The following is a 72,089-nucleotide window of genomic DNA, read 5'->3' as shown; positions in this document are numbered from 1 at the left end:
ATTCAACCTAAAAATAAGGAGAAATTTTCTGACAGTGAGAACAATCAACCAATGGAACAACTTGCCTTCGGAAGTTGTGGGAGCTTCATCCCTGGAGGATTTCAAGAAGAGATTGGACTGCCATTTGTCAGAAATGGTGTAGGGTCTCCGGCTTGGGCAGGGGGTTGGACTAGATGATGTACAAGGTCCCTTCCAACTCTGTTAATCTCTAATCTGTTAAAGTTGAACTGAAGTTCCCCCAACACTGATTATGTTCAGATAACATGAGTCTCAAGATGAGACCAAGGAGCTCCGGTTGTAATGTTGCCAAGTCAGCTGGGTGATAACAGCAGGATTTCTAGGTTGTCCTTGAAACCTATCTTGAGTAAAGATTGAGTAGAGATTTTTGCTTTCAGTTAATTCTAAATCAGAATACACAATATGTTCTCATGGAAAATAATTACCATATTACTTATCTTTGATATTATGGGTGTTGAAACACTTGAAAATCTGAAAAGTAAATCTTGGAAAAGAGAATAGGCCTCTATGCAGCTCTTGGTGCATAGGTTGCCATTCCTACTTTAGACTTTGGTGTGAAATAATCAGAGGAGGAGGCATAACAATCACCAAGAGAGTGATTGAGCACCCAAGTATGTGGGAATGCATAGCAAATTCCATAAGTAGAGTAGCTAATCTCAACCCACTCAACCATGTCAGGAAGGTAATTTGGATCCTGAGGCAGACAATCCCAAAATATTTCTCCCTATTGTCAGTGGTGGGATTCAGCCAGTTCGCACCTATTAGGTTGTTAACTTTCCAAGCAATTCAGAGAACCGGTTGTTGGAAGAAATCTCATTTTGTTTTTTTCCCCACTTTACAGGGCTAATCTGTTAAGTCCTCGAGGCTACGACACCATTGACTTGCATTGCTAGCTCCTGATTGGCTAAGATGCGAGCAACCAGCTGGTGGGAGAATCCAGCTACCCTATTGGTTAAGCGTCTTAGTATAAAAGGCCTGTCAGCTGTCAAATGTTTTGCTGTTTGCCAGTTCGAGGTTTGCCTTACATTGAGCTGTATGTTGCTATAATAAAAGGTTGTGTTAGCTTCAACCTGCCTTGACTCAGTTCCTGTCTGCCTCGTTCTCCCAACAGAACTTGGGCGACGAGGATGGGATCAGGTCTGAGGTAAAAGAAAGAAGTGAAGTCACTGTTACAGCTGCCTCAAGTCACTGACAATGAGACATTGCTCCAAGGCTAATTCCTCACGTTCCGTCCTTCTAAGGATGGCTAACCTACAGGCATTCATGGCATTCAGCCCAGCCACTGAAACATGGGATGCCTACCTCAAGCGATTCGAGTGCTTTCGGGAGGTAAATGACTTCACCGGTTTGTCTAGTGGCTGTAAAAGATGCTATTTTCTCAGCGCCTGTGGCCATGAGATGTTTGGAAGAGCCAGGGCTTTAGCAGCCCCTCAGTCCATACATTTGATGCCTTGGGAGACGCTTTTGGAGAAACTTAAAAATCACTACTCTCCAACTCCCTCGCGCATAGCCAGACACTATGTGTTTAGGCAGAGAAACCAGAGAGAAAGGGAATCCATGATTGATTACATGGCTTCCCTCAGGATAGCAGCCCTACAATGTGACTTTCCTGTGCTGGATAATGCCCTGTTAGAACAGCTGGTCTGTGGTATCAAAGACCTCAGACTCGTTTGCTGGCGCAAAAAGAGTTGAGCCTTCAGGCAGCCGTGGATGAAGCCACGGCATATGAAATGTCAAACAAATCCACCGCAGAAATTCAAGGATTTGTGCCACTGGCCACCCATGCCAGCAGGGGCCACACTGTCCACCACGAAGAAGACGAAGACTTCTCAGGCAATGAAGAAGAGATTAGCCACCTCAAACTGGCCACCCAGAAAAAACAAACTCAGGCTGACTTTTTACCTCAGGCGGGTTGCCGGAGTTGTGGCGGGAACCATGCAAGGTCAATCTGCAGGTTCAAAGCTGCCATCTGCCAGCGATGTGACAAGAAGGAACATTTGGCCAAGGTATGCAGGGCAACTATGTCAAGCGCTGACCGGCCTCCAGAGCGTGCCTTGGCCAGACAATTCACAAAATGACTTCCAAAACACCGCAAAGATTGTTTTGCCATAACAGATGAGCAATAGCTCTCTGAGTGGGTTGTCAACCATGCGTTCCTAACTAAACCTGCCCACAAAATTTACCTGACTGTACTCATAGTGGGTGAGCCCTGCAAGATGGAAGTGAACACTGGCTCTTCCAAATCCCTTGTCTCTTGGGCTACTATCAAGCGGATAGTGCCCAGCCTTACTAAGGCTAAACTCAGGCAGTGCCCACTTCATCTCAGAGACTATGAAGGACAGTCAATACCCATTGTGGGTTGTGGCACTTTCACTATCACCAGCAGTAGCTTCCAGCAGCATCTTCACCTCATCATCGTAGATGGCCATTTGTCCAGCCTTCTGGGGCTGGACTGGTTCTCCGCATTGGGGCTCAACATCTCTGGCATCCACTCCGTTGTTCCAGACTCCTTCACCACGCTGGCCAGCAAGTTCACAGACATGTTTGATCACAAGCTTGGTAAATATAAGGGGACCCCCATTTCCTTTAACTTGGACCCCCAGGTGGCACCAATACGCCTTAAGGTAGACCTAGAGCTAGATAAGTTGATTGTGCAGGGGGTGCTAGAGGCAGTGGACCACTCTCCCTGGGAGACCCCCATCGTAATACCGATTAAGCAAGATGGTAGCATTAGGATTTGTGGGGATTTTAAATGCACCATTAATAAAGGGTTACAAGCCAACCCTTACCCTGTGCCAGTGGTGCAACACCTGCTCCATTCTTTGGGGCAGGGAAATATTTTTGCCAAATTAGACTTGGCACAAGCATATCAACAGCTCCTGGTGGACGAAGCCACTGCCATGGCTCAGACCATCGTAATGCACCAGGGGACTTTTAAATGTAAACGTTTGCAGTTTGGGGTCAGCGTCACCCCAGGTATTTTTCAGAGCCTAATGGAGAGGATGGTCCAGGGGCTGCCAGGTGTGGTACCCTATTTCGATGACATGCTTGTGTCCGCTTTGGATCAAGCCAAGCTCATTGACAAATTGAGAGCAGTCCTGACCCGTTTTTGCCAAGCAGCCAGTTGGTAAGGAAGGCAGGAAGGAAACATTCTGGTATTGTTTCTAGCCTAATCTCCATTGCCCCGTTTACAGAAACTGCCTCTCCATTTAACCTTTACTACATTGGAATAGCTAAGGCGAAGCACCCATCGAACTGAGTGATGTTGAATTGGCAACACCCACCCAGTCACATGACCACTGAGCCACACCTACCCAGCTGGTGATTAGGGCAGAGAACTGGCTGTTAAATTATTTGAATCCCACTACTGCTTATTGTTGACAGCAAAAGTTAGGGATGTGCAAATCACCAAAAAGCTTTGATTAATCAAATCAATTTGAATTCTCATTTTAATGACTTCATTCAGTTTCTCAACTGGTTTTAATCCATTTATTTGCTTCAGGAAAAGGCCAGATTGATTCGAGGAACCCAATTTGATTAGATGTATCAAATTGATCTGCCAATACAATCTGAAGGGGTATTCATTGAAGTGGACTCTGAATCAAAACTTTGAACTGGATGTTTGACCAGTCCTCATAAAAGAACAAAAACAACTAATTCAAAAACAATTGATTTGCAACACCAGTACTTTTCCTAATTTCACAACAATAGAATCTCAGAAATTTCTTTAGAAGAAATTTGGAGGTCGTTGAAGAATCTGGGTGGGAAAAATAATAAAAGCACCTACTGCAGGAAAAACAAAAGAAATAAATAACTATGACATAAAGGATAAGTCCTTATACAAAAGTAAAAGCCAACAAAATAATTATGTACGGAAGAAATACCTGCGATAAATTTAATGCAAACAAAGGAATATATGCAGAATTGGATTCAAGTATGTATGATGGTTTTTTAATGGCATTAACGGCTTATACTGGTTTGTGGAGTCCTAAGTTTAGAGGTTGCTTGCAGATATATCTCATTACCTAACTATGTAACATGATCGGTGGAAGTGAGTTTGAGGTTTACTCCCTGTTTATATACAATAGCTTGCCCTGCCAACATTGGGGAAGGTGTAGTTTTCTCCATTATTAGGGTATTTCTTGATTAAGGTATTGTTTTCTGCTTGTTTATCTGGTCTTCATCCCTATTTTTCTCAGCACGGGCTGCTGAAAAGCATGTTTTCAAGTGTTTCTGTTTCCTTAACTTTTTCATTTTTTTTCTTTTGAATGGTTTGTAAATATGATTTCTATGTGTCTATTAATGGCCAATTTATCTGTACGCATAAGTGATATCATCATTCTTGTCTGCTAAAATGGTTATTATATTAAGCTTACAGCATTTACTTTCTAAGCATGTTATTAGCAGAAAAGACCTTGGAAATGAGGTGGAAAACATGGTTTAAAATGTAGAATCAGTGTTGCTACTGGTATTAAAACATCCCAGATAAGTATCCATAATTAAAGTACTGATATTTACAAAAAGATAACTTGATTTCCACCAAATTCTGATTTATCACTTATTTGAATCACTCTAATAGGTGAAGTGTGAGTTGAGATTTGGGGGTCACAGTTATCTTTAGCATTGCTAAACACAAAGCAACTCTAAAATTTATAGCAGGGTAAGTAGTTGGACTGTGCAGAGTGAAAACCCCTGTGTGGTGAAGTGCCATCAACTGAATGTCTGAATCCAACATCCTTTTGTATAAGCAGCTCACCATCTTTTTTTAGAATAGACTCTTCAAAAGGCACTTAAGAAAATTGCTTTTTTTTTTTTTTTTTGCTGTTTTCACAACAGCTTTGAAAAAGCAGTCTCTAATTTAGCACTATAACTGCTTTTAATCACAATTTGGCTTGTTTCATTTTTACAGCCTTGATGTTGCAAATTATTTATTGTCTATACATTTAGATATATTGTCATTCCCAGCTCCCTGGAGTTTGATAAATCAACAAATGACAAAAGCCTGTATCTCATCCAGGTAATTTCTGTCTACAGAAATTGCCAATAAACAGCAACTATGAAATAACAGTCAGTCTTTTCCAACAGCATCCTCTGAAATGGTTTTGTGCTAAGTTCCTGTTCTTCATTGAGGTCAATGTGGATAGAATACCCAGGAGAGATCTTGCTAAAACAGTCAGGTGAAGGTGAAAGTTCCACTTGCACATATGTGCTAGTTGTTCCTGACTCTAGGGGGCGGTGCTCATCTCCGTTTCAAAGCTGAAGAGCCAGCGCTGTCCGAAGACATCTCCATGGTCATGGGCTGACATGACTAAACTGCCAAAGGGGCACGGAACGCTGTTCCCTCCCCACCAAAGGTGGCCCCTATTTTTCTATTTGCATTTTACGTGCTTTTGAACTGCTAGGTTGGCAGAAGCTGGGACAACTAACAGGAGTTCACTCCATTACGCGGCATTAAGGATTCGAACCACCGAACTGCTGACCTTTCTGATCAACAAGCTCAGCATCTTAGCCGCTGATCCACCGCATCCCTATAACAGTCAGGTAACCACTGTTAAAAACACGAATATTGGATGCCTAGAATCATGCTTAGAATTTAATCACATGTCAAAGCTTTCCAGTTTTGTTTGGAGAAAAGTAATTCCTCAAATGTTGATCTCTAAAGCGTAGAATACATTACCATGTATTGCTAAATTGTCATGTCAGATTACTTAGTGTTATTTTATTATTTTTATAGTGTTCTTTCTTCTCAAGGCACCCAGAGATATAATAAAAAAAATACATATTAAAAACAACAACAACAAAATATTGGGAGTATAAATTTTAAACCAGCTAAATTAAAAGGTAGACTAAAATCAATGTTGAAAGCTGCTGAGGTGCCTTTAAAGTAAAACATGTCGTAGTTTATTAGAACCAAAGACCACTGGAACAGAAATGAAACCATCCAGAACCAGGTCTATGGAGATTCTCAGTCATCGTGGTCATGGTTGTCCCAAAGGTGCTTTTTCAAGAGACAACTGGACTTTCTGGTATACTTAACCAGAAAGTCCAGTTGCCTCTTGAAAAAAGCACCTTTGAGCCATCCAGAACCACAAGAAATCTCATTGCCAGTTGTGGCAACGCTTTACAGGGGCGAGAAAATATTGTTAGGCCAACATTTTTCAGCTACTCTTAAATTTCCTACTCAGCATATAGTTCATTCTGGAGTATCGTGGAACAGTTAAAACTGAGTTTCCAAGACGTCTGCCTCTGATTGCACATTGTTTTTTTTTAACTAGGTTTATTATTATTTTTGTAATAACTTTATCAGAAATTTAAACAAAACAGAACTAATATTTTGAGTAGAAGAGAAAAGCAAAGAAAAAAGACAAAGCCAAAAGCAGAAAAAGAAAGAATAAAGAAAATAATTCGGATTTTCTTTTACAGGACTTATAAATATAAATGTAAATTAACCTCTTGTTCTATGGTTACAACATAACTTTCATTTTTTCTATAACCTATTATTTTTTCTATTGATCAAAACCATACGGCATGTTCATTTTTCTCTGTTTTATGCAAAGAAGTCCAAAGTGTGTTCCCTGTTGGCATTACACGTAGAGAACCAGCTTAGAGTCTTTTCTTTGATCAAAGCTGTCAATTTGTCCATCTCAGCAAGTTCCATCACCTTCATCATCCATTCCTTCATTGTGAGTAGGGTCCAGAACTCATGACTCCTGAGAGAATGAAATTTGGGGAAGTTGTGATCGCTTCAGTGCTGCACAGCTGGGTTGCTGCCATGCTCACGTGATCTTCATTTTCAATATCCTGTAACCGTTTCTTTGCCACTCTCACAATTTTCATTGATGCCCCAGGATGAACAGGAAAGACATTTGGTACCAACTTGATCCTTCCTAATTGCACTAGCAATAACATTTAGACTTATATACCGCTTCATAGTGCTTTTACAGTCCTCTGTAAGTGGTTTACAGAGTCAGCCTATTTCCCCCAACAATCTGGGTCCTCATTTTACTGACCTAGGAAGGATGAAAGGCTGAGTCAACCTTGCGCCTGGTGAGATTTGAACTGCCGAACTGCAGCTAGCAGTCAGCTGAAGTAGCCTGCAGTGCTGCACTCTAACCACTGTGCCACCTCAGCCCTTAGAATGTTAAGAGGAGCTGGAGATATTGCGATAAGTAGCAACATTGATAACTGGTGGCGCAGTGGTTAGAATGCAGTATTGCAGGCTAATTCTGTTGACTGTCAGGAATTTGATTCTCATCAGCTCAAGCTTAACTCAGCCTTCCATCCTTCTGATGTCGATAAATAAGGACCCAGATTGTTGGGGGCAATATGCTGATTCTGTAAACCGCTTAGAAAGGCTGTAAAGCACTATGAAGCAGTATATAACTCGAAGTGCTATTGCTAGAATAGCACATTCAAGATTAAAAATATCCATCAAATAGAACGAAAATGCCATTTATTAACGATGAAAAAACCCCTCCAATACTGCAAATTTGCTGTGACCTGTGAAGTTTATTGTCTGGCATGAGAGACAACGATTAGGAGGAAGAACATGGAAGCTATAGACTAGACTCTTTATGATAAATATGGCAAGAATGAGGTCTTTGGGGAAATTTTATCCATTTGCTGTGGTGATTTCCATCAGTTTCTATCAGTTGTGAAAAGAGGAAATGATACTCATATGAAGAATTCATGCATCAAAAAAGCCATGCTTATGGAGCAGCTTTGTCAACTTTCAGCTGAAGAGAAACATGCAATTGACTGAGGGAGAGGGGAGATTCTTATTGGATATTGGAGAAGACAAAATTCATAAAAATCAAACTGATGAAATAGAAAGGTATGGCTCTGCCAACAAGTATTATAGAAAAGTGTATAGATTTCATTTGCAATCCTGCAGAATGTTCTCAAAGTACTCTACCTTGTTCCCTTCAATAAAATGATAAGAAAAATCAATTCCATGTGCATTAGACACTTACATGGAATGATGAAAGAATATTGTTCCTTCAGTGCTATCAATGAAGGAGCTAATACTACCCATTTTCCATAGAATTCCTTCATTCAACTAATCTCTCTGGATTGCCACCACACAAACTAAATTGAAGATAGGATCTCCCATCATTTTAATGAGAAACTTGGATCTCCCAAGACTTTGCAGTGGAACACGGATGATCATGGAAGATCTCTACAAGAATCTCATTGTAGCAAAAATAAACATTGGTGCATTCAAAAATGACATTGTCATGATTCCAAAAATTATGCTCAATTCACCAGAAGGGGAAAATGTCCCTCTTCAGTGGACACAATGCCCAATGCAGTCATGCTTTGCTCTCAGTATACATAAAGAGCAAGGACAAACCATGGAGAATTTGCTGACTTATCTGGAGAAACCAGTATTCCAGCACGGTCAGCTCTATGCCATAATATCAGAGTTGGAAGGGACCTTGGAGGTCTTGTAGTCCACCCCGCTGCTTAGGCAGCACATTCCAGAAAAATGGTTGTCCAATCTCTTCTTAAGAACCTCCAGTGTTGGACCACCCACAACTTCAGGAGGCAAGTTATTCCACAGATTAATTGTTCTAATTGTCGGGAAATTTTTCCTTAGTTCTAGGTTGCTTCTCTCCTTAATTAGTTTCCATTCAATTAAAGTATTCTTAAAAGAGTGGTAAATCAACCACAAATATTGTCATTAAAAGTGTTCTTCGTTAAACAAAAAGCATCTATATTTGTCTTGCTATACATCTTTCTTTTCTTTTCTTTTCTTTTTTATAAAATGAAGTTTCCTTCATTTTGAAGTTTCCTTCAATCTGCTTGCGATTGCTTTATTCTCAGTTTAGGTAAGCAAATATCTCCAAAAGGATGAGCCAACCAGTCATCGGCTGTCTAATCATCTATAAAAACAAAAATCCGTGACATTATTTAATTTTTTTTGTCAATCAGTCCCAAAAGAAATACCTCTAGCTTCAATTAGATATTAATCTTTAAAATCTTCTGTAAAGCTGTATTTTAATCTTTCAGATCTTCTGAATTAAGGTACCTGATTGCACATTGTCCAGCATTGCCCCATTGCCAAGCGACTTTAATCCAGACTGGAATTTTTAAAGTTAAAAGCAGTTTAAGAAAGAAAGCAGTTTCAGCTACTACGCAGAACAGTCTGTAGTTAATCTCCTTGTCTTTGACCAGAGCTTAAGGAGGGAGCACAAATTGGATGCCCATCTGGCTAGGAATGCATAGATCTGTATGACTCTGGTCTGATTTTATTTTCTGAGTTAGAAAAGCAGTAATTTGATCCCTTGAGTATTTTATAGATTTGGAGAAACAATCTGCATTCATTTTGAGGTCTTAGCTTATGGGGTTTTTTCTGCATTCTGTTTCTTCTAACTTTGTGTATGAAAGCTGTGTATGTTAGAAGAAGCAATGTAGAAAAAAAAATCCATAAGCCAAGAACCCAAAATGGATGCAGATTTTGTGTGTGTGCAGTGTGTTTGTACGTGCATGCACAAACTTTGGGGAAGTTTTGTTGTTTTTGTTGTCGTTGCCTATCGTTGCTGCAGGTTTTGCAAACTCTCATTTTGTTTCTAACTGCCTGGAATGGTATTTTCATTTCTAAGACACCTGTCTCACAAATGTGTTTTTATATGAGTGATAGATGATGATAATGGAGAGAGGGAGGGAGGGAGGGAGGGAGAGGAAGAGACAGATAGACAGACAGACAGACAATACACAGAAGAGAGAAAGAGAAGTCTTCTGTTTTTGTGATGCTGCTGCATCCTCCAGAGAAGAATCCTATTTGCACCTCTCTGTAAAAAAGTGGATGTATACATCTTGGATGCCTTATATCTGGAATGTTCAGATTCCACCTTTTGAAATTTTGGAGGGGTTAATTCCTCAGCATCCCACCTGCCCATATTGTGATTTTACTTCATTTCCCTTCATTACTTCAGAGAACTAGTCTGCATATACACCCAAGCCTTGGGCAGATAATTCTCATGAATGCAAAACATGATGCATGAAAATAGAGGCACTTCACTGTTCCCTTGAAATTGCTTCATTTAACATAGGAAAATCTGGCTTCAGGCTCACCCAACTCTAGTTGTTAACCTACCCTGCATCCCAAATCTTGCAGTCTCATTGAGACAGCCTTTCAAACAGGAAGGGTGTCTTGCCTCAGTAAATGTCAACTTTCTTTAAGACAGCTGCTAATTTTGTAAACAGCTCCAGAGAGAGTGGGGGGGAGGGTTAGGATTGGTTAAAAAGCCATTGGAAATACATTGTGCTTTCCGAAAGATTGTGCTGGGCCTTGAATCTTCATATAAACCTTTGCTGAGGTGACAAATATCTACTCGCTTGCCTCTGAGTGATGCTTTCTGTTGCTGCCTGTTAATTTATCTGTTTTCAGCCTGTCTAGACATTGTTTGGGTGAAAAAGTGCTGTCTCTCCTTTGCTATGGGATTTGCATGCTCAGCTCTTACTGCAGGGAGAACCTCCTCGCCAGCCAAGCAGAGTTGAGAGAATAAAGCTCCATTTGTCTGGGTGGTTTATTAAACAGCTCTTGGAATGGGGACATTTTATTATCAGCCGCAGACTTCCTCTGGAAGATAAAGCAAAAAATATTGTACAGACCAGCATGGAACTTAAAACCAACTCGGCTGTCATTTCCACTTTGATGCAAATAATAGGTAGAGACAGGAAAGAATTTATGAACAGATTGGGGGAAGGGGGAAATCAGAGTTTTACATATAAATTAAGTGAATAAACATAAAATGGAAAAGCTCAGCATTTTACATAGGGGTTGTGTTTTTTTTTTCAATTGCTCAAGTATTAGCATATGGTGGAGACAAGAAAAGGGGCCTTTTGTCAGGCATTTTATATTCCTTGCCCTGTGGTTTTTTGTTTTTTTTTTCTAGTCATTCTAGAAAGAAATTGCACCATTAGCTTTGGAGCTCAGGGAGAAAGTTGGGAGACCCACAATCCAAAAGACACTGCCAAGTAAGAGGAAGAAATTTATTAATTTTTAATATAATTTTTCCTGCATTTATGCAGAAACTATTTAGGTTTTTTTTTAATGAAATAATAACTACCATTCTGTGAAAACAAGAAAAGTTCCTGATCAGGATGTTTATCCAATTGAATGATATAAGACCACTCTATAATGCCTTGGTAAAGCCACACTTGGAATACTGCAGTCAGTTCTTATTTTCTTTTCTCTTAATTTTATATTGCTTTACACATTGGAGAGCAAAGATCCAGCACATCTAGCAAAAAGTGCAGAAAAAGGAAAAAGCTACTTATTCAACACTACGCTTGGTGAGCAGAGATGACCTTCCCAAGATGACTTGATCTTGGTTCCTTCTTCCTTTCTGCTGGTTGGGGATTATTATTATTTTTAAAGAGAGATTACACTTTTCCAGCATGTGGTAAGCAAAAGAGAAGAATGACTGAACCATGGTGGCACAGTGGTTAGAGTGCAGTACTGCAGGATACTTCTGTTGCCTGCTGCTTGCCTGCAATCTGGCAGTTCGAATCTCACCAGGCTCAAGATTGACTCAGCCTCCCATCCTTCCGAGGTGGGCAAAATGAGGACCCAAAATGTTGTAGGTAATTATGATGACTCTGCAAACCTCTTAGAGAGGGCTGAAAGCACTGTGAAGTGTTATATAAGTCTAGGTGCTATTGCAATTGCTATGACACATGAAAAAAGGGGAGAAGGATCTTGAATTGTCTGGTTGCAAGCCACCATCTTGACTTTTTGGATGCCAGTTCCATTCCTTCTATCTGTCCATTTATGCCATCACCATTGTGGCAACTTTCCTTTCTATTCATTCTCTAGTCCAGGTGTGTCAAACTGATGGCATTCATGGCGGCGTCATGTGACAAATCGTGACTTTTTTCCCCTTTGCTAAACCAAGCGTGGCCAGCGTATAACACATCTGCCCTGTGGCTGTGAGTTTGACAGCCCTGCTCTAGTCTATAGTCTCTTTTCATCCCTTGCAATAGTCCAGAGCACCTTAAATGCCCAAACTTTGCTTTTCAGCCCCTCTTGTTTTTCTTCTTGTTATTTTCAGATCCTTTTAGTTGTTGTTGTTGTTGCACAGATTACTATTTCCTATTTTGTATGTTTGTCTTGCTGCCCTGCATTCTGTTATGGAAGAGTTTGTCCAATGGCAACCGAGGAACTTTCCAGGGGATGTCACAGCATTTCAACCAATCTGTCATGGCAGCTTCACCCAAGCAGTTCTCACTGCATTTGTATCTGTTAGGAAATTATTTCTTTCAGGATTTTTTTTTAAAAAAAACTAAACAAACCCAATTGCTTTGCTGCAGTGACGGTTCATTGTCATTATTTTGTACTGTAATTGTGATTATTTCAGAGTAAATGCCACTCTTCTGGAAGGCTCAGAGGTCCTTAATTACATTGTGGCTAGACATCAGACTGTATTTCTAAAAGTAGCTATTCATTATGAATCATGTTTATTTCTTGCTCTGCCGAGTATAGAAGCTTCACTTTCCCCCCCCCCCCCATTATGTCAGGGACCCCCTGAAAGTTCTCTTTATTTTGGAATGCTGGCTTTCGAAAATACAATCTAATGGCAAAGGTACAAAACAGGCGATTACTGATTTGAACAGAGGCAAATTATGTCTAAAAATAGATCTTTTGAAATATTGAAATACCTTTCTACTAGAGTTACCAGATAACAACAGTAGAGCAGCTGGAACTCTGTCTCCAATAGAAGAAGAAATAGGAAGAATAGGTAAAGGCTCCCCTCACACATAGTTGCTAGTCATTCCCAACTCTAGGGGGTGGTGTTCATCTCCGTTTCAAAGCTGAAGAGCCAGTGCTGTCCGAAGATGTCTTCATAGTCATGTGACCTGCATGCAGGGGTGGGTTCCAGATTCTTCTATTGCCAGTTTGCTCAGGACCGCACTTTGGGCGTGTGCACACTTTGTGCATGCGCATGTGCAGTAGGTAAAAGATAATGCTTCTGCACATGCACAGAAGCAAAAAACAAGATTTTGGCACCTACAACGGTGTCTATGGCGCCACCGATAGAATCAATTCAGGGATGTGGCTGGCCGAGTTACTACCTACTCGGCCGAACCAGTCTGAACCAGTAGGAACCCACCGCTACTGGCATGACTAAATGTCAAAGGTGCATGGAATGCTGTTACCTTACCACCAAAGGTGGTCCCTATTTTTCTATTTGCATTTTTATGTGCTTTCAAACTGCTAGGTTGGCAGAAGCTGGGACAACTAACGGGAGCTCACTCCTTTATGCAGTTCTAGGGATTCGAACTGCCAACCTTTCTGATCGACAAGCTCAGCATCTTAGCTACTGAGCCACCACGTCCCTTAGAAAGAATAGGAAGAATAGGAACATTCAAAGGTTAGGAACATTGGGGCCAACTGGTAGAACCTTTTGACATTTGGGGAGCTGGTTTTGAGTGCTCTCTCAAAGCAGCTACCACACAGAAACATGCCTCGTCCACAAAAGGCCTTTCATGGTTATTGTGATCAATCACAAAATATTCCTTTATTCAAAGGGAAAACTGGTGGCCTAAACAAACAAAGATCACTATTTTCCCAACATGAACTTCATGATTCCAACTTTTTCCATGTTCTGGGCAGGCAGGAGTCCACAATTTCAAACAAAACATTGGGCTGCAGGCATGTACCGTGTTTATGTTTGCAGAAAGCCTGAGGCAGGTATCTGTTATTCAAAGAAGCACTCTTGGAAATAAAGAGGCTGGGGCTGAACTTTGCAGCCTCTCGCTGTCCTATTTAACTGGAACCACCACAGACTGTTAAAGATTCAGGAGACAGCTATATAAATAACTATGCACAGGCATCTTCATTATCAGGGAACAGACCTATCAGTTCTCTGGTTCTCAGAAAGTCAGTTAAAAAAAACAAGAGGAAAAGACTTTGCCCTTATTTGTTATACTAGCTGGATACCCGTGCTTCGCGACAAAACTATGTGATTGGGCAATGCAGGAGAAATCTGGTTCACTCTGGTTCTATCCATTGGCTCAGTGGTGGTTGGTGATTGAAACTCATAAGGGAGTATCGCTCCCAGCACCTAAGTCTAGAAGCAGTTCCCTAGGTGGAAGGCGTAGACATTTTGGTGAGGTACTGACATTTAGTACTGTAAGGAGCCCCAGACTCTCCTGAGTGAAGGAGTGGAACATCTGGCAGTTTGAACTGAGGTAACGGAATGTGAGGCAACTGGCAGTTGGAACAGAGTTCTTTTCCGGTGGGGAGGTGGAGTAGAACTCCTTAGCATCAGAGCATATTAATTACTGTATAAGAAATACTAATGATCTGATGGTCATTTCGAAAAATCCTTTCTTAGCAAGCATCTAGAAGGCAAGAGGAACATGTGTGTCAAATTTCAGGTTTGTAGGCTTTACGGTTCTGGAGATTTCATGATGAGTGAGGCTTTTATATATATTTATATATAGAGAGAGAGCGGGTGCATTTGAAAGTATTAGAAAATACTTTCAGTTTTAAGACAAAGCTTGACACAAGAAGCTGAGGAATCAGATGTGATTAGTGTAGGTCGGGGGGGTGTCAAACTCAAGGCATGCATCCAGCAGCCTGCATCCAGCCCATGGAGTGCTTAATTCTGGCCCGCAGGGCTAGCCTGGAAATAGCACAGGACCAGCTTGCAGTGCCTCTGCCCAGAGCTCCATTTTCCCTGGCAGAGGGCTAGCAAAACAAATTAAAAACAAAACAAATGTTTCCCCTTTGCATTTGAGCATGCAATGGGACAAGAAAGGAGAAAGGGAAAGACAAAGAAAAAGAAGGAAAGATGGGAAGAGAGCAAAGAAGGAAAAATAAGGAAAGAGGGGAAGGAAGAAGAAAGGAGAATGAAGAGGGAAGAAAAAGAAAGGGAAGGAAGGAAGGTAGGTTATAATGAGAGTGAAGGAGGGTCTCAGGGAAGTCCTGCCTTAGCACTTGGCCACCACAGGTGCCCCAACAGAAATGACATCGAGTTGGCCATTACCACCATGACCATGCCAGCCCTCTACCCCCAGCTCTCTGAGGTCAAACACAGCCCTGATGCAGCCCTCAATGAAATCAAGTTTGACACCCCTAGTGTAGGCAGTTGAATGAACTAGGAATGTCTACTCCTCCCACATCTGTCCATTGGCTTCATTCCCAGTTGTTGTAAGAATCGGACTCCAGGTGTACTTCACATTAGGAAGATGTTTGATAGATAATACCGTGTTTCCCTGAAAATAAGAGGGTTTTATTTTCTTTTGACCCCTGAAAAAAGCAATTGGCCTTATTTTGGGGGAGGTCTTATTATTTTTTAGGTGCAGGAGGTAGTGAGCGTGGTCACCTCATGGCTACTGCTGTGTTGCAATATTTTCAGGGAGGTCTTATTTTTGAGGGAGGGCTTATTTTAGTGCATACACTCAAAAGCCCAATAGGGCTTATTATCCAGGGAGGTCTTATTTTTGGGGAAACAGGGTACTTTGAGTCCCATCACAGCTGTTCATTACAAGTCACAGTTGTGTCTCAATGATGGCATAGCATCATGACGTCATGCAAATGGCATCTAATGCAAGTATATCAGTCATATCGTTTGCATAATTCCCTCATGTCATTCCTTTAATCGGTACTTTAATGGGACATAAAAGATGGTAAACTAGCAATGCCAATTCAAGGGAAAAAATAAACAGTCTGTCCCAACTGCTTCCTGGCCACCTCCCCATATCCCTCCAGTTATTACAAGATCAACAGGAAAAAAAATAGTAATAAAGTTTTTCTTTAAAAGATGTTATTATGCATCCTGCTTCACTGCTTTATGCATACCTGCATATTGTGAGAATAATTTTTCATGCTGATAAGCAGTCTAGTAGCAGTTGCCAAAACAATCAGCAGGTACAGGTTGCCTCAATCTCCTGAAAAAGATGACGCTACTCCATTTTACAGCCAAAGTGTCAGAAAATAGACCCATGTTTTGTCATGTTAGACTGCCTATATATAGGATCTCAGTTGAAAGAAGAATACACACTAGAATTGTTGTGTTGTAAGTTTAAAATTCATTTTAGCAAATATTCCTCATAAGAGGTCTCAGAGAACTGTGGGTTTTTTTAAAAAAATAACTGCTTCCAATCTAGATTGTTAGGAAGTCTGACACATAGACAGACATATATCCAACAAACTTAAAAATAGAGAGAGGCATATAATAACACATTGAAAGATGAAAAGTTAGATAGAAAGTTGAAATACAGATTTTTTTCTTCATAGAAGGGGACCTGATTAGAATACTAATCTCAAGAATTGTTGTACATACACAGTGCTTACATCTACAATGCATGAACAATGAAGGCAGACTTTCAGAATTCACCAGATGAGATGCAAGAATAACACTGGGGGTCTCTCAGGAGTTGAGAGGCTAAATAAATAAGTTTCTTTAGAGTGGGAAAACATGGATCAATTCAGAGTAATTTCAGAAGAAATAAAAAAACAGCTACTCAAAGCAAGAGAATTCTTCTTTATTGCTCTTAGCAAATCCTTGGAAAGACACTATAGGCATAATCCTGACCTTCAGTTGTGGGGATATACTTCATTATTTATTAAATTTATATAGCTATTCATCTATGGACATGACTCCAGGTCAGTGGTGGGATTATTATTTTTTTACCAATGGTTCTTTGGGTGTGGCTTGGTGGGCGTGGCAGGGGAAGGATACTGTAAAATCTCCATTCCCTCCTCCACTCAAGGGGAAGGATACTGTAAAATCTCCATTCCCTCCCCACTCCAGGGGAAGGATACTGTAAAATCTCCATTCCCTCCTCCACTCAAGGGGAAGGATACTGTAAAATCTCCATTCCCTCCTCCACTCAAGGGGAAGGATACTGTAAAATCTCCATTCCCTCCTCCACTCAAGGGGAAGGATACTGTAAAATCTCCATTCCCTCCTCCACTTAAGGGGAAGGATACTGTAAAATCTCCATTCCCTCCCCACTCCAGGTGAAGGTTACTGCAAAATCTTCATTTCCTCCCGATCAGATGGGATTCGGGAAGCAAAGAATAGATGGAGATGGGGCCAGTCAGAGGTGGTATTTACCGGTTCTCCGAACTACTCAAATTTTTCGCTAACAATTCTCCAGAACTGGTCAGAACCTGCTGAATATCACCTCTGCTCTAAATGATGTACAATTTTTAAAAAAAACTTGGGAAGTGACACAGGCATAGATAAATGGGTACATCAGTTTATTTAGAAGCAGCTGAAAAAATTGATATACCCAAAGATAATTCTTGAGTCATTATGAGACGCCTTGGGGTAAGTTGAATTTGGAATGGCAAATTTAAGCTGAATTTGGAATGGTGAATTTAAGTCAAGTTTTCTCCTTCGAACTTGACTGCTCTGGCCAAAAGAATTATTTTTTTTATAAAAAAAACAAACCAATATGGAGATAGACAGGAGACCAAGGGAAGAAAAGAAAGCAAGATCGGTACCTTTGTGTAATTGGGCTCAGTTTTAGCCTCTGAAAGGCAATGTTCCAGCACCAACTTGTGCATAGAAAAATTGAGTAAATGAATCAGCAAACAAGCAATGGCAGACCTATAAAAATCCAGACGTCTTAAGGTTGTGATTTCACACTCAGAATGGGAGATTTATAAGTATTTTAGGCAGAAAAATTGAACTCACAATGGAAGCGGGCTACATCTTGACTGACATCTAGTTAGATAGAACTAGGCTTTAACTGCCAGGCAGCAATTACACAGAATATTTTTTTTTAAATCTTGCTGTCACATATATGGAACTTATTACCTTCATAAACTTTCTATTGGCTTAGAAATATTATTCACAAGTTTTAGTAGAACTCATTTTAATTGAGCTGGAAACAGTGATTTCCTGTGCTATACCTTAATATAAAGTTCCTGTGAAATCTTCATCAATGTCTGGGATGAGAGAAAGTGCTGGCAGTGTCTACGGTATCATAGATGCTTTATATTTCAGTTAGCTCCTTGCACACGGGGCTCCACGACCTTTTATCTAACCATGTTTTATACTCATTTGCTAACTTTGTAGTTCAGGTAAGGAACACTCCATCTGACTCAATTACCATGGCCAAAGGCAGTGATGAAGCAAGAAATGCCTTCTGTGGAGCCCTTGGTGCTCTCTGAGTTTGGTTGTTTGCTTGTGGGTGTTTCATTGCCCAATTAGATAACATCATCCATTTGAGTGAAAGTAGGCTTTGTTTCTTGCTTATACACGGTAGCTTCCCTGCCAGTCTATGTAGATTCTCAATCATCCAGGTTATGGTTGTCCAGAAGGTGCTTTTCCAAAAGGCAACTGGATTTCATGGCGGGGGTGGGATTGGAGCTTCTGGGATGAGAAGCAAAATGTTTTCAGAAAAACACCTTTGGAGCTTCCAGTGTTGATGATGGTGTGGTTTTCTTCTTGGTAATTCCTTAATCCCTATTTATCTGGGCATAGGCTTCTGGAGAGGATGTATTCTGGTCTTTTTTTTCCTTCTTGGCTTTTTTATTATCTCTTCTCAATCATATGTAAATACGGTTTATTTCTGTACGTCTATTGATGACCAATTTGTTTGAATGCCAAACTTCCAGGAATTTCCCAGGTTTTTTTAATTTAGTTTGGTCTAGAATGCTCAGAGTTTCCCAGTTGTCCATGTGTTGTGAGATTAAGGAATCTTTATCATGACTTCTGACTACTCTTCAATCTGGCTGTCCTACACGGAAACCATCATAGTCCTTACCCTATGTGTTGTAGATGCCACAGTGTCACGAGTCCCCAATCGGTTTGGATGCTGGTCACACTGCAAAATATATCCTCTCAAAATGGCTGCCGGAAGTGCCTAAAAATAGTTTTCCTTTCTAGTTCCGTCTAAAATGACTTAGTAATCCTGTGTACCTCTGCCTTTTTTCTGTACAACTATGCGTATTTTCATAGCATTGTGACAAGCTGTCCATCATATTCTAAGAAAGAGTAGAGCACTTACTTAAGGCTCAGTTTCTTGAAAACATAAGGGATGTGGTGGCTCAGTGGCTAAGATGCTGAGCTTGTCGATCAGAAAGGTTGGCAGTTCGGATCCCTAGAACTGCGTAATGGAGTGAGCTCCCGTTACTTGTCCCAGCCTCTGCCAACCCAGCAGTTCAAAAACATGTAAAAATGTAAGTAGAAAAATAGGGACCACCTTTGGTGGGAAGGTACATTTACATTTAGTTATGCCAGCCACATGACCACAGAGACGTCTTTGGACACGCCTGGCTCTTCGGCTTTGAAACAGAGATGAGCACTGCCCCCTAGTGTCAGGAACAACTAGCACAATTGTGCGAGAGGAACCTTTACCTTCTTGAAAATAAATATGATGGGTTTTTTTCCTCCTTTTTTAAAATTATTTTTTAATGTAAAATATTAAGTGGGGCAAGAAACTTTGAATACACCAAGGCACCTATCTTGCAGCATAAAACAGTGCATGAAGCAAAGACACTTGAGATTGTTCTAGTCCATAAAACATGGATTAAACATCAGAGCTGAACTGCAAATACCAGAGGAACCATAAGGGAGTTAAAGCCAGCGTGATTTATGGAGCTTTGTGTTTCACACTACCATTGATCAAGACCTGCCTTGAGTACACCATCCAATTTTAAGCACCATACTTTCAAAAAGGGACCATGAAGATTATCGTAGGACTAGAATCTATAAATAAAAAATGAAGGAACTGGTTATGACAGTCATGCAATGTGTCAAATTTGAAGTGGAAAACCTATATGGATAATGCAGGGGGTGCCCATATTACAACTTCAGCAATTCCTTACAGAAGCATTAGATTTAAGAAGTGCCAACAGGTGTGATACGCACAGCCACAAATGCTGTGAGTCATTTTGTCCTCTTTGATTCTTATTACTACTTATTCAGCCCTAGTGAATATGTTCAGCTTTAAGAAAAGACAGCTGAATGGGGATATGCTACTGAAAGGTGTCATATTAAGGGTCAAGACATGTTCTCTCACCTTCCAGAAGGCAAGAATTGAAAAATAATTATGCTTAAATGATAGGAAGGCGAATTCTAATTGAACGTTAGAACAAAAACTCTGTACCCTAAGAGCAGTTTGGGTCTAGTGGATTAAAGTACAAGGAGAGAAAGCAGGAGACTGTGAGTTCATGTTCTGCCTTAATCATGAAAGCCAGGTCAGTGACTTTAGGCCAATTGGACCAGTAGTGGGTTGCAGGAGGTACACCCTGGTATGGGCGTACCGGTGCCTGCCGAGAGCACCGGGTACCATTCTGGTACAGTACTCCGGAGGGCTCACCCCCCGCCTGCCCTCCTTACCTGCTGGAGTGTCACAGAGGCATCACGGACCGTCGCAGGAGGCAAGGACGCATGCACACACTGCGCATATGTGCTGCACACATTTATGTGGTGGATGCCAGGCCCCGTTGCACTGTATCGGTTGCAACGGGATCCGTAACCCACAACTGAATCAGACACTCTCAACCCTACCCACCTCACAGGGTGTTGTTGTGGGGAAAATAGGAGGTGGAAGTTGTGTTGGATATGTTCACTATGTTGAGTTATCAGTAAAATTAATAAAAATGATAGATAGATAGATAGATAGATAGATAGATAGATAGATAGATAGATAGATAGATAGATAGATAGATAGATAGATGAGAGATAGAGAGATAGATAGAGATAGATAGATAGAGAGAGAGAGAGAGAGATAGGTGATAGGTGATAGGTGATAGGTGATAGATAGATAGATAGATAGATAGATAGATAGATAGATAGATAGATAGATAGATAGATAGATAGATAGATAGATAGATAGATAGATAGATAGATAATCATGGTAGCATTGGAATCAATTATCCAGAGATATGGTGGGCTCCATGAAAGGGTAAAAAGCCATGTTTATGGGATAACTTAATATGGATTAAGCTTTGATTGGGGTTATTGGCTTCAGGTTAAATGGCCTTTTCCAGCTGTATGATCGCATGCTCAGTGGTGGGATTCAAATTTTTTTACTACCGGTTCTGAGGGCCTGCTTGATGAGCGTGGCAGAGGAAGGATACTGTAAAATCTCCATTCCTTCCAGTGGTGGGTTTCAAAAACTGTTCGAACCTACTCTGTGGGTGTGGCCTCCTTTGTGGGAGTGGCTTGCCACCCATGTGACCGGATGGGAGTGGCTTGCTGCCCATGTGACCAGATATGAAGATGCCGACGACACTTGTCAGAACCACCTTAAATTACCTCACACACAGCACTGGCATACATAAGAATATGATGTAAACTTGTTTTTCAAAAAGCATCTTTGGTTTGCATTAAAACAACTTCAACACAGTAGTCATCCTTACCTTTCACAGAGGCACTGAGTTTTATAAATATGAGCATGATAGTGTAGAATAATCATATCCAAGGACGAGTGGTGGGTTTCAAAAAATTTTGGAACCTCTTCTGTAGGTGTGGCCTGCTTTCCGGGTCCACTGGTGGAACCTCTTCTAACCGGTTCTATAGATTTGATGAACCGGTTCTACCGAATAGGTGCGAACTGGTAGGAACCCACCTCTGATTCCTTCCCCACTCCAGGGGAAGGTTACTGCAAAATCTCCATTTCCTCCCAATCAGCTGGGACTCGGGAGGCAGAGAATAGATGGGAGCGGGACCAGCCAGAGGTGGTATTTACCTGTTCTCCAGACTACTCAAAATTTCTGCTACCAGTTCTCCAGAACTGGTCAGAACCTGCTGAATACCACCTCTGTGTATGATGTTACAAAAGTAAATGCCAAGTACCAAAATCAAAGTTGTAAGTTTCAAATGGCGACTTGAGATGAAGTAATATAGATGAAGCAGATTAATAGATTGACCCTGGGAAATGAAACTGCCAAGAGGCTTATGGGTATTTAAAGCAGGGAAGTAGCACAACAGATAAACTGAAATCAGGGTTTTTTGTCTTTGGTCAAAGAGTACTACATGACTCATAGTTTCTTACCCTCATGATCTAAATTCAGTTGAGGATGCTTTAGGACTCTTCTTTGTTTCTCACCAAAGATATTTGACTTTCAACTTCAATCTTCAGTTTGAATTCAAATAGTACTGTGAGTTCCTTAACTTGGATGGAAATTAAAATTCCCAAGATCTGAATATTCTAAAAGGGTGCCTCTTCTTCCATCTAATTTAAGGCACATGATACACAAAGTGTGATTTCTGATAATAAATATAATAAAGCCATCTTTCTCCAATTAACTTTCTCCAGTCATGTAAATTTCATTTTACAAAATTTTGAAAAATGGCCATGCTAATTGGGAAGTTCTAGGATTTGAAATTTATACATCTGGAAGGTACTGCAGTAAATGTCCTATAATATGTATTTGTTTACAGAGTTTCTATTGAGACCCATTCAAAAGATAAGAAAAACCATAATGCAACAGTGATTTAAAACTGTCAAAACTTAATTGTATGTATACATAGCATTAACTTTAAAATTTAAAGTTAAATTTAAAACCTAAAAACTAAAATTAAAGTCAGCAGCCTAGAATCAGTAATAACAATACTATTACTAACAACTTCTTGAACAGGATAAATGTTAAAAAGGGTGATAACCAACACCACCAATTGGCCATGATGATGGAAGTTTGCTACTGCAGAGAAGACTAAAATTCTTGCATCAGCTTTTCTTGATAAATTGAGGTTGTTTTTTTAAATAATACACAACTTTGTAATACTTGAGGAATTTTGAAGGTTGACAAGAATAAGGTGAGACATAATTTCTAGCATTGTGCTTTGCTTTGCCCACAAACAGCTTTAATTTTGTATTTTTCTGCAAGGAATTCTACTAGTCATCCAGTGGAGAGTTATCAGTTATTTCTTTGAAGTTATATCTCTTGCCATTTGATTTCTTCTGACAGAATATCCATCATGTTCCATGTTTATTTAGAAAAACAAATAAGAAAATGGTGCTACCCTTTCAGCCTGGCTTGAAGTTTAGTAATTAAATTTTAGCAAACCAAGCAAAAATATGTCGCCTTTCCCTCTTGTTATTACAGATATTGGTAGAAATAATATATTTAGAATACCATTAGATTATATGAATTGCTGTTCTGATCCAGCATAAATCAGTGAGGTTCCCCACCTTTCTGTATTGCTAATATTTGTATTAAGTACAGCATAGTATAGCAGTAAAGATGCATAATTCTGGAAATTTGGAAGTAATGAAAAAAAATTATGAGGGAAGAACAATTAAAGTATAGGTAATACTTAATCTTTACAAACATAAATTTTCCTTCATTCCTGCATTACATTTAATTTGGGTATTAATCATGTTTTGTATGCTTAGTTTTATTGAAATAGTATTGTTAGAACAAGTATGGCTAATTCAATATTATAAATTGATTGAACATTAGAATTCAAGCAATTTAAAGTAAATTCAAACAAAACAAAAAAAACCCTAAACATTTTTAAAAATTCCAGTATCTGTCTTTTCTTTTTTATTTCTTTCCCCTACTCTAGATCTTCTCTCTATATCTGAGATTGGAAATTAAATCATTGTTAAGAACAGTGTTTCTCAACCTTGGCAACTTTTAAGATATGTGGATTTTAACTCCCAGAATTCCCCAGTCAGCCAGTCATGCTGGCTGGGAAATTCTGGGAGATGAAGTGCACACATCTTAAAATTGCTAAGGTTGAGAGACACTGGATTAGAATGTGTCTGTAAGTACAGCAAGATTTTCCCCGTTTCACCTTCATCTTCATTCATGACTCCTGCTGAATTCCATTATGATTTCTTAGCTACAATGTGGATCTGATTTTCTGTTACTTTCCCTCTGCAAAATTTACTCCAATCTATAGAGCTGTGATTTACTGGTGGTTTCCCATTCAAGTAATAATTAACTGAGCCTGATTATCATCTTCAAGATCAGCCACGTTTTTTAGGTGCAACTTATCTCCAAGCATACATGGGGGAAAAACGTTTTTATGGCCATTTTGTATACTCCATAAGCTGTCTTCCTTAACCAGGTTAGCTAAAGACATAGCAGCTTTTCTAAGATTGATTAGTATTAATTCTGACCAGAATTTTATGGCATAGTGTACTATGCAAACACAGAAAATGGATACTGGTCCATCAATTGTGCTCCTACTATAGATGAAGCTGCATCTACAGGGCAATGCACAGGGCAGCTCCTTTTTCTTTATGTGAAATCTAGTCTGTGTAGAGGTGGAGGAATGTGCTCAGAGGTGGTATTCAGCAGGTTCTGACCAGTTCTGGAGAACTAGTAGCAGAAATTTTGAGTAGTTCGGAGAACCGGTAAATAGTACCTCTGATTGGCCTGCTTCCATCTATTCTCTGCCTCCTGAGTCCCAGCTGATCAGGAGGAAATGGAGATTTTAAAGTATCCTTCCCCTGGAGTGGGGTGGGAATGGAGATTTTACAGAATCCTTCCCCTGGAGTGGGGTGGGAATGGAGATTTTACAGAATCCTTCCCTTGGAGTGGGGTGGGAATGGAGATTTTACAGTATCCTTCTCCTGCCATGTCCGCCACGCCACGCCCACCAAGCCATGCCCACAGAACTGGTAGTAGAAAAAATTGAATCCATTCACTGAATCTGCTTATCTCTTTTCCATATCACTATTCCATGTTCTTACTTTAATTCTATTATGCTCTATTTCTGCATTGGTTTTCAATTAAGAAAATAAAAATGCTTGCTCAAATTACATATTATTATTCAAAGTCTATAATTTTGGTGCATAATTAAATGCATATTTTACCCATCAGTTCAAAAATACGTGTTTAAATTGCCAAGAAATGTGCTGCAACATTTGGGGAAATGTGAAATCTGTTGAATAGCCAAATGCCAACTTGCACGTTGGCATAAGACAGACTTGCCAAGCTGTTGCCCCCAAGATATATTTGGCTAAAACTCTCAGAATTCTCAGCCAACATGGTCATTAGTGATCTTGGTGGGAATTCTGAGTGTTGCAATCCCAAAACATCTGAGGCTCCCAGGTGGGCAAACTTTTTCAACTTTACCCCTTATACATATGAGGCATAGGTTTCATATTTGCCACAATTATGGCAAATTGACAAAACAAATTGTGTGACATTACCAATATAAGCTCGCCCTCTTATATTTGGGTTGTGATCTCAGTCCCAAGAATGTGAAAGCTGGAAAATTTTCATCACAATATGGAAACAGAAATTTCATCACTTTTTCCATGAATGCCTGTAAGAATTATACTTTCTGCCTTGCCTGGTTTGAACATTTGTAGAGTGATAGGAACAATATTATTAATTCCTTTCCCCATTTGAGGATTTTAATGATGTTAAGGGTCAAAGCTTTTTGAAGAGTTACAGTGGATAATTTAAGACTTTGAAAGCCATCAATCCCACCCAAACATCTAATGCTTAATACCACCCATTTTGAGGGACTCGGGGAGAACAATTGCCATGCAACTCATGCACCCTACAAATTTTCTACTCCTACAGAGTAGAATCTTTATCAGTGAATTCTTCTAACCTGAGACATGCAAAGATGTTGTTTCTTCCTACGTAGTCAGTAAGCTAGTAGAAAGTTTCTGCATCGGGTTATGATGTAGAATACGGGTGTCAAACTCAGTGTCACATTGCCATCAAGTGATGTATCACAACATTTTTCCCCTTTGCGGAGTTGGGGTGAGTGTGGCCTGCATGTGATACATCTGGACCGCAGGCTGCTAGTTTGACACCCCCAATTGAGTGTCAGGCTTGATTAGGAAAAATCAAGGTTCAATACATTACTCTCATTAAATGACTATATGTAAGGCCTTATCTTACTGTTCAAGTTATACCATCTGAATCAAGACAGTGGAGTGGGAAAACCTTTTTAAGTATGGTGGAATGTAGCAAGGAAGTGGATTCCTAGGAGACAGGGGGTACATTTCAGAAGAGTGAGAAAACTCAGTCTCAATATCATGTGTGAAAAAAAGAGAGTGAAGACAGTCCCTTCCTAATACGTCACAGACTATATTGTAACTGTAGAGTATATTGTAGATACAGATAATAGAGTCCTCAATCTGGCAAGATTTTTTTCTATAGATAAAGAACTCAGCTTGGAAGAAACATCACATGTCATTCTTGGTTTTGGGCCTTACAATAAGTTATCCCAAGCTCCTTGGAAGAAAAGTGACATGTACATTTAATGAATTAATATGAACTTTGCTTCTCATTTATTTTCATCATAATTATAGAAAAGAGACTGGCTGAGATGAAGAGGGAGGAGTCAAACAGAGAACTAGTTTGGAATCCCAACATGAGCAAACAAGAAGGTGAAATCTGACCTCCCTTGAATGCCTTTGAACTTTATCTAGTCTTATCCAGTTGCAAACTGTGAATCTGACAAGATACCTGTGTATAGGCTGGAGCAATAAAACAGCTAATTGAACTCTTCACATGTGGATTTGGTTGCAGCTGACAATAACAATCTTATTGTTCTATTATAGAATACTTATGAGGGTTTAAACCCTTTCATACATTATTTTGCATTCCTTTCCATAAAATATTAATACAAATCAGTATTCATACTGGAATTAGAGGTGGGCTGAGAACAAATGTCTTGTTGTCTATAACACTATCATAGCTTTCATGGGACCATTGTTTGTAAAAAGCACTCAAATAAGCACATCTTTTTCCCCACCCTCATTATCACACATGCAACTGATCTCTACACACACAGCTACATGGATGCATTGTCACAATGAGGAAAAATGATCTTGTTCAGGAAGGCAGGTTAAGGAAGTTAAATGATCGTGTTAAGGTGCAAAGGGAACTCCCCAAATCCTTAGCAAGGTCACCATTTCTCTGCTGCTCTAAGTGGAGGATCTTTTCCAGTATCTCATCCAAGCAGGATCACCTCAAGTGATGTTATATAGGACAGCTGCACACAGACAGACTTTAACACTTCTCCCCCTTCCAAATGACCTTATTACAATCCCCGGTACTTCCCTTTTAATTCCTGTGATTTTATTTACCGTATATACTCGAGTATAGGTCGATCCGAATATAAGCCGAGGCACCTAATTTTACCACAAAAAACTGGAAAAGTTATTGACTCGAGTATAAGCCTAGGGTGGGAAATGCAGCAGCTACCGGTAAATTTCAAAAATAAAAATAGATACCAATAATGTTTTTGAATATTTATTTCAAAGAAAAACAGTAAACTAGCTCTGTAAGTGGAAAAGAGGGTCAATAAAAACAATATGGTATCAACAATAACTTTAAAAGTACAAAAACCTTAGCTCATTCAGCAACCAAGCTAAAACACAAGAGTTAAAATCCTTCAAAACTCATAGGCTCATAATATACATTCTACCAGTGTCCTGCCTGTGCCCATTGAATATACAACCTGCCCTGTGTCCATTAATTACAGCCTGCCATTGCCCATTGAATAACATATACAGCCTGCCTGTGCCCATTAAATATACAGTAGCCATTGTAAAAATTTGCTCTGGATAACAAATTATTATCACACAATACCGGTGTATTCAATGAAATACTTCACTCACCTCATGATTAAGGTGACCAGATTTTCAGATTGGTAAAGAGGGACACCTTTGACCGGGGGGGGGGAGGGAGCTGGCCGCGGCGGTTACTACCAGCCCACGGCCTTGCTAGGGACGTCTGGTCACCTTAATTATACACATCCTCTCTCTCTCTATTCACTATGTCACGGCACACTAGTGTGCCACGGCACAGTGGTTGAAAAACACTGGTCTAAGAGACAACATGCACTGCAACAGAAGGAGTGTTCCCATAAAGCTAAGGTTTTCAGGACCTACAATTTTACCATCCAAAACAAGAGTGTCAGCATCGGTGTGCACAGAGTATAAGGACATCCCAGCAGCTCTCCCATTCATTCCCCAAAGGATTCCCAATGACCCCATAAACCATTTTTACCATGTTCACACTCTTCCCTACCTATAAATACACACAGTGCTACAGTAATGCTAAGGGTCAGCAACTGTCACAAGGGCTTATAGACAAAACAGCTGAAAGAAAGGGGATCCGAGGTCAAGTCTGACTACCCCCAAAATGATGAATCAGCAGATTATCTGTTTGGGTCCCCCTTTTTCCTTTCCTCCCCTTAACCCTAGTTAGCCCCCATTCCTTTTTTTGTGTGTGTGTCTGTGTGTGTGCAGAGCATACTTATGGGTGACCTCATGTTGATGAGTCAGCAGTGTCTGGACTCTGCACACAGAAGGCTGCAGCCAGCAGATACAAGGGGGTAATTCAGTCCACCTCATCCCTTTGTAAAACACCCCCCACCCCCAGCCGCTCTGTGAAACACCCCCCACCCCCAGCCGCTCCTCAGCCCCACCCGTTCCCAGACACCTGATGAGTCAGCACTACTTGCCCAGATGGGGACAGCGCACCCAACGCTTAGGTAGTCCGAGAAGAAGCGGGGAAGGGCCCCACTTCTTCTTCTTTCCACCCCACCTCCGCAGAAGGAAAACTCAAAGCATCACGGCGATCCCGGGAAAAAGAGGCGAGCTGGGGAGCGGCGGCATTTCTCTCTCTCTCCCTCTCCCTCTCTTTGCCGCGACCTGCCGCCGGCGGGCAACAAGGACGGCCACCCACGCCGCAGATCCACGTCCAGCAGGGAGGAGGAGGAGGGAAACCCACCCACCTGTCAGCCACGGGAGAAAGGAAGTCGGCGAGCGGAGGAAAAGACGGGGGAAAAGGAAGCTCGGCGGGTGAAATGCGGTCCCCGCCAGGATCTCACCTCGCCCTCTTAGCCTCCCCACCCTTGACACACATGCACGCACACGCACCCTCCGCCTAGCCTGCCAGAACATTCCCGGGTGGGAACAGCCGGGGGTGGGGGGAAGAGAGAGAGAGAGAGACGCGATCGCGTTCCCGGCAGTCCAGAGCAGGAGGCGCTTTTTTCCAAAAATAAACACAGTGGATCATCTATCTCAGTGTTTCTCCACCTTGGAGACTTGAAAGTGTGTGGACTTCAACTCCCAGAATTCTGGGAGTTGAAGTCCACATATTTTCAAGTCTTCAAGGTGGAGAAACACTGATCTATCTAATTAATATAATTAGTTATAATTAGTTGGGAGGGAAAAGCGCTTGGTGCAAAGAAGGACTTTCTTTCAACCAGCGGAACCCCCTGGCGCAATCGGGCTGCGATTGGCGGCCGTCCTTGCTACAATCCGCGCCGAGCTCTGATGAGGGGGAAATTAGATTCCGGCTGATGCGGCAGGGGCTGCGCTGGTGGGGACGGGTGGAGGGGATGGGACTTGGAGTCCTACCATCTTGGCGAGTGGGGAGTCTCATCCCACCCCGCCCCGCCCGTCCCCGCCAGCGCAGCCAGGCTGCGATCGGCGGCCGTCCTTGCTACAATCCGCGCCGCCCGCCTCATCAATGGGGTAAAGTCCTTACGTCCAGCTCTCATGCGGGCGTAAGGAAAGTCCTCTCTTTCCCCCTCATCAGAACACAAGCCCGGGAAGCGAGTGGAAGTTCTCTGCGCGACTGAAACGGAAGCCACGGCAGGAGAGTGAGGCTGCTGCCGGCCATTTCACCTCGCTCAGAGAACTTCCACTGGGTCCCGAAATGGAGGAGAAAAAGGGGCGCCCCTTTTTCTCCTCCATTTGGGCAAATTTTTCACTGACTCGAGTATAAGCCGAGGCAGCTTTTTTCAGCCCAAAAAGTGGGCTGAAAAACTCGGCCTATACTCGAGTATATACGGTATCTGATAAAGTAAAGGGAAAGTGTGTCCCATCTTTAGATATAGTTTAAAAATATAATGATTTCCTCAACTCAAAAACATCTTATGGCTGACTACATGGACACATTCATGTGATTCTCTTGGTAGGAACCTGAAAATTGTTTGCCACTGTTTTCTAAGAAATCTGTTTGGAATTTATTTTGAAATTATAATTGGGACACTCTAAGTATGTTCATCTCTCCTTAAAAACTCTTCCAAAGTTCCCTTAACTTTCAGCTTCCATTAATTGAATTGATCCTCCCAGCTCCCGGTCCCCAGTATTAATATGTCCCTTGCTTAGCACAATTTTTGTGATCCTGCATTGCCTAGATATATAAAACTTTCACCCATTATTCTTCCTTAAAATCTTTCTTACAAATCTAGAACATCAGAGGATATTCTAATCCACCTTCTTCAAAACTAGTTAGGAGTATGACTGACTTTCAAATTACTTTGGTCTTTTAAAAGGATCTTTTTTTCCCCTTTTTCTTTTCAAAAGAGGTTTATTCTGATTAACTGACCTGAATGTTAAGATAATTTTAATTTGTATTCAGCCTGTAAGAATATCATCCACTCAGATGAGACAGTGCTGTTTAATTAGGTCTTGTAGTTAACTCAGAAGAAAGTAAATGCACTGCCAGGGGTTTGGAAAGGAGGGTTAGAGACCCCTGGGATCTGAGACCAAGTTTGGAGGAGCTTAAAAAATATGAAGTCAGTAGCTTTTCTTCTTCGTCTTTTTTTTAAAGAAATTAGAAATGAACGACTTAGAAAAGATTAGAGAGAGACTGAGAGAGAGACTTCCATTCTGTAGTCAGCAAGTTTTTAACTTAGCCCATTAGTTTTAATGAACTTGCTTAGAAGACCGTATGGAATTCTACATTGAAGCCAATAAATAAATAAACACAAATGCTCTTCTTTTAGCATCTCCAGATAAGAAGCGTCTGATATTATGATAAATATGGTACCTTCAGGGTGTTCATCTGCCACAGGATTTGTGTCTCATTTATGACACAAACAAGCTGTGAAAATTATAAGGAATGAACACTCTGCAAACAACCGCCATTAATAGCCACAGAAGGATAATATCTACACAATTATAGGGTGAATCTTCTTTGCAGTTCTTCCCGTGGCTTGTGAAATGAAAGATATCTGCTCCCTGTGATTCCCAAAGCCCACGTTGGGTTTTTAATTTTGGTTGCTCTGGCTGTTCCCCACCCCCCGTCCTCCTTTCTATTCCTTTTGATTTAAAAATTATTAAGCCCCACACTTCCCTTTCTGGACATGACAGGCACAAAGCTGACAAAATGAGATGGCAGGGAGAGGCTTTATAATTCTCAATGTGCAAATTGATTTGAGAATGCTGGCTGTTTTTAATTTTTCATTACTCCTTCTTGTAAGGACACCCAGGTTCTCGACAAGCTAGACATTTGTACTCCCGATGTAAAAATACAATTAACACTTGAATTGGCATTTACTATCCTGTGGTGTGGAAATTTTATTTTATTTTTTAAAGAAAGTTGCGTGAGCTACAGAAAAGTGTTGGCTTAGTAAAAGTTGACTTGAAGGTTGAAGTTCAGATCAGAGTCTTCCAAATGACTATATCTGTATCATTACTGTCTTTTGAGAGGTTGTTTTCTCTGTGTGTGTGTTGCTTGGTCAAAAGAAAGCAATATGGCAATGTCAACCTGTGGTGGGATGCTGCCGGTTTACAACCGGTTCCGTGAACGTGTGCTTTGTGTGCAGTGCTGAAAATGGAGCATTTAGAAGCTCAGCTGCTTACCTTCCAAGTCAGCAATGGTAAGTAAAACAGCTAGGCGGGGAAATCAGCAGTGCCACACATTGAGATGAGCTAGGAAGCAGGAAATAAAGGACAGAATAGAGCAGGGGTGGGGGGGCATGGGCAGCTGATTGTCGGAGCTACCGGTTCACCCGAACCAGTCCGAACCAGCTGAATACCACCTCTGATGTCAACCCTTTGACTGAAGCCCTATCCTTTTTTTATGGGATACCTCATCACCTCCACATATGCCCTCAACCATCTTCCACTTGCCTTGCTTTGCCAGTGATTGTATGTTGCTGATGATGTTATCCATTCAGTCGTGTCTGACTCTTGGCGATTCTCTGGACCAGATCTCTCCATATCTTCTGATCTTGCACTAGTTGTTCGATGTTTTGGCTAGTGGTCAGCTTCGATAATGTCCAGCCACTGTGTTCTTTGGCACTCTGGTTTCCTTTTATCACTAACTCTTCCGTAATTTGGAACGATCTCCCCGTGGAGATTCGCACCCTCACCACCGTCCAGACCTTCCGCACAGCCCTCAAGACCTGGCTATCCCGTCAGGCCTGGGGATAAAGATTCTAATCCGTCCCCACCCAAATGATGAATGAATGTTGTGTTCTACTTTTACTTATGTACTGTCTCATGTCTCGTCTTGTATTCCCCTCCCCATAAATTGTGAGCCGCCCTGAGTCCCCTCAGGGAAAAGGGCGGCCTATAAATAATAAACAAATACAAATACAAAATTGCTTTTCTCAATCTGAATTTCCCTGCATGACATGGCCAAAATAAGTGAGATGTGTCTCTGTACAACGTGAACATTTCTTGACACCACTGACTGCTTCAGCAACTGGGATTCCTATAGTCCTATGGGTGGGTGCCCTATCTGACACATTTGAGATCCTTTCCATAGGATTTTCTTGGCAGAGTAGATCACCAGGCTTTTCTCCAACCCTGTAATTCACTTTTCAACAGCTGCCCAGGGACAGCAACTGCCATAGTCTTTGTAACCCCAGGTGACGATCAATCCATTATGGGATACCTTTTTTTCTTGTCGCACATCCCGGACATAAAAATGTTTTCAACTCCTCCCCTCGGGATGGCGCTACAGAGCACTGCAAACAAAATCAACTAGACACAGGGACAGTTTTTTTCCCTTGTGCCATTGCTATGCTGAACACCTAATTCTCACAGTGCTCTCCAATGTCTATGTGACTTTACCATGTAGTATGGCTGCAGTATTATTATTAGTTATCCTTCTTATTATGGTTTTCTCCCCCCTCCCCATCTTATTATTATTATTATTATGATTATCATGATTCTGTTGTTTTGCATGTACACTGAGAGCTACTTATTGGAAGAGACAAATTCCTTGAGTGTATAATCACACTCGGCCAAATAAAATATTCTATTCAATTCAATCATGGCTAATGGGTTTGTCAATATGCTTAGTTGGGCTCCTCAGCTGGCATATGTTTGGCTTGGGTGACTCTTCCAGTACTTTCTGACATACCTGTTGTGGCCCGCCAATGGTCAGCAGAGCTGGTGGCAGACTCAGACAGTGAGGAGGTTGGAAAGGAACATTGGCCAGTCCTGGAGTCTGGGGAAGGCTCTGATGAGGGCTCTGTGTCAGACGCAGAGATGGGGCCAGGGCTGTCTGACAGTTATCAGCTGCCTTTGGAGTTAGAGATCAGTGGGGCAGAAGAACAGCTGGAACCTGTTCCCAATGCGCGTGTGCACAGATCTGCCAGGAGAAGGGACCTGTTTAGGAACAAGGACCGACTAGGGAGAAAAGGTGTGGCACGATAAAACCACGCTCGACTAAAGCGCGCCCGATTAAACCGCGTCGCTGATGTCATCAACAGGGCGACAACAGCGAGCGTGGAGAAAGAAGGGCACTTTAAATAGCGCTTTGAATACAAGCCGATTCAAGTTAAGGTAAGGGTTAGGTTTAGGGTTAGGTTAAGGGTTAGGGTTAGGTTTAGGGTTAGGATAAAGGTTAGGGTTAGGTTTAGGGTTAGGTTAAGGGTTAGTATTAGGTTTAGGGTTAGGTTAAGGGTTAGGTTTAGGGTTAGGTTTAGGATTAGGTTTAGGGGGGTTAGGTTTAGGTTTAGGGGTTAATTTTAGGTTTAGCGTTTACAGCATGCTTCTGTCTCCGCGCTGTTGTCGCCCTGTGATGACGTCAGCTACGCGGTTTCATCAAGCGCCCTTTAGTTGAACGCGGTTTTGTGGTGGAACCAAGAAAAGGCACAGTTGGATGGTGAATGGCCCCTCCCATAGGGAATAATGAGGAGTGAAAGAGGAGTGGAGTTTGCAGGAGATAATTTTTTGGCTTAATTAGTGTAAAGATTTGTTCCCGACTCTCAAAGAGACTCCTTGCCAAGTATTTTCTTATACAGCATTTGGAAGATATCGGCCTGGCAGCTCTCCAAGTCTGATAAGGTCTGTGGTTGTGAATTTACCCTTGAAAGACTGTTTGCCAGAACTCTGCTGATGTGAATGAGAGGAATTCACATTAGCTTAATAAAAAGGTGAATTCTAAATCGCCCTTAGGCATGAAAGCCAGTTGGGTAACTGGGCCAGTCACACTTTCTCAGCCCAACCCACCTCACAGGAAGGTTGTTGTGGACAAAATAAGAAGAGAAAGGATGTGTTTCCACCTTGAGTTATTTGTAAAATAATAAAGGCAGGATAAAAATAAATATTTTGGATTCGACATTCGGAGGAGATGAAATACTTTCTTATGTGTTGAATGCAACCTCTTTGTTGTAGCTGGAGCAGCATGGTTTCTATCTCTGACTGAAGTCCTCTTTCGTAAATTAAAAATTTGGGGGGCATCAAATTTGAATTTCTACAAGACACAACTAGGCTGGTTATAACTATTTCTGTTTGCATTTGCTTTTCCTTTCTATCAAACTGCCTGCTGGAGAACTACACTAAAAAGTCATTTTGTAATTTACATTTCTGCAAAAATGAAGCAAATATCATTCGTATTCCTGAAAATCGAAATGGGCTTTTCAGGTTGCACAATTCCTACCTAAAGCTGTGCTTTGGAAAAAAAAACAAAACCTGGCATCTGCATCTTTATAGAAGCCTTGTGCCACATCCATTACCTCACTGAAACTTCATTTCATTGGTTGACCAAATCTTGAGAATAGATTTTTTTTTTTTTTTAAAGGCCCTATATAGTTACCAACTGTAAAAAGTAACCTTGTCCATAAGACTGTAACTTTCCCACTTACATGGAGGTGTTCAAGTCTGCTTTCTAGTCTGGCAGAAAACAGAAACAAAGCCCCCAGTGCATCAATGAGAATAGAGATAAAATACTTCAATAAACTAGGTACTACTCAACATCATTTTGCCTCACTCAAAATATAAAACCAACTCCTGTCACTGCTGTTCCATGAAGGAGATTGTATTAATTTGAACCCCGAGCAGTTAGCTACGGACAAACTTCGATACCCACTAACTGCTCCCTTTGTGGAAAAACAAGCTGGAATTGGGAAGATACACTGACTAAACCAGTGTTTCTCAACCTTGGCAACTTGAAGATGTCCGGACTTCAACTCCCAGAATTCCCCAGCCAGCAAATGCTGGCTGGGAAATTCTGGGAGTTGAAGTCCGGACATCTTCAAGTTGCCAAGGTTGAGAAACACGGGACTAAACAATAGTCCCACCTGGCGAACCTGCGGGCTGGGGGGGGGGGGAGAAAGAGATGAGAGAGGAGGGTGATGATGCTACAAATACAGGTTGGAGGAGTATAGGGGGAGGGAGGAACCCCCCCCCCAATATCCCCTATTTCAGTCGCTTCCAAAAATAGGCTGTTGAAGCTGAAGCTGCATTGTGGGTGAGGTGGGGGCGGATTATTTATTTATGCATTTCCAGTTCGTCTGTCTGAGAGGACTCGAGCCCGCACCAAAACGAGAATAGGGGGAGAAGCAGTGCTACGAAAACGCCGCGTCCCTATCGGAAGCAGCTGATTAAAATCTTTTGCGTCCGAGGTACGGAGGTTATGTAATTGAGAGGGAGAGAACGGGAGAGAAACCAGAGAGGAGGAAGTTTCTAGAAGATGATTCCTCACCTAACTTTTCTGCTTCTCTCCCTCTCCCCCCCCCCACCCCTCCGTTTCCCTGGGAGCGTCTGACTAGTTCTGCAGCTTGGCAGAAAAGCTAGACGTTACCTCATAGCTGCGGCCAGACAGCCGCGTCTTCTGTGCCAAGCAGCTACGGCAGAAGCTCACGCGGCTCCGGCCTCGCTTGATTACCACTTTGGCTGCTCTGGAGAATCCTGGAGTGTTTTTGTTCCAGGTGGGCCGCCCAGGGTTGCGCGGAGAGGCTCCTTTGGTGTAAATGAGCTTGCGTGGAAAACGACGAGGGACCACGAAGCAGCGTTTAAAACAAACACACACACACACACACATACACAAACACACCTAGAGTCTGTAGAGATTCTCAGTCATCCAGTTCATGATTCACACAAACACACACACACACACACACACACCTGTAGAAATTCATCTAGGTCATGATTGCCACACATACAAACACACACACAAGCACACACACAAACACACACCCCTAGAGTCTGTAGAGATTCTCAGTCATCCAATTCATGATTCTCTCTCTCACATACACACAAACACCCTTGTAGAAATTCTCAGTGGCCCAGGTCATGATTGCCACACATACAAACACACATACAAGGGCGCGTGCGTGCACACACACACACACACACACACACACACACACCTAGAGTCTGTAGAGATTCTCAATCATCCATGTCATGGTTGTCACACACACACACAAACACACACACAAACACACCACTACCTGTAGAAATTCTTAGTCATCCAGGTCACGGTTGTCTGAAAGGTGCTTTTCAGGAGGCAACTGGGCATTTTCTTGTTTTTTCTTTGAAGGTGTTTAGCTTCTCATCCAAGAAGCTTCTTCAGCTCTGACAGGATAGTAGAGAATGGAAGGATTTATATGCCTTGCAGACAGCTGGTCATTTGCATCCTTTTGCATCCTGCATGACTGAGACTCTCTACAGACTTTTAGCTATACAATTTGGGATGAACTCCCTTTGAATGGTGTGGGATTAGAATGGATTTCCAGACGGGGGGGAAATGGCAGACTACAGGAACCAGGAGCTCAGGTAACTCCAAGGATACAGAGAAACCTCCAAGCATGCAAATGACCAGCTGTCTGCAAGGAATATAAATCCTTCCGTTCCCCACTATCCTGTCAGAGCTGAAGAAGCTTCTTGGATGAGAAGTGAAATGTCTTCAAAGAAAAAGCAAGAAAGACCCGTTGCCTCTTGAAAAAGCATCTTTGGGGCACACCTCTAGAGTGTTGATGGGTTACTAAGAAGACACACAAGGCAATTGCACCTTTCCTTTGTGTCGACTGCACAAAACTGGATCTGTTCTTTATTTTTATGGCCATCATTAAGGACTCTCGGAATCCAGCAGCCTGGGGGGGAGGGGGGACAAAAAGTACCTATAGGACAAGTGGTTATTGTGTTCCTTGATGGATTGTGTAGGGATATACCGGCAGTCCTTGCCTTAGGACGACAATTTAGCCCAAAATTTAGGTTGCTAGGTGAGAAATTTGTTCAGTGAGCTTTGAACTTAAGACCAATCGTCATCTGGTGATGGAAATGGCTGTCTGCACCACATTTAGTGTTTGCTTGCTATTTCCTGTCACTGCAGTTGATGCATAAAATATTAAATATTTGGTTGATCTGCAGAAATGGCTCCATCTAGACCATCTATCTTCTATCCCCCAGAGGTATTGCATTACAACTGCTAGAATTCCCTGTTGATGAATTCTCTAGAGATTGGAACAGTTGAAAGGAAAGGAGCACCACTGAGGCAACACACAGTAGATTTTTCTTCTCACAGGAAAGCCTACAAAAGAAAATATGTGTCGTGATGGCTTTCCTAGAATCTTACAGTCCAAGAAAGTGTGCCTTCCTCTAAAGAAATTCAGACTGATTTGTATCATTTCTCTCTCTTGCAGACCAAACAATGTTATTCAAATTCACACATTGGCTCTGTTTTCTACCAAATGATTCTTTTCAATATATATGTGTGTGTGTTTGTGTGCCTGCATTGTTTTCACATCTCACTGTTACTCAGCGTGAAGTGTCCATTTAATTAGCAAACATATGGTACAAGTCACGCAATAATAAACATCTCATTTCTTTTCTAGTTAATAATTATTAGCCGTTCTGCAGTGTTATGTTTTAAAATATATTGCATTAGTCAGTATAACGTGACCAGGCCAGATTCATTTTCACATTCTAATAATAATAAATGAGACTCGGAACCAACCATGGCAGCATAGAGAGCTTCTCTTTAACATTCCATCCGGTGATGCCCTCCTCCAGTATATGCCATTCCATCCCCCCCATGGCCAGTCATCATGAGGCTTTTGCTAAGGGTATAAATATAAATATAAATCTATGAAAGGATGCTTGGACTTGGAATCATAGCATAAGGCTGGAAAGGATCTTTGGAGGTCTTATAGTCCAATCTCCTGCCCAAGGCAGAAGTCCTTGTACTATCCCAGACAAAAGTGCCCAATCTTTTCTTCAAAACCCCACAACTTTGAGGGATATGCTGTTCCATTGATTGTTCTTTCAGGAATTTCCTCCTTGGTTTCAGGTTGAATCTCAGAATCTCCCTCTGATGAGCTTCCACCTGTTGCTTCTTGTCCTGCCCTCAGGTGTCACTGAGAATAAATTGAATATTAGAAGACAGCTATCATGTCACCTCTAAGCCTTCTTTTGTTAGGGTAAACATGCTTGCTCCTTTAGCCATTCGTCATATAGTTTAGCCTCCAGGCCCCTTATCATCTTTGTTGTTCTTCTCTGCACTGTTTCTAGGGCCTCAGCTCTTCTTTGTGTACCAGGCTCCCTGGACACAGTATTGACCACACTCGTGCAGTACAGAGTGGTACTATCATTTCCCGTGATTTCAGGGGTGGGCTGCAGGAGGTTTGCAGGGGTTCGGACGATCCTGTGGCTAGGATTCTGCCCAGTTTGGTGAACCCCACAAAGGCTATTCCTGCTGGCCACGTCCACACAGACCCTGCCCCGCCCACCCCTCCCAGGAAACTCCACACAGCCTGTTCATCATTCCAGGTAAGTGCAGGGCCCACACAGAGGCTCGGGGAGTGGGGCTAAATGGGCCTACCTGAGGTTCCAGAAGACTGGAAACGGGCCTGGTTCCAGCCTCTGGAGGGCCTCCGGAGCCTGGGGAGTGTGAAAAACACCCTTCCCTGCTGTGGTGCAGGTGGCTGACTAGGCCACACCCACCATGGCCACACCCACCCAGCAACGAGGCAGCGAACCCGTTGCTGCAATTTTTGAAACACACTCCTGATCTTGATGATATCATCCCCCTGTTGAAGCAGCCTAGGACTGCATTGGCTTTTTGGGCAGCTGCAGCACACTGCTGTCTCATGCTTTTTAAAGCTCCATCTCAAGGCACCCATCCTTGAGGCAAAAGAAACTGATTCTTGGTTTAGTGGCATGTATTCAACAGCTACTGTTAGAGAAGCAGAAGCAAAGCAGCCAGTTTAGATGAGTTGTCCAGATGCAGACAAATGTAGCCCAGAGTCACAGAAGGAAAAGGGTCTTTCCCAAGGAGCAAAAAAGACAATATAGCTTGGAATCTTTGTGATGGGAAAAGATAGACCCTCCCTAGCCATTCATAGGGCATATCTAATAGTTATGCAGATTAGCCTGGCAAGATTTCTGATTATAGACAAGCAACAATAAAGAAACTATTCTGAAATAACCTCACATCATTCTTGATTCCATGGGCCTGACACCAGCTTTGACTCTTGTCACAGTGGAGTGATGTAACTCTATGACACCCTTCAGTTCAAGTCAGAGTGATACCCCCTAAGGCACAGCACCTTATGGAGTCAGATCTATACTTCTGAATAAGTTTAGAATACTTTGAGCTTCTCATTTAGCTTAGGTTATTTTTCTCTACAGATTTTTGGTCCTTCCTGCTATAAGCCTTAGGGCTCCAAAAAGCCAGCTGGTACCTCCCTCTTATGAATGAGATGTCATTTGCAAGATATAAGGTAGGGTATTTACAACTGAATACAAAAGTTGCAAGAATGATTTTCCTGGAAAAATAAAATTATGTCTTTCAAGGAATTCTGAAGTTGAAGCCCTAATGTATCTGGAGTGCCTCATATTAGGAATACTGGTATATTTAGTTTGACTCCTACCAAGCTATTTATTTATTTACTTCTTCATTTCAAACCATGAGTACTATAGTCACAACCCAGCTCCAATAAATCTCATCTTTCTATGGTAGCAAGTAGTATAAATCTCAGATTCGCTAACAGTATCATAATAGTATTCCTCCTGTTCTTTCAAAGTAAAAGTGACTTTAAAGAATAATTTCGATACTAAAGTCAGTGATAAGAGAACTTTCTGATTTTAACAGTCACAAAGGAAAAACCTCAACCATGTAATATAAAGTAACTTCCTATCGTTTGAGCTGTGCCAAGGAAATTTACAGTGCTTTGTTGCAGATTATGTTGTTACTGTTTTTAATGATTTTAATGATTTTTTGGAAGTGAGGTAGGTGGTTATAGAAACTTAATTAAGAAATATATAAATTTGGTCAAGATCCAGAATAGTGTATAGTTTTTCAGTTGCAATGTATGACTGTGAAGGTTGGACCATAAGAAAGGTTGAGTGCCAAAGAATTGAGGCCTTTGAACTCTGGTGCTGGACAAGACTCATGTGAGTCCCTTTGACTGCAAGGTGATCAAACCAGTCAGTCCTAGAGGAGATCAACCCTGACTGCTCTTTAAAAGGCCAGATCTTGAAGATGAAATTCAAATACTTTGGCCACCTAATGAGAAGGAAGGACTCACTGGAGAAGAGCTTCATGCTGGGAACGATTAAGGGCAAAAGAAGAAGGAACGGCAGAGAATGAAGTGGCTGGATGGAGTCATTGAAGCAGTAGGCGTGATTTTGAATGGACTCCAGAGGATGGCAGAGAACAAGAAGGCCTGGAGGAACATTGTCCATGGGGTCGCCATGGGTCGGACATGACTTTGCAACTAACAACAAAATAGTCTTCAAGAAAGATTTTAATAAGTTTAGAGAAATGATAATAGGATCCCATTGCCGGAAAACCTAATGGATGGGTGGAAGAAGGAAAAGCGAATGGAGCAGAAAATGGGTAGGAGAAGGGAGAAGACAGAAATGATAAAAAATACTGAGATTTTTAAAAAATGGGAACTGCATAAAAAGGTAGTGCTGCTCACAAAAATCCTGATAACAAAAGCACACCTAGGAGATGGGAAGAATCACCCAAGAATACCAAAGAATGATATGAAATTTTAGTTCATAATTTTAGAGTTTTTGTGAGGAAAATTAAAGTTGGCAAAAGATATTTAAGATCAACTGGGGAAAAACCATTGTAAATACTTTCAAAATCATAGGAAGAGAAAAGAAACAGCATTCCAGCTACTCTGAAGATGGCAAAAGTTTACTCAGTGCAGCTTTTGGCTCAGGCTTCTGTGAGAAGATGAAATGTATCCCACCACACACTTTTAAAAAAGCAGGTTTTCAGTCGATCTGCAGCTTAACAGACAAATAGGGAATACCTGATGGCAATTAGACATGCAAGATTGATGTCAGCCACAGTAGGAAGATCAGACCCTAAAATCAACTCCATAGAAAGCTAAAACTACTTTTATAGAGATTGGCTAAAATAACAGAATCTTCCAAGACTGTTCTGGCCGCCGCCGCCGCCGCCGCCTCCTCCTCCTCCTCCTCCTCCTCCTCCTCCTCCTCCTCCTCCTCATAGTTCTGGATGTCTTGAGAGATATCTACACTTCCAAATGTTATGTAGTTAAAGAACCTAAAAAATATTTCAACCCCTTTGCCTATATAATTAGGAGAACAGCAGGCAGAGCTGGGGCTGGTGGTGGAATGAAGCACATCATCAGATTAACCCATAAATACAGACCCGTGGTCATAGTGACCGCAACAGTTTTCCAAATATAGAAATGGATCATTCCAGTTGTGAATACTGTATTTTTGGAGTATAAGATGCACCTTTTTCCCTCGAAAAAAAGAGGGAGAAAATCTGGGTGCGTCTTATACACTAATACAGTATTTTTGGCCTCCTGAAACCCCACCTCCTTTACAAAAATGGCCATACATAGCCTTTAGGAGGCTGCCAGAGTGCTCCTGGGGGCTGGGGAGGGCAAAAATGAGCGAAAAATGGGCCGCTTTTTGCTTCTTTTTGCCCCTCCCCACAAGCCACCAGGAGCACTCTATAAGACTCCTACAGGCTATGCATGACTCTTTTTTTTTGACAAAAAATGGGCTGTTTGTGGAAGATCTGCAGAGTGCAAAACCTTTTTTAAAAAATTTGCCTCTTCAAAATCTTGGTGGGTCTTATACTCCGGTGCGTCTTATATTCCGAAAAACACAGTAGCTTTTGTTTTCCCACCAATAAGAGTGTATGCAGCATCACACTTGTATCAATTATTTTGTGTTTTCTGTAGTGGCATTTGAATTTGAGTTTTGGTCAATTTGACCATAGATCTTTGTTAACATATGTTTTTTTATAATGTCGAGGCCAAGTTTTCTGCCAAAAAGAGTGCAATTTGATGCTCCAAACTTTGGAGAAACTGTTCTAAAATGGTATGGAGAAGCAGAGAGAGATCTGAGTGAAGTGGAATCGATTGTGACAAAAATTTTGTAATGGACTATGAGGAACCCGCCACCAATTCTGACATCAGTGATGATGACACTCCCAATTAAATTGATAACCAGGTACAATCTATGTTATGCAATAATTTGTATGACAAGAACAAATTCAAATGGTCTTCTGCACCTTTTGGAAGCAATTGATCCAAAACGGCTAGTCACAATATTCTTGTGCAATTACCTGGACTACGGCCAGCAGTTAGAAATCTCAGAAATTCACCTACTCCCTTAGAGAGATTTGGAAATTATTATTTTCTAAAGAAATTATTAGCACCACATTCAGTGGACCAATGCAAAAATTAGGGAAGAAAGATTGAAGTTTAAGGATGGAGAAACAAAAAGTGACCTGCGCGATGTGCATTTGATAGAGATCAATACATTTTTGGGTTTACTGCTCTATATATCCATTTTTAGATCCAACTATGAAAACATCGAATGTCTTTTTGCTACTGAGGTCATTATGACCTCATGTCTGTAATAGCATAGCCAAAATAGTATGTCTGTGGTTAAGGGTTAAAGTTGTTATGTTACCACAAACAGTCCCTGTCCAATCCCTCTTGAGTTCTGTTGACCCTTATCTGACTCTAAATTTGTATTCAACTTTAGTTGATTCATGTGTATAGACTTGAGCAATAAATTCTTTTGGAATTGCAACTTAACACATGATTCTGCTTCTTTGCACCTGACAGTAAAAGTTCCTGCACTTTTCTATCAAGGTCATTTTCCTTACTCTACGAGTATCAAAAGGACTAAGAAATTGAATTTAATACATTTTCATATGGAGCTACAGAAAGCAAATACCTAAATATATGTAGCTAGATAATAGTAAATAAGAAATTGAAATATTGAAATTGTAGTTGATGATAAACTGAATTTGAGTTACTAGTGTGATATTGCTGCTAAAATGACAAGTATGGTTTTAGGTAACATTACTGGAAATATCATTTCCAAATTTCAGAAAGTAATAGTTCATCTGTATTCTGCATTACTCTGATTCTAACTCCAAATCATTTTCAGTTCTGAGTACCGCATTTTAAGAAAAATTCAGAACAACTGAAATGCAGGCAAGAAAGGAGGGTGAAGATCAAGCTGGTATAGCTACCATTGACCTAAAGATGATCAATGTGAGACCATTCCTTTAAAAAGTCTTCATGATCCTATTACAATAGTCCCAATTATCATATTCTTTAGCAAGATCCTCAAGCTAATGATTGCTGGGTAAGATCTTCTACTTTTTAGAAAACTGTTTTCCTAAATACATATTAATCAGGTTTCAGTGCTAGCTTTGGCCCAGAAACATTGATAATTGGTTTGGCTGTTAGAATAGGATCAAAAGGAATGACTCTATCATCAACTTTCTGTTCTCTTGATTAGAATAGCCAACTGAAATTCAATTTCACGAGATTGTAGTCATCTCATATCACTAACTGGAGGGCTGTTTTTACAAGTCGGTGAAGGTTTTTGAACAGGATATCATTAATATACCAATAACAACATCTCTCTGTTCCATCTGTCTTTCGTGTCTAGTTCAGGTGAGGCAGAGAAATGTTAAATTGGTGACAGACAGAATGAAGCTCTTGAGTAAAAGCAGTTTTCTTTATTTGCTTGCCATCAGCCATGTTGAACCAGAGAAAATGAACTGGAAAGGCAGGATATCAATTTTCTAAGCAACGTTTCTGATATTTGATTTTTTTTTAAATTCTCCATATTCCTCTGTTAATGATAATGCATCTTCATGCTCTTTCTTACTCTTTCTCTCTCTTCCAACTGACATGACACATTCTGCTCTGCCTCCACCTCCCCTTCGTCTTTTGTCTCAGACATTTTGTGTTTTAGTTTGTGAGCCTGCAGGCAGAAACCTGTGCTTTCTATTTTTGCATAGCACCTGGTGTATACTAAATAAGTTGATGTTGATAAGGTGCCATTTAAGTATCATGACTAATAGCCACTGATTACTTATGCATAAATTCGTGTAATCCTCCTTAAAACAATCTAAACCAGTGGTCCTAACCACATACTGTGGCAGCAAATTCAACATGTTAATTATGTACTGTGTAAAGTAATACTTTGGTTTCTTTCTGTCCTGACTGTACAGAACAAATACTGTTCTAAACTAAGATGCCCCCTAACCTCACAAAAGAGTGATATATATTTGGATTTTGTCTAACCATCTTATTATTCATAATCAAACATACAGTTGAGTCTAAATAAAACTGAGGATACACAATAGAAAACAGTGGAAGTTTTTCAAGCCATAATTTATAAATCAAAATTTTCACATTCAATTTATCTTAGAACTCCTATGTGAAATGCAGAACAACAGGATTCTGCTTTCACTGACAGCTATTATAGAATATAGAAGTCTACTGTATGTATATATATTTGTGAAGTTTTTTCTTCAATTGCCAATTTAATAATTCAGAAGATTGGGGGTTTTTTTCCTACTGGCTTTATACTTGATATTTTATTTCATTTGGAAATTTCTGAATCAATTTCTCCCAACATGGTATATTTTAGAAGCCTTGTGACAACAGTCGTCATGTCGGCTGAAAAATTGGGGTGGGTGTTGGAGACTGCTGAAAGATCTAGTAGAGTTGTGACACCCCCCCCCCAATTTAAGCCAAACTAAGGTCACCAATGAGAACAGCCAATGCAATTTCAGGAAAAAGAGCTGCTACCAAGACAACAGTCAAATAAAAGAGGACTGACTCTAGAGCAGTAAAGTAACTGGAATAAACATCTCAGACAAGACCTTTCCTAATTCTCATAAAATTAAGGGTGGGGGGAAAGGATGCATTCAGACTGGCAGGATTCTGTTACTATAGCTTTACATTAAAAGTAGTATTGACCTACAAGACATTGAGTTCCTAGTCTGATCAATCTCGAAGGGTTGACAGAACCAGATAATCCATTTTTTTTCCTAAAGCCCTACAGAATTGATAGCTTACCTCTTTCTCATTCACCTTCACCAAAAAAGAGCAAGTTTGAAATACAGCTGGGGTGAAGGATGGCACCTTAATGAGGAACACGCCAATGTCTCTTCAGGGAGATTTCCATCTATTTCTTCTGCACTAAGTCATTCATAGCCAACTGGACCCAACTTCTAATCCCTACTCTGGCAGTACCTTTTAGTTAAGAGGGAACAGGGATCAAACTGACAGGAGGCAATGTTCATGTCACCAAGGTCTTTGTCCAATTCCTCGGGATCTTCAAGTTCAAAATCCTCCCAGGGTAACCCTACTAGATGTCCTCTCTCCAGAGCCTATCCAGCTAGCATCTAATTAATGTTCAGCTTATTTTATTGTTATAACGTAGGTTGCTCACTTTGTGGCCTATAGGTTTCATGTGCCCCCAGACACAGTTTTATGTCCCTAGTATGAGTAGAACTAAACATTTCAGATTCTATGGTGTTGGGACAGGGGTGAAATTCATTTTTTTTACTACCAGTTCTGTGGGCGTGGCTTGGTGGGCATGGTGTGGTTTAGAGGCCGTGGCTTGGTGGATGTGGCAGGGGAAGGATACTGCAAAATCTCCATTCCCACCCCACTTTGGGGTGAGCCCGAGGTGGCATTTGCCGGTTCTCTGAACTACTCAAAATTTCTGCTACAGTTCCCCAGAACTGTCAAAACCTGCTGGAGTTCACCCCTAGGTTGTGGGAATTAAAAGACCAAGGTGCTTTATGCCAACATGCACCTTTAAAAATCCCCCACCCCCAAAACCTGCCTGATTTTACTTGTGGGTGGGTTTAGGGGACAATCTAGTTACATTACACCTTTGGAAAAGCCCCTCTAATGTACAGCCCCTATGTTAAAGTCATACTTCTCCCATTTACATCTTAGTATCTGAGACCATTAAGGGGAGAATGAAGAATTTTAGCATTCAGCCAGAGGGGAATAATGGAAGCTGACATTTAATCCTTAATATCCAGCACACGGAGAACAGAAAGAATAACATGGATGCAACACAGGGGTGAAATTCAGCAGGTTCTGGAGAACTGGTAGCAGAAGTTTTGAGTAGTTCAGAGAACTGGCAAATACCACCTCTGGCTGGCCCCAGGAGTGAGGAGGGAATGGAGATTTTACAATATCCTTCCCCTGCCATACCCACCAAGCCACACCCACAGAACCAGTAGTAAAAAAAAATCACCACTGATGCAACCTCAATAATATCATTATGATCCCAACATAAGCAACACTAAGCTTCCAGATAAAGCTTTAAGAGACTGTTCACATCAGCTTCTCCTCATGTAGATCTTCCAGAATCTTGGTAAAGTCTGCAAAACATCCCAGATTAAACTTCACATCTGGATTTTGCTGCAAGAAGAATTAAGGAGAAATTCACTTCTGAATGCTGTCTAAAGACTTGGAAAGAACCATTCATCCTGTTCATGAAATAAAGGAGAATAGTCTGTGACAGAGATAAATATAGTTTGTTTCTTTTTTTGGAAAAGAATGGGGTGGAACAATCATGCCAAAAGTAAGTTTGTGTAGGACTGTAGCAAGCAACCTTGTGTGCTAAAAATACAACATTGAGAAATATTGAGATTGTCAAAGAAAATTTCCTTGCATGGAGTTTAAGCGTCTAATGTGCCAAAATAAAAAAATGTGAGAGGGAGGAAAAAGGGTACACTAGTCTTACCTGAAGGTAGAGATTTAAGCAAGTACAGACTGACTGTCCTGGTGTGTCATTATGGGCTGTAATCAGAGATGTTTCGGAGACTGAAACTAGCAATAGAAATATTTTATAGACCATCAAACCAGAAAGAACAAATGAGCTGTGAAATGACTGTGTAAATAATACAGATGTGTCAAGTGGAGGAGGAGGAGGAGGCAAAGAGCAAGGGCTTTGGATTTAGTAGCATTCCCTAAACATTTAATAGCTGACTTCCCTTCTTTTTTATTATTTAAAAAAGGGAAAGAGAAACATTGTCTTCCTAGAACCCTAAAAATAAAATAAAATGCATCCTAATTTATGACTGCTTTCATGACGTACGTATTCATAACTAACTTATGCACTGTCTGCACAATTAATCCAATTTTTTGTGATCACTGAACACAATCAGAGGTGGGATTCACTTATCTTCCCTACCGGTTCGCAAATGTGAGCGTGCTTGCACACACTTCGATCGCCCACGCCTCCTCTGCACATGCGCACCACCTTCTGTGCATGTGCAGTGCTCATGCATTACATGGGGGGTGGATGGGGGGAGCCTCCCGCAGCATCCACTACCAGTTCACCCAAACTGGAGAGAATTGGCTAAATACCACCTCTGCACAATGAACCATAAAGCAACTACTGTAAGTGGTCTGGCTTTCTATAATCATTTAAGCAAAAACTGAGGGGCTTCTTTGTGTCATGTGAATGTTGCTTATAGTTCTATGTCACTATACAGTGGACATGTGTATTTGTGCATCTCTTGCTCAGATGCTAATTATAAATGGACAAAAACAACACATAGATTCTTATCTTTAAATTAGATTTAAACCAGACCAGACTGTAAATAAACCAGGGGTCATCAAACTTTTCTGGCACCTGACAGTATAGGCAATTTCATTCAGTGTCAAAAAAAAAAAAAAGTTTCCAGCATTTCACAATTTTCAGGATACTGTTTAATTTCAACAATATTGTGTAATATGTTTGGGTTTCTTTGGGGCTGTTTCTGCACAATATTTGATGAGAGTTCTGGGATGTTGTGCAAATTTACCTGTGATTTCATGATCTTGCAACCTTTTAAAGGTTTTTGGAGGTCACTTTTTCCACTCCAGATACTACCCATGGACAGCCATAAAAATACCTCTGGAATAAAGGATGTTTCAAACCAGAGGGAAGCCTGCCATATCAATGATTAGAACAAAATATGATGGGTGACTCAGTATAGGATGCAGTGATGTTCATTTGTCTTATAGAATTATTCATCCAATTATTTACTGCTAATTGGTCATGGCATCTATGAGGTGGTTTCTGATTTGAAAGATGTACCTTTTCAAATATTGTTTGCTGGGGAACAAGACTTGAGAAGGAATCTCCAGAGAAACCTAGTCAGCCATGGGTAAGAAGATGCTGAACTGAGTATAAGAATTTAGTCTGATAAGAACTTCGTCTATAAGAACTTAATCTGATAGAATATTGCATGCATGCCAGCTTTCCCACCCTGGATAAGGCTAGCAGAAACAAGTAGGACAGGCATACTAGCCAATTATCTAGTCAATCATTTTGGATTCATAGAAGTTTGTAAGCCACAAGAAGATGAATTCTTGTTTCCCAACATCTTATAATCTATAATCCAAACAAACAAACAGAGACCCTATGATTAGAAGAGAAAGAATGTATGTTTATTTCCATAACGCTCACCTAGGGTTAATTACGCAGGGCACTGCCTATCTAAGAGTCTCGAACTTCAATTTCCAGAATTCCTTCTCAGAGATTATACTGGCTCATCATGATGGACACTGAAGTAGAAAATATCGGACTCCTCCCCCAAATGGCTACTGTAGGAAAGAGCTTTTCTTTCTCTTATCCACAATCTGCTGTGTTTGGTGCCAGAGCTGGCTGTTTGACAGCCCTCATCCCCAGGATTTGAATGGGGGCACTTAGGAATAACCCGAGATGACTTTTGAATGGCTGCCTACCTACCTGAAGGGAAGCAGTGGCTCAATGGCTAAGACGTTGAGCTTGTGGATCAGAAAGGTCAGCAGGTCAGCAGTTCAAATCCCTAGTGCCGCATAATGGAGTGAGCTGCCGTTACTTGTCCCAGCTTCTGCCAACCCAGCAGTTCGAAAGCATGTAAAAATGCAAGTAGAAAAATAGGAACCGCCTTTGGTGGGAAGGTATTTAGTCATACTGACCACATGACCATGGAGACGTCTTCGGACAGTGCTGGCTCTTCGGCTTTGAAACGGAGATGAGCACCGCCCCCTAGAGTCTGGATCCACTAGCACATATGTGTGAAAGGAACCTTTACCTTTAGCTATCTACCTGGGAGGCACAATCTTGATGATTGCAACTCCTTGTGGAAAGTCAAGGGACTTTTACTTCTCTTCCTACAGGCAGAGTGTTTTTGTAAGCAAGCCTGGGTCTTTTAACTTCACTTTTAGAACTTTTGTTTTTATTTTTGATCTCTTAAGTAGGAAATATTTACAGAACCCAGACCAAAGTACTGTTTCTATACTAAGCATTCACCAATATTACTCAGCTATCAAAGGCTGGTCCAAGACCGTAATGAAGTTATTTGATTTGACACTCAAATATCCAAGAACAAAAGAGTTTCCAACGAGAAATGCTTTATTTTCTTTTTATCACTCTGACCTCAGTGGCCATTATGACGTCTATCCAAGGAGGACATTTTCCAAGATGAACTGCAAAACTGATGAAAACAAAAACACTTTCCAGACTTGGGAAGCCTGCCATTTGGAAGATAATTTCCAGAGACAAGCAGCCCAGTTATAGATTATTACACTTCCTTGCCAGTTAAGGTCATTATTAAACGTCAATAAAACTTGTAACTTCAAAGCATCTGTCCCTTCCTCTGTTGGTGATCAGGTTTTTTTTAATATGAAAGGATGCTGTCATTGTTAGATTTTTGCAATGCTCCCGGGGATGAAAATGGGCTGCAAAAAGTTTGTCGTACACATTCTCACAGCAACCCCTGTAACCATTCATCCATCTGTGAACATTAGTGCTTGGTTCACACTAATCGACACTAGTGATTATGGAACAGTAACAACCTTCCCAAGGATTTTAGCCTTTGTTTGTTTGTTGTGTTTATTTGTTTGTTTTCAGCCATGTTAGAAATGCCAGACTTTAAATTAGCCCATTTACCCCATACAAGTATGTACTCTACTATCAAGCCAGAGGTTCGTTTTAGCTAAAAGAAAAGGAGGAGCAAATGCCAACTTCCTGGAAGAAAATACGATGGTTTCTTCAAAATCCCTGTGAAATTGCAGTGGGATAAGAGAGTGTTAAATGCAGCTTAAAATCCCAGATAGAGTGTCCAACCACACAAGACTTTTTCTCCCATCTGCTCCTAGACACACTCCCATCAATCACCCAGGGCTGACTGCAAACCAGCGATGCACCATTGAAAACAGCAAAAAAAAATTATCTGCCTGCAACCTTGGGGAGCTAGTTCCCTTCCTCACCCCCACTTTCCTATCAATCCATTTCAAATAGTATATGCATTCAAGGGCATTTCTCTTCTCTCCATGGCCCCGGCCTCCTAACTTGTATTTCATATTCTCTCAGCTGGTGGTAATAAGCTGCTGAAGATATTTGCAGTCTGCAGTTGATGAAGTGAATGTGGATCCTGTCTACAGAGACCCCGGATTGCGGTGTGACTGAATTGTGTAGAAGGGTTCATGGTTAGGACCTGAGCATCAAGACTACCTGTGCAGTGCCTTTGGCCAGCTTCCACCAGTCTGTTCCTTTTAAGGTGTGTTAAACTTTGGTTCCTAGCAACATGCTGTTTGTGTGACTCTGAAATCTAATATAACTGGGGGACATCAGATTGAGCAGGCTGGTCTAAGCATCTGCATCTCATCCTGAGTCATCAATTTGCCTGTTAAGACAGAATGATATGACAGGCAGAGAAGTCACAGAATAGCAGCAAATGATTAGGGATGTTGATGATGATAACAATAATGACTGCTAGGGATGAAGAGAAGCAACTGGTACCTCATGTGTCATAATATATAATTTGCCCGTCTCTGTATATTGAATAGTTTGATTTGTGGGGCAGATGTCAAGGGTAATTTGTTCACAGCAAGATATCTTTGGCCAATCCTTGAGGGATGCCAGGGAAGAAAATAGGCTGAACAAAGGACAGATCTGCTCCTTTCCTGTTTTCTGCTCATCAAACTTGATTGGCATATGACTAGGATTGAAATAATAGGAAAACTTCAAGAATTCTAATATATTTAATCACGGTCTCCAATAACTTTGCAAGAACTACGAGAATGAATTCTTGGATGTACAAGTTCCAACTGAGATTAAATTAATGATATTTGTGCGGCAAATGTTTGCTTAACCAAATGCAAATTCTCTAGTGAGGGACAAAGATGAAGGTTCTGTGATTAAAAGGACATTGATATCACAATTGCAGGGGACAAAATGAAGTCTGGTCAACCACTGAAGGATAAAAATGCTATTAAAGATCACAGAACCACTAGAAGTGCAATGATACCCATCACACAATCCCATTTCGTAATATGCAAAGTAAAGCAAATAAGAACCAGTAGGTGAAAAATTAAAATATAAAATAAAAAAATTAAAAGGAAATATAATTAAATCTTCACCACGCTTCTCTACCCCATTCTGTCCTTTCAAACTACTTCTACCACATCCATGTATCAGCCTTAACAAAATATCCATTAACTGTGGCAACCAAACTTGGGTGAGCACTTAAGAACTTCAAAGAATATTCAAAGAAGTGGGAGGAACATAACATAAACCAAATTTCTCAACACAAATATCTCAACTTGAATATTTTGTCTGCTTCTGTAGTTTTAACTCAAAAAGTTTTATCACATGCCAGGGATAGAACATTTTTCAAAAACCAAGCAAAAGCTGTTGCATGTAGGTGAAGCTTTCCCTGCCAAGTAAAACACATTTTTGTCAATTCTCTCTTCCATCACCCATTTCCTTATTCCTCCTTTGTTTTCTCTTTTTTTAAAAAGCGTCTTTTCTATATATCAAGCAGACATGACAAGCTTTTACATTTCATGGCTTGATTAGAGCTGCAGATGTAAATCAATGGGGAACAGTGCCCAATTCCTAATGTAAAAAAACAAACCAATAATACATTGTAAAGACTGCATGATATGGTTTAAACCCATTAAGCTCCCAGCTAGCACTACAGACTGCTGCGAAATTATTCCAGCTCCATGACAGAAAAAAAAGGCCACAAATATACTTCAAATCAGTGCCTTCCTTAAGGTTTGCAATTCAAAATATGCTATATTGGTGACACAGTCTCTATCTCAACATAATTGTTGTTGTTAGTTGCGAAATCATATCTGACACATCACAACCCCATGGACAATGTTCCTACAGGCCTTCCTATCCTCTACCATCCTCTGGAGTCCATTTAAGTTCATGGATACTGCTTCAGTGACTCCATCCAGCCACCTCCTTCTCTGCCATCCCCTTCTTCTTTTGCCCTCAATCGTTTCCAGCATGAGGCTCTTCTCCAGTGAGTCCTCCACTCTCATTAGGTGGCCAAAGTATTTGAGTTTCGTCTTCAGGATCTGGCCTTCTAAAGAGCAGTCAGGGTTGATCTCCTCTAGGACTAACCGGTTTGATCACCTTGCAGTCCAAGGGACTCGAGGAATCCCTCAACATAATAGTTCAGAAAAAATTTGGAGTTGACTGGAGACTTTAACCTTATGCACTTTTCTAATCTGAGCTTGGCGTCAGCTCAAAGGGACTTGAGCCATATGATAAACATTTGAATACAGAGAGAAAAAAGAGACATATTTTGTAATGATTTCAATGCTAAAGAAAGGGGACATCATCATTATGGCTGAGTACAAGTAGGAGGATTTCTTACTCAAACCCCACATAGTCACAAATATCTGGAGTAAAATGTAGGTGATGCAGGAGTAGGAGTTTTAACAAATTTAGCAATCACTTTTAGCTTTCTTCAATGTATTACAGCCTTACCACTAAACTCTCAGAGCGGTTCTAATTTGAAATCAAAGAAATACGGCATCATCAAAGTATCCCCAAAACCCTGCAGGATGCAAACCAGCAGGATAGAAGGGACAATGAGAAAAAAATAATTCATCTTATCAATTCCTGAAGCTAATAGTAATAATAAAATAAAGCCTGGATAAAGGAGGTGGATAAGAAAAAAAAAGTTGAAATTATAGACTTATAATAATAGTAGAAATGTCCCAAAGGTGCTTTTTCAAGAGGCAACTGGACTTTCTGGTTTTTCTTTGAAGATGTTTCACTTCTTATCTAAGAAACTCCTTTAGCTCTGGGCTGAAGAAGCTTCTTGAATGAGAAGTGAAAAATCTTCAAATAAAAACCAGAAAGTCCAGTTGCCTCTTGAAAAAGCACCTTTGAGAGAATCATGACCTGGATGGCTGAGAATCTCCATAAGCAGCAGAAATGGTGAAGAAAGGGGTAAGAATCTGTCAGCACCAAGGGGAAGATGAACTGCATGGCTTTGGATTAAAACATCTGGCTAGCCCATACTCACTCATATTAGTAAATGTGGAATATAGTTGTATTAACTATATTAAATGCATGCTCTTCAGTGTTGCCCAACCATGGTAAATTCCAGGTTTGTGAACGTTAGTTCCTAAATTCTCAAATCAATGGTCATGCTAGTTATGGGATTCTGGGATTTTAAGTTCATACACCTGGAATTTGTCAATTTTCTCACCTATCCAAACCATGCCACTATCTAAAGTAGTCTGCCAAGGGGTTTGTTTTTGCATTCCCAGATGGACCAGATAACAAAAAAAACATCTCTGCACTTGCTTTGCAATGCTGCTGGATTATAATAATTAACAATTCTTACAGATTTACAGAAAAGAGATGAAATAAGAGATTGGGAAGGAGAGGGGAGGGAGGGAGGGAGGGAGGGAGGGAGGGAGGGAGGAGGAAGGAAGGAAGGAAGGAAGGAAGGAAGGAAGGAAGGAAGGAAGGAAGGAAGGAACTGAATTTGTTTCCACGCATTATTATGATATTGGACTTTGGTAAACCCTGAAAATAGAATATCAAAGATTCATCTGAACAATAGCAGCTGCTTCCAACCGAGTTACATCTGACTGAAACAAGTTGAATGCAGCAGGATGGAAAGCAATGTTGACAAAACAGACAGAGGCTCTTTCTCCCCAGCTCAGTTAAAGTGCTAACCCCATTTCTTTAAGCCAGGAGAATACTGTAACAACAGCCTTAACTTTGCTATCCTCGTTGTCAGTGGGCTGGCTTGCTGCCAGATGGTGGTGTCTTGATTTCCAAGGTGCAGGAAGTATGAAGCCAAGCCAAGCCATTGGTTAAATTCTTTGACTTTGCTCTACCCTCTTTCTTAATGTCACCAGCCAGTGGGCCACCATCTGCTAATCACAACACTGCTGTCACTGGCAATTGGTTTTGACAGATGGCTTAGATCTGCAGTAAAGAGGCTAGTATTTCCCTAAGACTTCTGGTAGGTGTTCTGTGATTTGATGTTCGTCCATTGTGTTTGAAGAGGACCTTGACATCTAACAGGTTGTGGGCTGTCCACGATGTGTCTGCAGGTGGCTGGTAAGGCCTATACAGGCATGAAATGTTCTGCCACATGTCGGGCAGACATGTGTGGGCACCAGTGTTGCAGCATTTGCAGCTCTGGCTTTGCAGAGTGTTCGCTTCTTTTGTGCCATGATAGTTCTTCTGTCCTCAGATGTCTGGCAGTCTTGGTGGATCAGCGTGTGCTATGTTGATCAATCTTGTGCCAGGATTTCCCAGGAGGTGGTATCGATACCCAGGGACTTGAAAGAGACTTTCAATGTGTCTTTGAATCGCTTCCTTTGTTCCCTGTGTCATCACTTTCCTTGAGACAGCTCGCCATAGAGTTGTTTGGGGATGCAATTGTCTGGCATCCTTGCAACCAGGCCTGCCCAGCATGTCTGGGCTTTCATCAGCAGGGTGTGAACTGATGGCAAGCCTGCTCTGGAGAAGACTTCTGTGTCTGGCACCTTGTCCTGCCACTGGATCCTCAGTATTCTACGGAGTAGATCCTCAGTATTCTATGGAGTAGATCCTCGGTATTCTATGGAGTAGGTCCTCAGTATTCTATGAGAGTAGGTCCTCCGTATTCTATGGAGTAGATCCTCAGTATTCTACAGAGTAGGTCCTCAATGTTCTACGAAGTACATCTGTAGTATTCTAGGTTAGTGATGGTGAACCTTTTTGTCCTTGCATGCCAAAATTGTACGCGTGCACACAATAGCACATGCACACGTGTCTCCCAACCACAATGCAATGCACCCCACCCACATGTGCATGCAACCACTACCACCCCGCGCACATGGAAACAAACGTCCAGGTTGCCCATTGGGCCCTTTTTTCACCCTCCCCAGGCTCCGTACTTTCCTGAAGCCTGAGGAGGGTGAGAATGGCCTCCAAAGGCCGAATATCAGCTGGCAGCCCACGCATGCATGCTGGAGCTGACGGCTCACATGCCAGCTGATATGGCTCCACGTGCCACCTGTGGCTCATGTGCCATAGGTTCGCCATCATGGTTCTAGATGTTCTGTAAGGACAGGGCAAAAGCAGGAGACACTCTTGGATCTACCAGGCATATCCCCCAGCCCCAACAATCAGCAGTTTGACAGGCATCTTCAGATGGGGCAAAGAGTGATGCCTTTTGCCATTGCCATGTCAATGACATACTGTTTAAAATGCAGTAGTAGAATTAAGTACCATCCCTCTGATTTCCTCAGAAGATTTGGGGATAGGTAGTCACGAGATCCAAGTCCCAGAGAAGGAGGATAAGATGGAGGACACCTATTTGAGTAAAAATTGGTTATGTATAAGTCAATATGTACTTTATACGTTTTGCAAATTAAATTGAAATTCAGTATGCCTCTACATAGTCTGGAAGATTATGAACCGTGATCCGTGCACCTATTCAAGACAGTTCTCCATATATTCATTCCCGGACAATTATAAAAGAGCTGATTTGAGCGTTTGGATGAGTCAGCACTTCCAATACAAATAACTTCCAATAAGCACCCTTTGACAGTTCTAAAAATTAGGATATATAGCCCTTCTACCGAAGGATGAGCTAAATGGCAATATCTAGCCAACTGTGGCTAATGTGGGGAAAAAAATCTTGGATCTGATTAGTACATGGGGTGGGAATCTACCAAGATGGTAAGAAAAAAAGAGCTAGGAAAAAATTACTTGAAGAAGGCATTGGTCAACCAATTTCAGTTTTCTGCCAAGATACCCACAGCAGAGAGAGTCAGAAAGTCACGATGGCAACTGTGACATGCACATTAAAAATTGTGTTGCACTCCATCTAAAAACAGGCAGAATTTCAATCATATCCTTGAGGCTGCTATTTTTTGACCATACTGTAAGTACTCCCCCGATGACTCTGCAAATGTATTTAGCAAGAAATAAGCTACCTTCCTTCTAAGGAATCTTTTCCAGGGGACGATTGACATTGAATTATGGATGACCTAAATCAAGAGTGAAGGTCACTACAGTGTCCAAATTACAATGTTATTAAGTTAAAACTGGAATAAACCTCTTTGGGAACTTGTCTTCCTGTTATGTTGCTCTAGCAGTGATAGTTGGTAGTCCGGATTATTATGTTCACACAGCATGCTTACCGGGTCACAGGGAAAGACTTAACAGGTACATTTGCACAACATGCTAAGCTTGGTTTAGAACTAGTTTGGGTTTTTCTGAGTATATGGTCTAGCATGTTGTGTGAACTCAGCCACTTTGATTAATTGGTGATTCAGTGGACTGTGTAAACCTAAAAACGGATTGATTCAGTAAGCAACTCAAACATGTTATATGAAATCAGGCACAGTGGTAAAGAGCTTTCTGATGTACTTGTGACCATAATGACAATGCAACTGCCAATTTCGACTTTGGTTCTTGTTGTGTTCTTTCCATGCCACCCGCCCCAGGCCATTATTCTTCTTCATCTCCCCCCTCCCCCTCACAAAAAAAGAAAAGTTGAAAATAAAACTGAACATCGCAACTACATATTTGAGATCTGGAGCAGCACTCCCACAAGGGAGCTGTTACCTTCTTCTGATGCTTTTCTTCAAAAGAAAGATGGGAAAAAAGAACATAATTTGTTATTTTCAGCAGTCTGTTACCTCAAATCTGATAAAACGCGGAATATCAGCAGATTGTATTATTGTTGCTTACAGAAGCAAATATCATGCCCATAGCAGCACAAAGTACAGAGGCACTGGGAGTCAGGCCTTCTATAAATACAATATTGTTGTTGTTGTTGTTTATCATTTAATTCAACCCTACAGATGCATATCTCCTTGTGCAAGAATGATTCTGAAGGACCCTTCTTCCCCTTGTGGAATTGGAGTCAGGGTTATTCACGGGGAGGAGGCCAAAAACTCAAGATGGCAGCCAGAATACTTGAGGGACAGCTTTAATCTCATAATTGTGGCACCATTTAGATGTTTTTGACCCCCTCACTGGTTGAAATGCTTCCCCAAACATTCTCATGAAGTTGATTGTTCTCATTGCTGATCCCTATTCTGGCACTAACTGTCTTAATCTCAAGACCTGCAGTCACCTGACTTCCCTCTATTTTATATATTCTCCCCAATCCATTGATTCCCCCTTCCCCCATTGAAGAGAAGAGGTATCACCTGATGTCCTACTATTCTGTTGCTGCCTATCTACATCAGGAGTCTCCAGATTTGGCAACTTTAAGAAATGTCTAAAGACGTTTAGGAACGTTCAACAAGTAATATTTTTTCTCCTTGCTGAACTGAGTAGAATGTGTACTTGTTTTGATCTGAATATAGGAACTGACTGGAGATTAAATTGGAAACTACTGAGAGTATAATTTTCCAACATCCTCCAGGTAATGAATGACAAAGGCAAACAGGTATTATACACCTTGAAATTGGTCTTGAACTCTGCAGGAATAAATAAGAAAATGCTATTTTAACACCAGACAGCTAAAGATGACTTAAGGCTGCATTGCTCATGGGATTGTGATGAGATGAATCAATGCAATGGAAATGCAACAGAAGAAAGAAGTGGGAGGAGGAGGAGATGGAGGGATGACCAACTTACACTTACATACTAATTTAGATACATGGTGTTCATACCATTGTTGTTCTGGACACCATCTTTTACATTTGGGCCTTCAGGACTGCCACATTTTCTACTGTGGGAAAATGGGAGGAGGGGGTTATATAGAGCCGTGAGGGTGAACCTATGGCATGCGTGCCACAGGTGGCACGCGGAGCCATATTTGCCAGCACGGCAGCCCTCAGCTCCAGGCACTTGCGCACACCGGCCAGCTGATTTCCGGTCTTCCAGAGGGCTGGGGGGAGGCCATTTCCCCCTTTTCAGGAAAGCCTCCGAAGACTGGGGAGGGTGAAAATTCCCCTCCCCCATGCAGGGGGTTGCACAAACATGCACAGGAGAGTTGCATGCACGTGTGCATGCATGCACAGGTGTGTGGGCACGTGTGTGTGCATGATAGCATGTGCATACACAACTTTGGCACCCATTTAGAAAAAGGTTAGCCATCACTGATACAGAGTGTGGGCTGAATTCTCCTATAATATTTCCTTGAAGACTAGAGGTTTTATCTTAGGTTAACTTCCATCATATAGGTATTGGAGGGGAACGCCCCACACCTATTTTTCTTTCCTTGCGAGGTGCTACAAAGAGCAAAATCGTTTTCTGCATATGAATAATGTTTAATTAACCCAATAGTACCAAGTTACTAGTGGTCTCAAAAGAACCTCAACACACCTTTATTTATCCACATGGACAATATAGCAAAGAGAAAGAGAGAAATGGAGAACGTATAGAACAATTAAATAGTATCCTAGAATAAGAAAAAAAAAAAACTTGCATCACAAATTAGCCAAGCTACATTTGTCCAGTCTACATGCTTGGTCCATCAGTCCCCCAAACTTTTATTTCTAATTTAAATCTAAACCTATTGCCATCCACCCCAACACTGAAATGAAAAGATTAATATGCTTAATGTGCTTTACAGTATGAATTCAAATGAAATTACATTTTGAAAATTGGAAGGGTTTTTTTCTACCTTTTCCAGCAACCTTTCCTTTCCTTCCCTCAGTCTAAGCTATCTTCTTAGGAAAGCTCAACCTGCCTGCATTGAAAAGTGTTCAGCAATGCAGAGAAAAGATATTGGCTGCCAGGGCTGAAATAAAAGAGAGACCGAAAAGCCTAGCTTGCTCTGTGTAACTTTCCTGCGAGAACCTGGCAAGGCAATAAATAAAACCAGCAGATTCTGTCTAGACCTCCCCTGCTGTTCTGGGGAAGGAGAAGGCTTGCAGTCAAGCAGATGGCGTGGGTGAAATCCTAATAGATCCACTGACATCAAAATTGCTGGATTCACCCCACCAGTATCCTGCCTCGTCAATAAAGGTTTCACATTTGAACTGGCTTCCTTCTGAGATTTAAAGGGAGCTGTAATAACTCCAGCAGTGTGCTTGCCTCCAGCAAAGCAAGTAACATATGAATTAAAGAAGAAAAAGAGGGAACATTTATTATTAACCAGTAACAGGCCAGCCATTATGATGAATGATGGGCACTCTCAGGGAAAGGGGAACATATTAAAGACACACACCCCATCTCCGAAATGAAGAGCGAGGGAGGGGGGAGTAGGTCTTTGTTCATTCTCTGTGGATAAAAAAAATTAAGAAGGCATTTTTATTATACTTAATCATGGAGAATCAATTTTGCCTCTCTGGTGGGTGGTTTGAAGTAAGCTGCCAAGTTCACTCAACTTTTCATCATGAAAGGGGGCCAGGAGAAAGACCCCCACTGGAATTCTAACTGTCTTTATTCTCAAGGGGTTTCTTATTCAATGAAAGTCATCCTTTGATAATTAAGGGAAGAAAGGTTTTATTTTGATTGCCAGAGAATCAGACTTATTGAAGTTCTGATCTTCCCTCACCTAGCTTTCAAACTTTTGGAACCAAACAAACTTACTTACAATTGCATATCATTTTGGCATATCTCCTATAAAGCTGCTTAGTTTTGAATAAGAACCGGGAAAGCCAATTTGGTGAAAGAGTTTAAACACTGAACTACAACAGAGATGCAGTTTTAATGCTCTGTTTTACATATTGGCAAAAAAAATCAGAACACCAAATACAAGCTGGATGGATAGGACCTCGTAGATGACCCTCACTCTGTCAAGGACCTTGGAGTACTCATCTCAAAAGATCTAAGCCCCAGAGCTCACTGTAACAGCATTGCCAAAAAGGCATTAAGAGTTGTCAATCTAATATTGTAAAGCTTCTTCTCTGGTAATACTGTACTGCAAACTAGGGGCATACAAAACCTTTGCTAGACCAGTTCTCAAATACAGCTTATCTGCCTGGAATCTGCACTGTATATAAGATATTAATACAATTGAGAGAATCCAGAGGTATGTGACAAGAAGAGTACTCCACTCCTCTGCTCACAACACAATACCTTATGCCACCAGGCTTGACATTTTTGGCTTAGACAACCTAGAAGTACACTGCCTAGGGTCTGACCTAAGTGTGTACACAAAATTATCTGCTACAACATCCTACCAGTCAATGACTACTCCAGCTTCAACCACAATAATACACAAATGCACAATAGATACAAACTCAAGGTAAACGCTCCAAACTCGATTGCAGAAAATATGACTTCAGTAACAGAATGGTCAATGCCTGGAATGCACTACCTGCTCTGTTGTTACATCCCCAAACCCCCAAAACTTTAACCCTAGACTGTCTACCGTTGACCTCACCCTATTCCTTAGAGGTCTGTAAGGAGCTTGCATAAGCACACTAGTGTGCCTACCGTCCCTGTCCTAATGTCTCCATTTATTCGTACCCATTTACTGTGTTCATCTTTATGTTTATACATATAACCTGTTATCTTTTATATGTCTGACAAATTAAAAAAATAAAAAAATAAAACATAAGGTGGTGAAAAACATCCCAATGATGGCTGTGATAATGCAAATGAAATTCCAGTTAGCTTTTAACGTGCAATGCATGGTTGTAGTTGCCATCTTGTCTTTTTTTAACCATGCACAGAGAGAGAGAGGGAGGGAGGGAGGGAGGGAGGGAGGGAGGGAGAAAGAACAGAAAGAAAGCTATTTTCATATCTGTCCAAGATAGCCACTAAGCTACAGAACTCTATGTCAATCTTTGATCCACTAGAACCATGATGGCGAACCTATGGCACATGTGCCAGAAGTGGCACACAGAGCTATCTCTCCAGGCATGCGAACCATTGCCTGTTGCTCTTCCAGGTTCCAGCGCGCTGGCCACCTGGTCTTCCAGTTTCTGGCATACATGTGCATGCAAATACCAGCTGGCCGGTGCGCATGCGTGTGCCATAAACCAGAAGATCATCTTCCTTGTGCGTGCATACGCACTGGGTGGCTGCTTTTCTGGTTTCCAGCACAAATGGGCACACATGCCCCCGTTTTGGCACTCAGTGCCAAAAAGGTTCACCAACTTTGCCCTAGAAGAAGGATAATATAGGAATTTGCATAAGTAATCAAACAAATATTTGATAGGAGACCACCAGAAATGCCAGTGTTATATAGCCTGGGAAGTTAAAAATCATCCCCAAAAAAGGAAATACAAGGCACTTCTATATCATTGGCAAGAAAACTGCAAAGTTGTGTTGATATAGTTACCAAGAATCAAGCTCCGTTCCAGTGTGGCGTGAAGTCAGGGTACTTCTTTACGTAGCCCAGAACTATTTGCTTCTGTGTTTTTATGGGCCTTGCTTTAACCTATAATACATTCTGATGCATAGGTAGCTAAATACACTGAGCTTCTCGATCAGAAGGTCGGCAGTTCAGTGGTTCGAATCCCTAGCGCCGTGTAACAGAGTGACCTCCCATTACTTGTCCCAGCTTCTGCCATCCTAGCAGCATGTAAAAATGCAAGTAGAAAAACAGGTATACTTTGTGGGAAGGTAACTGTGTTCCGTATGCCTTCGGCGTTTAGTCATGCCAGTCACATGACCATGGAGACATATTCGGACAGCGCTGGCTCTTCGGCTTTGAAACAGAGATGAGCACTGCCCCCTAGAGTCGGGAACGACTAGCACATATGTGAGAGGGGAACCTTTACCTTTTACATTCTGATGCATGTTACAAACTGAACTACAAAAAGCAAACAACGGAAATTGTTACCCACTGTGTGGGAACCAGAAGCGGACAACTTACAGTTCATATGCCACCCTCACACTCATTTTTGTGGTCCTCAGAGGAGGGCATCCATGGGGAGAGATGTAAAAAAAAAAAGTCAGAGCAATTGCCGTAACTGTGCAATCAAAGTTGTCCCCTTTTTATGTACATAAGAGAGAGGCAAAACAATTTTGCAGTTCCAATTGCTATCTTGATTTTTTTGACACGTGTGTATCCAGATGCCCCTGGTTCAGAGTCCTCTGAAATATTTCTACCATTAATGCAGAAGCAAAACCGTGGGATTTTTTAAAATTATGCTGTTATTTCTCTCTTAAAAAAAAAAAAAGCAAATCCCAAAAGAGAAACATTAAATTTTTAGTAGACGTTACATTTTTGTTTTGATTTCCCTTAAACCCACACCCATTCTCCAGGCTGAAAATCTCCATCTCTCTTCTCCGCAGACTTTGAAAACATTAAATACCATATTTTTCAGAGTATAAGACGCACCGGAGTATAAGAAGCACCAAGGTTTTAAGAGGCAGATTTTTTAAAAAAGTTTTTGCACTCTGCAAACCTTCCAAAACTGGCCTGTTTTTGGCGAAAACTGGCCCATTTTTTTTAAAAGGGCATGAATACTCCTTAGGAGGCTTCTAGAGTGTTCCGGGAGGGGACAAAAACAAGCAAAAATGGCCCACTTTTCACAAAAAGGGCCTGGTTTTGTCCCCCAAAAGGGCATTAGGAAGCTCATAGAGTGCTCTTGGGAGTTGGGGGGCAAATTTGAGCCAAAAATGACCCATTTTTGCTCATTTCTGCCCTCCCCAGCCCCCAGGAGCTCTCTGAAAGTCTCCTATGAGCTATGCATGGCCATTTTGGTGATGGGGTGGGATTTCAGGAGGCAAAAAAATGCTGTATTCAGCGTATAAGATGCACCCAGATTTTCAGCCTCTTTTTTGAGGGAAAAAGGTGCGTCTTATACTCCAAAAAATATGGTAAATAAAAATAAGGATGCCTCCCCTCAGCCCAAAAAATATAATTCGCCTCTGACCTGTAAGTTCCAGAAATTAAAGTGTGGTTACACAAATTGCTCCTCCATGTCTAGTGGATAAATTTAAGAAAGATATAGCACTACCTCCAATAAGCCTAGATCTCAGTAAACCATGAAGGCATCATGACCAATTTTTTTTTCCAACAAGGGTTTTTCAATTTAAAAAGAGGTAAATGAATACAGTAGCTTTCTTAAGGTCACCCAATGATTTTAAAACTTGCAACGCAAGCATCGTAGCCATGGTGCTAGGACAATTCTCCTTTCCTTTCACGTAGACTTTTCATTCCTCCTTGTACCGAACACAATGTCCCCAGCTAAACAGCTAACAATGGGTAAAGGCAAATATCTCGTCCTCACATCATTTTAATAACCAAGAAAAACTAGACTTCTGCTTGTGCATCCTTAATTATTTTCTGAGCTTCTGTTGACTTTTAAGACCTGCACTTCAGCTAACAGAATGAAAATAAAATCCTCATAAGTATTCCTGGAAGTAAAGCTCGGTGGGATATCTTCTTCTGAAATTCATCTTTTGCCTTCTATCATTGTTTAAAATTATTTCAAGAGGTCCATATTCTAAGAGAAGAAACAACATATTCTATTAATTGGGGAAAAGGGGCGGAGAATATAACAGATATATGCAAACTTTGAGTTTTTAAAAAACCCAAGCAGTTAATTTAGATTAAGCCTGTAGAAACGGTAATGGCCAGACTGAATTCACCCTGCCAGTTATTTATTTATTTCCTGTATTTTTCTCAACAAAAGCAGAAAATCGCAATAGAATGTTGTTATTTCCAAGGCCATATTGCTTTTCAGAAATGTAGACTGGCTGTTAGGGTCAACCAAGATACTGCTTGGAAAAAAATGTGGCAGGGGGTAGGGGAAATCTATGTTATTTTATTTAAAGATGGGCTATATATTATTTCTATATGAAACCACCCCAAAAATATTCATAGAATTTTCCCACCCAAAATATATCTCTCCTTAGCTGTAAAACTATGTGTTAGAGAAGAGTCAAGCACCTTTAGTATATACAATAATACAATACAATAGCAGAGTTGGAAGGGACCTGGGAGGTCTTCTAGTCCAACCCCCTGTCTAGGCAGGAAACCCTATACCGTTTCAGACAAATGGCTATCCAACATCTTCTTAAAGATTTCCAATGTTGGGGCATTCACAACTTCTGGAGGCACGTCATTCCACTGATTAATTGTTCTAAATGTCAGGAAATTTCTCCTTAGTTCTAAGTTGCTTCTTCTAAGTTGATTAGTTTCCACCCATTGCTTCTTGTTCTACCCTCAGTGCCTTGGAGAATAGTTTGACTCCCTCTTCTTTGTGGCAACCCCTGAGATATTGGAACACTGCTACCATGTCTCCCCTACTCCTTCTTTTCATTAAACTAGACATACCCAGTTCCTGCAACCGTTCTTTATATGTTTTAGTCTCCAGTCCCCGAATCATCTTTGTTGCTCTTCTCTGCACTCTTTCTGGAGTCTCCACATCTTTTCTACACCGTGGCGACCAAAACTGAATTCAGTATTCCAAGTGTGGCCTTACCAAGGCATTATAAAGTGGTATTAACACTTCACATGATCTTGATTATATCCTTCTGTTTATGCAGTTTAGAACTGTGTTTGTTGGCTGATCCGGAACCCACCACTGGTGCTATGCTGAAGGCTACTTCTGCTGCCTGCCAGTTGCCTGCAATTTACCAATTCAAATCTCGCCAGGCTCGAGGTTGACTCAGCCTTCCATCCTTTTGAGGTGGGTAAAATGAGGACCCAGGTTGTTGGGGGCAATAGGCTGACTCTGTACACCGCTTACAGAGGACTGTAAAGCACTGTGAAGCGGTATATAAGTCTAAGTGCTTTGCTATTGCTATTCTGAACAAATGGCTGTCTAGTCTCATCTTAAAAACTCCAGTAATAGAGCACCCACAACTTCTGAAGGCAACCCATTCCACTGATTAATTGTTCTCACTGACAGGGAATTTATCTTTAGTTCTAGGTTGGCTCTCTTCTTGATAAGTTTCCATCCATTCCTTCTTAGCTTGTCTTATGTGCTTTGGAAAATACGTTGACACCCCCCCCCCCCACACACACACACCTCTTCTCTGTAAAAGCCCCTGAAATATTGCAAAACTACTATCCTGTCCTCCCTAGTCCTTCTCTTCTTTAGATTAGATATATACAGTTCCTGCAACTGTTCATCATTCGTCAAATTTATCCTGCTTTCAATATATCCCAAATCAATATATGCTGATTGGTAGCTTTCAGAAGTAACCTGTGAAGGAGGCTAAATGATGCTGTCATACTCGGAGTAAGGAAATCAGTAGACAGCACAGCCACACAACATCCATTCTTAACAGAGGCAATGGAGAACCTGAAATTTGATTCATTTGAGGGATAATCAGCTTTTCACAGCTGGTTATCTTTCCGGTTTTAAATGAGTCTCCCAGATTAGCAATCACACTAGGGAGCATTAATGCTTTTTTTTTTAAAGGATAAGTCCAGCAGGCTTTCAAATACTACTAAACCTTTGTTTAACAAACAGTCTAGTACTTTCAAAGCAATGTTCACCCTGTGTAGATAAGGAGTTTAAGTAAGATCTGGCAAGAACTGCAGAATGTCCCATCAGACACATGTGGGATAGATACCTCTGCAGAAGCCAGGAATCCTGCTTTATCTATAATCCAATTCAAAATGCAGTGCCCAGAGATGAAAGGAAAGGAAAGTTGTCTATAGCAGCCAAAATGGCCAGTAGGAGTTGAATAGAACTTAAGTCCTAACATGTCATCACCAATGTGCTAATAAATGTTGCAGGTAACTCATTCAGTCAGATTTGTCCTGGGAGGACTGGTGGGCTGGTGATGACATGAAGGCAACTTGGTGAGGATCCTGAAAAAAATAACATCTTTATGCTGTGGCCACTGTACATGAGGATGAACCCTATCCCCCCCCCACCTCACTCTTATTCAAATCCATTGAAACTTAAGAGTGATACTGGCAGGCATAGAAGCTTTTGCTAGAGTTAACCTCACTAGGTCAAAGAGGAAGGATGAAACAAAATGTACACTATATGTAGTACCTTGCTCCTTAGTAGTAAATGTGAGAAGGATCTTGGAATCCTAGTGGACAACCATTTAAATATGAGCCAGCAGTGTGCAGCAGCTCCCAAAAAGCCTACACAGTTTTAGGCTGCATAAACAAAGGGGTAGAATCAAGATCATGTGAAGTGTTAATGCCACTTTATAACGCCTTGGTAAGGCCACACTTGGAATACTGCATCCAGTTTTGGTCACTACAATGTAGAAAAGATGTGGAGACTCTAGAAGAGTGCAGAGAAGAACAACCACGATGATTAAGGGACTGGAGGCTAATACATATGAAGAATGGTTACAGGAACTGGGTATGTCTAGTTTAAGAAGGACTAGGGGAGACATGATAGCAGTGTTCCAATATCTCAGGGGTTGCTACAAAGAAGAGGGAGTCTTATGATGATTGTAGCATCCCCGTAGTCAGAAGATCAAAATTTCAGGGGTTGCCACAAAGAAGAGGGAGTCTTATGATGATTGTAGCATCCCCGTAGTCAGAAGATCAAAATTTGGACTCCTGGCAACTGCCTGTTCTGACCTAGGCTTCCCAAGATTATGAAGCAGACTCCTCATCCTGATAAAATCTCTCTTACTTAGGTTAAAGGGAATTCCTTCCCAGCAAAGTCCCAGCCAAAAATCTTTCAAGAGATTTCACAACTACAGACCTTTATCAGGCTTGGAGAGCTGCCAGGCTGATATCTTCCAAACACCATGCTGTAGCAATTACTTGGCAAGAAGTGAGGAGCAGATCTTCACCCTAATGAATTGCACTAATTGTCGCTTGCAAACTCCCCTGCAAACTCCTCTCCCCTCTTTATTCCCTATGAGAGGGGCCATTCATGGTCCACCTGTGCCTTTACTCCTGAGTCAGCCCTTGTTCCTTAGCTGTTCCTGCCTCCTGGCAGCTCTGTGCATGTGCACATCGGGAACAGGCTCCAGCTGTTCTTCTGCCCCACTGATATCCGACTCCGAAGGCAGCCCTGGCCCCATTTCTGCCTCTGATGCAGAGCCCTCATTAGAGCCCTCCCTAGAGTCCAGGACTGGTCCGTGTTCCTCCCCAACCTCCTCACCGTCTGAGTCTGCCACCAGCTCTGCTGGCCACTGGCAGATCACAACACTGGCATGAAGTTGACAGCTGCAGTGTTCCAGGGTGATGTGATCACTTTTTGCAACCTTCTGACAAGAAAAGTCAATGGAGAAATCAGATTCGCATAGCAACCATGTTACTAGCTTAACAACTATAGTCATGATGCAGTTAACAAACTGGGGCAAGAAAGGTTGTAAAATGGGACAAGATTCACTTGACCACTATCTTGTCTTAGCAGCAAAAATTTTAGGGTCAATTATGGTCACAAGTTAAGGATTACCTATCTTCTCTTGGGAATTCATTGAATCATACCATTTGAGCAGGGGTCACTAAATATTCGAATGTAGTTGTACTTATGTTGAAGGAGATATGTGAAGATTAATAGTTTTACCAATTCCTCATGTAAACAAAGTTTTGTTAAAAAAAACCTATCGAGAAGAAAAAGGCCATGTATGAAAAAAGAAAGATGAGATGAATAGAGGATCAGAAGTATATCAACCAGCATAAAGGTGATCATTTGGAGAGGGCTCTAGAAATATAAAGATGGACAGCGTACTAGAGAAATAAAGAAAAGATGAATCCTACATTGGAAGGTTGTGACAAACTTTGACAAGATCGTGAAGGATAAGGATATTTCTATAACAACAGAGATCAGAAGAGCAATGTATTTTTCCTAGTGCTAAGATAAGTCTCTGAAAGCTGGACATTGAGAAAAAGTAGGAGAGAAGAGATGGATTACAAATTTGAAGACAGTTACGAACAGTAGCATAAAAATAACCAATCAATCAGTCTGAATGAAATAATGACTGACGGCTCCCTTGAGGAAATGGTCAGCAAGTAGAAATCCACAAGTTGTGGGCATGCAATTCAAGCAACAAATTTACTCAAAAGAAATTACTATCCTTGGTAAATGAAACAAGAAGAAGAATGGGACAACAATCGAAAAGGAGGTTGGTCAGGTTCAGAAGCATCCCTGAAATGTCCTTTAGAGTTCCAAAGATGTTTTTTCCTGTTTTTTTCTTTGAAGACTTTTCTCTTTTCATCCAAGAAGCTTCTTCAGAGCTGACAACCATGATGACTGAATGACTGAGAATTCCACAGACATTTAGCTATGTCCTTTAGAGTCCTGTGAATTGTCACTTGGTTAAGATGAAAAGCATTTCCCAATGCAGGAATCGGATTAGGCCCAATTTGATAGCCACTATATAAATCCCCCTTAATAAACTCTGATTATATTGGTCATGAGAAGCAGCATGCCATATGGAATGCATTTTTCATCATTGTAAATACTATACAAACTCTTGAGGTTTTGTTAGTCCTTGTATGCATTCTCACAACCTTCCCTCCCCCCTAGCTTTCTCAGGAAATTAATTTCTAGCAACCTACGGCTTTATCCTCCCATTTATAGGGCATTGTCACATGCTTGCAGGTTTAGAGTTCATGGAGAGCACCATTAATAATAAGTGGACTGTCGGAACTATCTAAGTCAGCCAATGATAGTGTGGCATGGTTATAAACTTGCAAGTCATCAACATTGTATTTGGAAAGTTTTCTTAAACTCAATTGGGTCTAGTAGGAAATATGGGGGCATGGTAGAAAGTTTCCCCAAAGACGAAACACATATGCTCAGACATTTGCTGAATAGATTTGTACATGAGTTAAAAAAAGAAAGGGAAACTGTTTTACTCAGAATAATAAGGAGCCAACATATTTTGACATTTGCTATGCAACCAATCACCATTCATAGATGATGCAGTTTAGGTAGATCTTTCATTCTGGATTCCTGTTCACATGCTGGAGCAAAATGTCCTTACATACAACTCTGCATGCATGGGGGCTCTCTTCTTGATCACTTTACACAAATCTGGACAGTTTCTTCCTGGCACTGTCAAATATTTTTGGATTTGGACTCCTTGTGGGTTCATTTTCAAATTAAACCCCAGGTGTAAATGTAACAAAGCAAAAGAGAAATAGTTGCCAAGATGCAGAGCAGTATATAAGGATGAGTAGATCTGCTTATCAAGAAACCTATCAAGAAATAATACACTGCGATGAAATATTGTACACGTTGAGTAGGATGGACATCAACAACTGTAGGGCATTAGGGAGGTAATGGCTGGTCCCAAAGGGTTACATTTTTCTCCCAAAATTGAGTGAAGGAGTGCTAGTCTCTCCTATCTGCAATTTGCAATTTTTCTCTTCCAAGTGGCACCCTTGTCAACGATTGGAGCTCTTCTCTTTGAAAAAGAATTTAATGGCATAGAATATTTGTTCATGAGGTCCCAGGAGATGTTGAATGAGACAGAGGCAGCTGAGTCCTTCATAGTCTTTCTTTCTTTTCTTTTCTGTTTCTTTTCTTTCTTTCTTTTTTAATGGCATGATTTTCAGTTCTCCCCTGCACAGCAAACATGAATGCATCACAATCAAATCCCAACACTATGACATGACTGGTCACAATAGCGAAATAAGAATCTCCTGTTGTGTCTCTCCAGGGAGATGCATCCTTTATTTGCTCTTATCTGAAATGTTAGGCTTCATTTTTGGCTTTTTAATAAAGGTAATAATAGTATTTTATCATAGCATTCATGCCTCCTTTTGGAGGGGTGCTATGGCCTAGAGGGAGAGCTCTCGTCTGGCAATCAGGAGGCTGTGAGTTCGAATGCTAAGAAGAGGCAAATATTTCTTTCTCTGGGCACACTGAGAATTTATCTGCTGAACAAAATTCCACATTGGCGACAGGCAGGGCATCCAGCCAGTAAACACTCTGCTAGCTCCATTCAGGTGCCCAGACTCCACCCCACAAGGGATTATGGGGTCATTTAAAGAAGAAGAAGAAGAAGATGATGGTGGTGATGATTCATGCCTCCTTTTGAAGTTCAGGAAATCATGTTTAGAATCTTTCAAAAGTCCTCGTTCTTTCATGTTAAAGGGATCCAGATATTTTGCTTTCCCCACTTTGGAAGATGCTTTGTGAGCCACGAAGTAATGCTGATGTGATGCTCATTCTGTACCCAGCCCTTCCTTTCAGGGTTAGCGCGGGAATGCTGTAACATGGGAGTCAGGTCCCATCCATTTTCTTTTATTATTTACTTATATCCAAACCCTGAACTCCAGGGTAAAATGTCAGGATCTGAAAAAAGAAAAGAGAAAAATAGGAGTGTCTCTTAGGAAGTGAAATAATTGCTGACTTCGTTTGGGACTTGGCAGTTGTCAATCATGTATGTTCAAAGGCAATTGAAAAGATTTTTGGAGAGGAACAGAATACAACATCCTTCCCTTCAATGTCCTATTTGTCTGTCTGTCTCTCTCTCTCCCCCTCCCTCCCTCCCTCCCTCCCTCTCTCTGTATATATATGTATACATGCATACATATAGGGGCACGGTGACTCAGTGGCTAAGATGCTGAGCTCATCAATCAGCAAGGTTGGCAGTTCGGAGGTTTGAATCCCTAGAGCTCCCGTTACTTGTCCCAGCTTCTGCCAACCTAGCAGTTCGAAAGCACGTAAAAATGCAACTGGAAAAATAGGAACCATCTTTGGTGGGCAGGTAACAGCATTCTGTGTGCCTTTGGTGTTTAGTCATGTTGGCCACCTGACCACAGAGACGTCTTTGGACAGCGCTGGCTCTTCGGCTTTGAAACACAGATGAGCACCGCCCCCTAGAGTCGGGAACGACTAGCATATATATGCGAAGGGAACCTTTACCTTACAAACACACACACACACACACACACGTATGTTTTAAAGGGAACATAAAAATAGCACAAGTGAATACAAAATAAATAAAAGAAAAAGACAAAAGCGCAGAAAGATTAAAGCGGAAAAAGCTTTAATTTGCAGAAAATATGATTACAAAACTATCTTTCACTGTGTGATTCCAAAAAAAGCTCATTATTTCTAATCCCCCCCCCTCTAATGATAAAAAAAAGTCACAAGTACATTACTTGCTGTTTCATGCAAAAAGTCTGTAAAGAGTTTTCAGTCAGCCAAAATTGTAGATATAATGAAGGAAATCAGTTTGGTCATCTCTGCAAACTCCATCACTGTCATCAACAATTCCTCCATTGTGGGCAGTGTGGAAGTTGACAGTTGCAGTGACCCAGGGTGATGTGATCACTTTTTGCAACCTTCTGACAAGAAAAGTCAATGGAGAAGTCAGATTCGCATAGCAACCATGTCACTAGCTTAACAACTATAGTCATGATGCAGTTAACAAACTGGGGCAAGAAAGGTTGTAAAATGGGACAAGATTCACTTGACCACTATCTTGCCTTAGCAGCAAAAAATGTAGGGTCAATTATGGTCACAAGTTGAGGATTACCTATCTTCTCTTGGGAATTCATTGAATCATACCATTTGAGCAGGGGTCACTAAATATTCGAATGTAGTTGTACTTATGTTGAAGGAGATATGTGCAGATTATCAGTTTTACCAATTCCTCATGTAAACAAAGTTCTGTTGAAAAAAAACTATCAAGAAGAAAAAGGCCATATATGAAAAAAGAAAGATGAGATGAATAGAGGATCAGAAGTATGTCAAGCAGCATAAAGGTGATCATTTGGAGACTCCATCACTGTCACCAACCATTCCTCCATTGTGGGCAGTGTGGAGCATTTTCCACTGTTGCGTCTGAGAGGTCCTTGGTACCTTCTGAGCTTGCTTGTTTTCTTGCAGATGTTTAATTACCCAAAGTAGGTAACATCAGCACTGATTATG

This window comes from Thamnophis elegans, chromosome 5, assembly GCF_009769535.1.
Source record: "Thamnophis elegans isolate rThaEle1 chromosome 5, rThaEle1.pri, whole genome shotgun sequence".
NCBI lineage: Eukaryota > Metazoa > Chordata > Lepidosauria > Squamata > Colubridae > Thamnophis > Thamnophis elegans.
Note: the sequence above shows the minus strand (reverse complement) of the source record.